The 52,625-nt window shown below is 53.8% G+C and overlaps 3 protein-coding genes across 7 annotated transcripts; 1 reads left to right on the top strand and 2 right to left on the bottom strand.

The window, feature by feature from the left end:
• The first annotated feature begins 5,866 nt into the window (after positions 1 to 5,866).
• TBC1D20 (TBC1 domain family member 20) lies at positions 5,867 to 22,036 on the top strand. The gene is made up of 8 exons (XM_084646016.1): positions 5,867 to 5,969; positions 10,580 to 10,765; positions 12,001 to 12,081; positions 13,641 to 13,827; positions 14,872 to 14,973; positions 16,097 to 16,238; positions 17,121 to 17,305; positions 18,484 to 22,036. Exons 1-8 carry the CDS (start codon positions 5,924 to 5,926, stop codon positions 18,737 to 18,739), a joined length of 1,185 nt encoding a protein of 394 aa, XP_084502142.1. The 5' UTR covers positions 5,867 to 5,923; the 3' UTR covers positions 18,740 to 22,036.
• Positions 22,037 to 23,185: 1,149 nt separating this feature from the next.
• RBCK1 (RANBP2-type and C3HC4-type zinc finger containing 1) lies at positions 23,186 to 38,179 on the bottom strand. Of its 3 annotated transcripts, none has more exons than XM_084646006.1 (13): positions 35,363 to 38,179; positions 34,275 to 34,329; positions 33,685 to 33,829; positions 32,880 to 32,973; positions 32,357 to 32,555; positions 31,931 to 32,082; positions 31,671 to 31,844; positions 29,726 to 29,886; positions 26,858 to 26,969; positions 26,395 to 26,574; positions 25,472 to 25,570; positions 24,725 to 24,868; positions 23,186 to 24,161 (listed from the first exon to the last, which is right to left on the bottom strand). In XM_084646006.1, the coding sequence occupies exons 2-13, from the start codon at positions 34,309 to 34,311 to the stop codon at positions 24,081 to 24,083; spliced, it is 1,578 nt and encodes a 525-aa protein (XP_084502132.1). In that variant the 5' UTR covers positions 34,312 to 34,329; positions 35,363 to 38,179; the 3' UTR covers positions 23,186 to 24,080. The 3 variants fall into 3 exon arrangements, with proteins under 3 accessions (XP_084502132.1, XP_084502131.1, XP_084502133.1); XM_084646005.1 differs by lacking the exon at positions 35,363 to 38,179 and adding an exon at positions 34,778 to 35,297; XM_084646007.1 differs by lacking the exon at positions 33,685 to 33,829 and having other exon boundaries at positions 35,363 to 38,177.
• A 1,066-nt stretch (positions 38,180 to 39,245) lies between these two features.
• On the bottom strand, positions 39,246 to 45,564 carry TRIB3 (tribbles pseudokinase 3). Of its 3 annotated transcripts, none has more exons than XM_084646012.1 (4): positions 45,535 to 45,564; positions 43,363 to 43,647; positions 42,150 to 42,442; positions 39,246 to 41,383 (listed from the first exon to the last, which is right to left on the bottom strand). In XM_084646012.1, the coding sequence occupies exons 1-4, from the start codon at positions 45,547 to 45,549 to the stop codon at positions 40,894 to 40,896; spliced, it is 1,083 nt and encodes a 360-aa protein (XP_084502138.1). In that variant the 5' UTR covers positions 45,550 to 45,564; the 3' UTR covers positions 39,246 to 40,893. The 3 variants fall into 3 exon arrangements, with proteins under 3 accessions (XP_084502138.1, XP_084502139.1, XP_084502137.1); XM_084646013.1 differs by lacking the exon at positions 45,535 to 45,564 and adding an exon at positions 45,118 to 45,528; XM_084646011.1 differs by lacking the exon at positions 45,535 to 45,564 and having other exon boundaries at positions 43,363 to 44,707.
• Between the last annotated feature and the right edge of the window lie 7,061 nt (positions 45,565 to 52,625).

Here is a 52,625-nt window from a genome sequence, read left to right as displayed (position 1 = left end):
TGTGGTTTGTTTGCACTAGGTTGGGAGCTATGCAGGACACTTAACCAATTTATTTTTTTTGTAAATGAGGAAGGACTGTAAATCAAAATATTTGGCTCCTTCCTAGCTAAGTGAGCATCATTGTAGATAAGGCTGTATAATAAGGACACCACAAAAAGCTGATGGTTCTCGTGCCCATTAAGCCTTGCAAAAGAAAGCAAGAAAACAAGATGAGAATGGAAGGACTCCGTTCTGGAAGTGACACAAGCTCTTTATATAAAATGCTACATCAGACTCACTGCACAAGCATGCAACTAAACAGACTGAGATAGTGTGTCCAAGTGGTGATGGGAGGGCAAGGGTTTACAGATTGTAACAACTTCTGTGTTGTAAATTACCTCATCTGTATACCTTGTATTGGAACACTTGTTTCTCAGCACTACTCGTGTCTCTGCATTGTGTTAGAGGGCAGGAAATCAAATGCCAATATATTAGTCCTGTTGGCAACTAACCTTCAAGGTCTTTTTTTAAAGGTTTTTTTATCTTGTTTGAAGTGGCCCTTTTTTTGTTGAAGTTAGACTTTCTTTTCTCTTGATCAATTGGTTGTAATTGTATTGTAATTGTTATAACTAAACCTAACCATGCTGGGAAGAAGTTGTGCCATGGAGGTCTTTAATTTTTTTTAATAAAAACATTGAAACAAAAACATCCCCTCAGAGTGAGCAGTACAGTAACCTGCAGCTAGTTACACATGCATACTAAATTGCTTTGATTTTACACATTATATTGGTGTCTTCCATAAAAGGAAATAAAGATGAAATGTAATTGTATCCATTCTAATGCTGCAGAAACTTGTGCCCTGCTCAGACAGTACTTTTTTATCTTCTGTACCCATACCACTTTGCTCCTTGGTTTTTCCAGGCTCACACAAGCAAGCAGGTCCTGGCTTGTCAGAACTTGGATGGAGGCCTCCAAAAAGCATCTAGGTGCTGCTGGAAGTGGTGTTGATTTGGCGGGTGCGTTCTTTCCTCTGAGTCAGTCTCTGGCGATTAGGGACACGCTATTGGTGGCAACACTGTCACTTGGATGAAGGATGAAAACAAATGTCTTGGTCATTTGTGGTCACTAAAAACCTTATGTTGGTCTTCAAAAGTATTAGATTTTGTGTAGGAGAGTGGGGCTAATTTGAGTAATTATATTTGCACCCAAATTGCCCCTGCAGTTTGAGCTGGATTAAGGCAGTGACTCTCAAATTCTGCGTTTAGGAGTATGTGGAGCCCTTCCTCTTAATCCATGGAATGAAATTTCAGGAACACAAGCAATGCGATGAAGGAGGATATGTAGTTAACTGAAAAGGGATCTATGTCTTGCAAAGCAAATGTTGAGCTTCTGGTGATCTGGTATTTAATTCCTGGCCTAAACTACTGCTCTGCTGCTAAATAGTTGCCACATTACAACCTAGAGGTGGATGCATTTAAATGGCAAGTGATGCAATCTCCAAGTTGTCTTTAACACCAAGAAGCCCCAGTGAGGATCAGGGCCTCATTGTGCCAGAAGCTGTACAAATACACACTGAAGAAAGTCCATACCTGCAAGAACTCCCTATCATTTTTTGTAAAGTGGTGGTAGTGGATGAGGTGCTATGTAAATACATGATACTATTAAACTGGGCCTGAAATGTAGAGAGGAAAAATGTGAGAAGGGAGGGAAAAATAAAGCAAATTAGAAGTAAAATAATTCTGGCTAGCTCTGCTATAATGGTCTCTCAGACAAGATCTTAGTACAACTACTTGTGATATCTGTTTTGGTACAAGCGACGAGGAGTCCTTGTGGCACCTTAGAGACTAACAGATTTATTTGGGCATAAGCTTTCATGGGCTAGAACCCACTTCATCAGATGCATGGAGTAGAAAATACAAGAACAGGTATAAATACATTAAAAGATGGGAGTTGCCTTACCAAGTGTGAGGTCAGTCTAACAAGACAATTCAATTTACAGTAGGATACCAAAGGAGGAAAAACTTTTGTAGTGGTAATGAGAGTGGCCCATTTCAAACAGTTGACAAGAAGGTATGAGTAACAGTAGGGGGAGATTAGTATGCGGGAAATTAGGTTTAGGTCTTGTAATGACCCAGCCACTCCCAGTCTTTATTCAGGCCTAATGTGATGGTGTCCAGTTTGCAAATTTAATTCCAGTTCTGCAGTTTCAGGTTGGAGTCTGTTTTTGAAGTTTTTTGTTGAAGAATTGCCACTTTTAGGTCTGTTATTGAGTGACCAGTCTCATTGGTGGTCAATTTGCTTATTTTCATCTTCGTTTGCACTGGAGAGAGGAGCCTTTCTGAGTGTCAGTTGATGGATTTGGCTTCTTTCTCTGTTCTCCATGTTTCTCTGGGTCACCCTCTCTCTTTCCAGGTGGCATCCATGTGGACTTGAAGGATGCCACCAATATGACTTCCACATCAAGTAAAGGATGTCCTAAATGTGATCATCTTTGTCATCTTACCATATTTGATGCTTTAGGTTGGTTTGCTCTCCTTAAAACTTCTGATGTTGCAGAAACTCTTTCCAAGAAACTCTGAACTTTCACAGGCATTTACTTTGGAATGAAGTAATCTTACGATTTTTTTAGATTTCCATGACTCTGCTCCATAAAGGACAGACTTGATGCTGGTGTTAAATATTTGTATTTTTGTTGGTGCCAATCTTGCCATTTTTCCAAATCTTCAAGTTTATGAAAGTTGTTTGCTTTTGATATTCATTGCTTGACATTTACTATGGTGTCACCAACATTGCACATCTCTTCCCTGGGAAGGTAAAGTGACTTACTACTTTTACTCTCATGGATGCTTTGAGGATATTAGTAGTTGTATATTTTGTCTTCCTGTTAATGAACATACATCTTTTGTTGTGTGTGCCAAAAGCATGATGTTTTCTTCCATTAAATTATGCGTTGAACTAAGCAAGACGACGTCATCACGAAAAACGTCATCCAGTTGTGATCATTTGTCCATAAAATTCCTTGGTTGCCTTCTGTGGTTACTTTCCTCATGACATAGCAAATGATGAATGCAAACAATAGTGAGGACATAATACACCCTTGCCTTACTCCAGTTGTTGGTACAAACTATTGGCTATTGTCACCATCTCTGGCTACATGTTCAGAATTATCCTATAGATCCTTTTGCATCCGATGAAGTGGGCTGTAGCCCATGAAAGCTTATGCTCTGATAAATTTGTTAGTCTCTAAGGTGCCACAAGTACTCCTGTTCTTTTTTTCATATAGATCCTTAATTATTCAAATTACTTTTGCTGGTATTCCGTAGCATACATAATTTTACAAAGGCTGTTTCTGTGTGTGCAATCAATAAAACTTACACAGGGTGCTTGCCACTCCATACTTTGTTCTGAGAATAACAATATGGTCTGCACATGATCTCAGTGAAAGAGAGGAACAAGCAGGTTAAGTTGGAGATGTATTTTCTTCTTGATACATTCCAGGATGCATTATTTCCTAGGCACTGAGTAATAATTCCTCTCCAGCTATGGCAGTTGATAAGGTCACCTTTCTTTGGCAATTTTACTAAAAGGCTTCTTTCACTGGAATGGATTCTTTTCTTCTATCCATATTTTATCCCAAAACCCCAGGAAAGTCTGCGGGCTGTTTCAACACTTGCTTTAAGTGTCTTTCCAGTAGTATCCTCTCCAGGTGCTTTGCCACTTTTAAGGTTACTGATGGCTTTTCTAACATCCACTGTAATATCTCCTAAACTGATACCAAACTTGGATGGTAGGTCTTTGTCACAAATGTCTAGTAATTTTGCTTGGTCTTGGTCTGTTTAAAACAGCCTGAAAATGTTTTCCCCATCTTTTCCTTTGTTCTTCTGCACTAGAAATCTTTTCTATTTGCATCTTTAATAGGGCTTCCACTATTGCTAAAGTTTCCTTTGATATTTGATCCTTATACAAGGTTGTAAGGTCACTCTTTGGCTAGCATGGTCAGCCTCTTGACCTGTTTTATCAGTATATGCCCTTTTATCTGCTCTAGCACTCCTTTTTATCTCTCTGGCTAGAGCTCTCCTCTTCCACTTGCTCATGTCTTCGTCTTAGCATTTAAGAGATTTTGCTTTAGTTTCTTTTCCATTAATCCATTTGTCCGCTTCTAGATTCTGTTGCTGTTAGGACTGTCTTTGCCGTTTCTAGGTAGTACAGTCTGATGTCTTCCTGCAGAGCATCGGTCTTGATTTTCTTCAGTTGACTCTACTACAATAAACTGAAAACTGATTTCAACAAACTGAAGTGTACTTAGTGTCGGAGTCTTTTAATAGTGTGCTGTCTTCTAACCTTCTTCATCCTCTTGAACTTGAATTTAATGATACTAAGGTTATGGCTACTGCCCCCATCTGTTCCTCTCTGTCTGCCAACAAACTAGAATTTCTTTGAAATGCAGGTGTGATCTACCTGGTCCTTCATAGTACCTTCTGGGGTGCTGTCACTTTATGAATTTCTTTGAGGGAATATTGTTCCATCTGTCACTAGGTTGTTCAATATGAATTTCTGCTACTCATTCACCATTTCACTTCATCTCTACACCCCTGCTGTATATGCCCATAACTTAATCTAACCCATTATTGTTACGTCCACCCTGTGTGTTAAAATTATCCGTAACCAAGATCCCAAAACATAAGTGTCTAACACATCCTGTGAAAAATCATAAAAAGCATCTTTTCCCTTCTCTGGATGGTTGTTGGCTGGTTTGTAACATTGTTTGAGTGTTGGGCTGGAGAATTTAACATGAAAGTGAGTGGCACTTGTTTCATTGACTGAGTTCTATAGCCTAAGTGCCTGTCCTATATCATTCACCATTAACATTGATTGATACACACTAGCTTCATGTCTGTCATCTACGTACCCAGAGTAAATCAACTGTACTGACTGATTTCAAGGAGGTCAAGCTGATTGTCATATAATGTAACTGATTTGGTCTGTTTTAGTTTTGTGTACTGTTCTTGCCTCCTAAAATCTGATTTTCATTACTCATCTAGCCTAGACCAAGGGCTTTTTCAGGACAGGGGCTTCCTTGTGTATTTGACTACCTGCCCCTCATGTTTCTTATATGAAGAGCTTTTCTTCAAGCCTGCTCCACACCACAAAGGCTCCTGTAGAAAATTTTGTTTTATGCACTAGGATTACTCACTCCCTAGATAACTTGATGCCTGTGGCCCTATCCCCTGAATGCATCCGATGAAGCGAGCTGTAGCCCACGAAAGCTTATGCTCCCATAAATTTGTTAGTCTCTAAGGTGCCACACGTCCTCCTTTTCTATCCACAGGTAGACCTCCCTAGCTCTGGGACACAAGTGCTAGCTTTGTACGTGTCCCCATTCTACCACCTAGTGCAAGCTACCTCTGCATCTTTCTGGTCGTTTCCAGTCGCTTTACTGGCTGGCCAGTGCGTATTTTCCCTGGGTGCACCCTTGGTTTATCCTTTACCCAGGGCCAGTTCTCAGCGCAGAAAATTGGGCAGGGGCAGGTTCCCCCCCCACGGCTCCGCGTAAGGACGGGAGCGAGTTTGCAGGGGGAGGAGGGACAGGTTTGCACCGGTTTGCTTTGAGGTCTGACGCGGTTGCACCCAGCCCCCCACGTGCGGTGCAGGAACGGACCCGCGCCCTGCACCGATTTGCTGGCAGGGCTGGGGGCCGCCCCTGCCCCGTGCAGCAAGCGCGAGAGACCGCGCACGCGCCAGAACGCTCCGGGAGCTGGGTCACTCGGAGGCGCAGGCGCAGTGGCTTCTACTGGCCGCTTCCGCCCGGGCTGTAGGACGGGAGCCTCAGGCGCACGCGCTCGGCGCGGTGACGTGCCAGGGCGCGCGCCGCGGTGGGCGGAGCTAGCAGAGGAAGCGGAGCCGGGCCCCGCCCGCCCGGGATGCGCTTCGGCGCCCGGAGACCATGTCCCTGCTGCGCAGGCCGCCGCCGGACGGTACCGCGCCGCACGGTACGGGGGGGGGGCTGGGCCCCGCGCGCGGCCGCGGCCTGCGGGGAGGGTGTCTGCAGGCCCCGCCCCTCCGGAGCCCCCGTGTCCCAGCTGCCCCCGCGCTCGGGCCGGGCCCCGCTCGCGCCTCAGCGGCCCTTCTCCCCCGCCGTCGCTCGGGGGGCCCGCCCGTCACCCCCCCGCGCCGAGCCCGGCCCCGGCCGCCGAGCCCGGCCCTGGCCCCGGCCCCGGCCCCCCCGCACCGAGCCCGGCCCCGCCCCCACCTCCCGGCCCGGCCCTGGCCCCGGCCCCCCCGCACCGAGCCCGGCCCCGGCCCCGCTGCCGAGCCCGGCCCGGCCCCCACCCCCCGCACTGAGCCCGGCCCCGCACCCACCCCGCCGCCTCTCGCGCCCCCGCACCCACCCCCTAACCCGGCCCCTGCTGCCTCGCCGGCCCTGGCCCCGCACCCACCCCACCCCCCGCTGCCTGTCTGGGCCCCGCACCCAGCCCGGCCCCGCACCCACCCCCCGCACCGAGCCCCTACTGCCCGGCCCCGCACCCATCCCCCGCACCTACTCCCTCTCTCGGCCCCGCACCCACCCCCCGCACCGAGCCTGGGTCCGCACCCACCCCACCCCCGCCCCCCCCCCCGCCTCGCCCAGCCCTGCCCTGCCCTGCCCTGCCCCTGCTCCTAAGTCCCGCCCCCACTGCCTGACCCCGCCCCGCACCTAGCCCCCAGCCCAGCCCCTGCACCGGGCCCGGCCCCCCACCCACCCCGCCCCCGCTGCCTCTCCTGCCCCCGCACCCCCCCCAACCCACCCCCCCGCACCAAGCTCAGTCCCGCACCGAACCCCCACTGCCCGGCCCTGCACCTGCTCCCTCTCCCGGCCCTGCACCACCTCCCGCACTGAGCCTGGGCCCGCACCCACCCCATCCCCGCTGCCTTTCCCGCCCCCGCACCTAGCCCGGCCCCGGCCCTGCCCCACTGCCTCTCCCGGCCCCAACCCAGCCCCCGCTGCCTCGCCCCCGTTCCTAGTCCCGCACCTGGCCTGGCCCCATACCTAGCCCCGGCCCCCGCTGCCTCGCCCGGTCCCACACCCACCCCCCGCACCGAGCCCGGCCCCGCACCCACCCCCTAAACCGGCCCCTGCTGCCTCGTCCAACCCGGCCCCCGCACCGAACCCAGCCTGGCCCCTGCTGCCTCGCCCTGCCCCGCACCCACTCCCTCCCTAGCCCGGCCCAGGTTCAGACCACTGATGACACACAGGCAAAGGGTTTGTTACCCTCCAAGAGTATTTATAAAAAGTAACCCAGATAGTGTAAGTGTGTGGTTTCAGTCCTGCTACCTTCGGCCATTCATCCCCCTTCCTTCCTGTTGTCTGTTACCTTTTGTTTCCCTTGAACCAGGCTCTTGGGGGCACTGTTTCTTGTGTTTGTGCACCAACTACCGCCATAGAGCCCTAATCAGGTGTGCTTCGGAAATACAAATACACCCACTCTCTTCTTATTTGTGACATTGTGCACATTTGCAGGACTGGGGCCATGCTTACCTTTAAGCACGAGTAATCCCAATGACTACTTAAAAAAAGAACAGGAGTACTTGTGGCACCTTAGAATCCATTCTACGCATCCGATGAAGTGAGCTGTAGCCCACAAAAGCTTATGCTCTAATAAATTTGTTAGTCTCTAAGGTGCCACAAGACCTCCTGTTCTTTTTGCGGATACAGACTAACACGGCTGCTACTCTGAAACCAGTGACTATTTAGGGGAAAAGGCAAGTCAAATAGGGCAGTCTTAGTTTTGTGTCTTGACAAGCAGAATATAATTGTTCTTCCGTTGCCTGAGAGATTAACGGGCTCAGTGACTGTGGCTTGAACGTAGAGCTGGAAGTTCCATTCCCCGTGCAGCAATGGACAATTTCCTCATCTGTAAAATGAGGGAATACTTGCTGCCATCATAGGAGTGCTGCAATCTTTACAAAGTGTTATCTAGGTGTTAAATATTTTCAGTGCGGTGCCAATGCTTTCTGTTTCCGCGTACCACTGGAATTGTAGAGTTCTCTCAGCATAATTACTGAAATCAGACACTGGTACATGTAACCATCTCTATATAGCTCTTTAGCAGCCTAGGTGATCATCGGCATCTTTGATTTATTTATTTATTTAGCTTTCTATTTGTACAACTGTGTAAAAGAGCACCAGTCCCAGGCTCTGAGCTCCATCTTTAGTCCTGGACATAAACAAAATCCACTTAAACCAGCCAGCTGAGCCTTATTTTATGGAGGACCTGGAATTACTTGTATAGCAAAACCTACCTCATCCCTTTGGCTGCACATTTCTCTCAGACAAGATGGTGGTGATTGATACTTCCTAGGGACTTGAGTAGAAATGGTTGGTGGATCAATAACATGTTTGAAAACATGCGTTCTTTCCACCCCCACACAACAGGTCTCTGTTTTCACGCCAGTAAACTTTAAAAATAATTTACTGTTGGGGAGGTCAGTGCAGCATATATTTTCTTTTCTGGGTGTTGCTTCCTAAATTCTTTGAGCTTTCTTTTTTATAAGTTTTCTCTCCTCCTTCCTGATTCATTCACTATGTGCAAGCCCAGTGTTGACATTTAAGCTTGATTTCAGTAGGCAGTAGCTGAGTAGAAAGGAGGTAACTTCTGTTCACACACTAACGCCTTGCAGAGTAACAGCCGTGTTAGTCTGTATTCTCAAAAAGAAAAGGAGGACTTGTGGCACCTTAGAGACTAACCAATTTATTTGAGCATAAGCTTGCATCCGATGAAGTGAGCTGTAGCTCACGAAAGCTTATGCTTAAATAAATTGGTTAGTCTCTAAGGTGCCACAGGTACTCCTTTTCTTTTTACTAACACCTTGGTGTGCAGCGGGGAGGAGAAAGGAAATACAGGGATAGTAGAATTACTGGGTGAGGTTTTGATAACTTTCTCTGTTTACTGGCATCAGGTGACTTGTTCCTTACAGGGGAGCTACAGACCTCTCAAAAACTAAACAGAACTGCATCTTGATTGAAAAACAAGCTATACACAATGAGTTTTGAAAGGGATGCTGTTTAGATGGGTACCATCCACCACTTGAGCTACTGACTTGTTTGTAGGTGTTTGCAAAGCCTGTCATCCTGTCCATTTCTCTCATTCAGACACTTCAGAACATAACGCTATAAACTGAGCACTCAGGAGCAACTCGCTCATAGCAGACAAGTGTGCAAGAGCAGTGGGGAGGAAACACACTTCTGATATCAAATATTCAAAGGGCTGCTGTAAACTACAGTGCGTGAAAGTGTGGTGGGAAAACCAACAATTTTCTCCATTAGGCCAGTTTTAGTCCATTCCTTCCCTGCCCCCCTACCTCCTCAAAAAATCTCATCCAGACTGACTTAGTACCAAATTAATGCAGTCCAAATCAAAAGGGCTATATAATGGATGGTGAGAGTGGCGTTTAGACTGGAAGCCACACAAACATGATCTTGTTGGAAAAGCTTTTGAAGGCAGGCTAGATGTGCTCTCTCATTTTACTCATTGGAACTATGGCTGTCAACCAAAACCTTCAGACATACTGAAGGATTTTGCTGCCAAAGGGTATGGAAATCAGCTGGTTCTCAGCTGCCTTTCTGTTTTTCCCCACGTAGAGCACAGTGCTGGCAAGTAACCCGCTGCAAATATGGCCACGCTGGAATCTGCTGTAAGGAAATATTTCTGTATCCTGTATAATGCCTTTAATCTGTTAATAAGCAGTTCACTACGTGCATTGTGTGTGTCATTCTTTTCCCCACCTGATGTCCCTAAAAATCAAATGTCCTATAAAGGCATCATGGTATATTTGCTTGATAGTACTTAGCCCTGACATATCACTTTACAAATATTAATTGACAAATCCTCCCCACGCTCCGGAGGGGTGGGTCGGTGTGATCTGTATGGAAAGTGAGTATAATTCTAATGTGAATACTCCTGTGCACATATGGCAGCATTGGGGAAATGTTCAGTTACGTGATATTTCTCGGTACTGATTTGGGGTAAGCTCAGCTCAACAATACTAGAGTCTAGCTGCCAGACAGTAGGACCGCAGCGTACCCATCTTATGAAACCCTCAACGCCTCAGCTGGACGGTGAGCCATCCCGGCACTGGATGCCAAGTGGCTTTGAGTAGTAACTACTGGATCAGGTGCAATGGCAGTTCTGTTGAGGTCGTGTTAGAACGGAAGGACAAAGGTAGAACACTGGTGATTGCTTCTCTGATGCTTCGGAAGGCATATGTCATCTGAAGAACAGTGGCACATATTCCAGTGAGATCTCACAGGGTGTGAAGGACCTGCGGAGCCGGTAGCAGGGTAGCGGACTTGGCACTTTAAGTGGTGAAAGTGCCATTCTTGTGCTTGGCCTTTGGTGAAGATTCTTGGTATCCATTGATGATAGGTCACACATAATCTGCCCTTGCAGGGGAAGCAGAGTGAATTATCTCCTGTGCCTCTCCCATCTCTAGCCGGGGTGACACAAGATGTTTTTTCGATCAATTTTTTTACATGGTCTTTGCATCTGTGAGCATGTGCCTTTGTTTTGCATGCTGGACTATAGCTGTAACCGTGACACTTTATTTTTTGTTCCTCTTGCAGAGTATAATTCTAAGAAGAAAAGGAAAGTAGCGGAGATTTATCAGGCCCTGAACAGCGATCCCATTGATGTGGCTGCACTCAGACGAATGGCAATCAGTGAAGGGGGTCTCCTGACAGATGAGATTCGTTGCAAAGTATGGCCAAAGCTTCTCAATGTGAAGACAGATGATCTGCCTCCTGCTCCAGGTACTGAGAAGCCCTTTCTTTGCTGCTTTGGGAAAAACTCTAGTGATCTTTGTACATACTTGGGGTTTGAATTGTGCTGTTTTTAACTTGCGTTTTCTTCATGTAAATTGAGATGCCTTTTCCATTGCACTTGCTTGAGAATCATACTTGTGGCGCGGAATGATTCCCATGGTTTCACCTGCGTTACATATTTAATTATATGAATAGAAGATCCAGGAACGAGCTGAATTTTTTATTTTTCCATTGCACTGTAAGAGCCCTTTTACGGTTTGGCCACATTGATTGAAGTAAGCATGTTTGGAACACAGCTGATGTGGTCTGGTGTAATTAGCTTGCAAAATGCACGTTAAACCAGTAGCAAAAAGCTGCAATGTTGCAAACATACCTAGTTTAATTACCTTTATCGTGAATGGGAGCTTGGCTTTATTGAATACTAAATGGAGGTTCCTGTCCTAGGCATGGGTGAATCAGTAGCCAAATTTCTGTAAATTGAAGCTTGTACATAAAGTAAGTCACATCTGAGGCAGGGAAAGTTTGCTTTCTAGTGACACACAGACCTGGAGGAGTTCCATATGCAGTGGTTTTTACTTCCACAGCCCCCAGAGTGTAAGATGGGTTTTTATGAGCGGAAATATCTGTTCAAAAGTGTGCATTCCTGGTTGCCCTTGAGTAGCTAGGGTTGAATTAAAAATGCAGAGCTGCAGGAGACTGGGGACTAATGTTCAGCTCCACACAGCTGCATGCATGGCTTATGGCACGCTAATGATTTCTTCCACTTACGGTGTTTTAAATATCTTCGCTACCCATGCTTAATTTCACTCAATTTCTGTTTATTAAACTGTGTGGTGTTGCCTCTACCCCTATGTAATGTCTTAGAGCTATATTCTGCCTTACTCCAGTGGCATGGTGATGTGGCAAAGACTTATGCCGAAGACAAAGAAAGATGATGATGTAAGGATCTTAAAAAGATGTTTGTACCAAGGAAATTAGTGTCCTGATTTCTGGCACTGAAATGTCATAAATTGGTATTGACAGTGCCAGAATGTATAGCAGTACTGGACTCATGTGTAACAAGTGAAAATGGGGATCTAAAATTGAGGACTTGAACAGTTTGGAGCCTAAATTTCATGTCCTTAACTTATGCAGGGTCCTTCTCTGAACCAGCTCCCTCTAATGCTCTCTGTATGCTACTCAGTGACCTGGGTGGGTTTGTAATGCTCTTCTTTCTCCATCAGGAAAGGAGCTGCGAGAGGACAATGAAGACTACCAGCAGGTGTTACTGGATGTGAGGCGATCCCTGCGCCGCTTCCCACCTGGTGAGATGGTCTTCCTGTTTATAGCAGGGAAGCTCCATGTGCACCAGGAGCTCCCTGTCCCCACACCTCCGTGTGATGCATCTCACTTCTGGGGCCAGAGTAGATCTGCAGGAGCAACACTCCAGGGGCCCAATGAAGTGGAGTCTTCTGGAAAGGCCTTTTCGATCTGTTTGCCACAACACCCATTTCAGATATGGCTGCAGGCTTCCTCAGGCTTTTCCTTGCACTGCAGCTGTTTGTCAGCATGTTCTTTCTACACTAAATTCTCACCCTTAACTTGCTGACTCATTCAGCCAGCCCATCTGGTACAGTTATAACTCACCCTATATCTAGAGAGGCCTGACTCAGATATAACCATCCCTGGCCATTCTGCTGTTGTTCATAGGATGCAACAGAGTCGTGTACGGTGATTGAGGGGTTTACCATTTTCCTACATGTATCTTGGGCTGAAACATATCTGGGTTTGGAGCCTGAGTTCACTAACGATTTATGTAGATTTTGGTTTTTTTAATCATTGCTAAAGCGTGTTCCTTCCAGTGACTGTCATGCACCAACCTATTCAACTCTCAACATTTAATAACAAAACCTTCTTGCTTTTCCTTAGTTCGTATGGTTGGTTGGTGCTTGGTGCTCTTTACAGACCCTTTTGTACTAGCAGTTACCTGACTTTGCAGAGCAGCTGTTTGTTGCTCCTGGGCAGAAACTGCTTTTCACTGCCTGCTTTTTTTCTTTGTATAAACAGTTAGTATATTCAGATCATCAGTATATTGTGGATACCATGCAGATCCCTGTTGCTCAAGGTTCTGCTAACACCATATTCCTTTTGAATGGCCATATTTGGACAATGCTTAGAAGTCATAATAGACCAAAAAAAGGAGATCTTTGTCTTGTCAAAACCTTGCTTGGGATTTTGTGAAGCTTGTTCTGCTGTGGGGCACTGTATCTACTTATATGGGTCCTGGCAAAAGGTGGATTACAGTTTTCTCTACACATGGCGTTCTGTTCCAAAGATGCTTTCTGTCAGTGGGCAGAACCCTGTCTATAGGTGGGCAGTGCGATCACTTCTATGAGCTTTGCAAATCCAGCACAGTTTCCATGAAAGTGGATTAGTTTAATTCAGACTTCTGGAATATTAAAAATAATTAAAATCCTCAGCATATACAAGCATGGAGTGTAATTTAGCCTTCAAAATGTTTTACAAACACTAGTAAATCCTCCCCATCCTTGCAAAGCGAATATTAATATTCCCATTTTACAGATGACAAAACTGCAACACAAAGGGATAAGCAACTTGCCAAAGGCCATTGCAGAAGTTGCCAGAACCAGGATTAGAACCCAGGAGTTGTTAGTTTCTAGTCCCATGCTCAGGCCACGGCACCATGCCCCACACTCAGATAGGGTTGGTTGACAGTTGTCAGGACATTGAGATTGTCTCTGCATGGTAGAGCTGGTTAGACTGCTCCTGGGATTCTGTGGGTGACTGACACAGTACATGGCAGGTACCTTGTCAGGTCTCTGACTCAGCCTTGCACTAGGCCCATCTGCTGCTGTCCCCACAGGGATGCCAGATGAGCAGAGGGAAGGGCTCCAGGAAGAACTGATCGACATCATCCTGCAGGTTTTACAGCGCAACCCCCAGCTGCACTACTACCAGGGCTATCATGACATTGTGGTCACTTTTCTGCTGGTCGTGGGGGAGAGACTGGCGACTGCTCTTGTGGAAAAGCTTTCGACCCACCACCTCAGGTACTTCAGCTGGGCACGTGTGGCACGTCTCCTGCAGAGTGGGGTGACGAGGAGCTTCCTGCCCACCTTCCCTGTCAGAAGCCCCATGTTGTGGAGAAGCCTTACCTGCCATTCACATAGGGAAGAGTCTGGAAATGTAGGGAAAACAAAAAGGCCCCATAAGCCCGAAAAGCAAAGCATGAACAGACTGGCTGCTTTCAGCCGACAGTGCTAACAAGGCCAGGGGTGCTATGAAACTGCTGTGGTAATGATGTGAATAGCAAATGACTTCACAGAGAGCCATGCTGAGGGGAAAGCTGAAGTGAGGACTGGTTGTTCTATTGTGGAATGCACTGCCTCTGTACATTAAAAACCCACTTCATAGCCCCACATGTGACCACCTGTTCCATTCTCACTTCCATGGCTTCCCCCAGGGTGGCCTAGGACAATGGCTCACTTTTCACGCAGTGCAGTAGGCTGTCCTGGACCTGGTCAGCGGTGAGCATGGTCAGGTACCGTGGGAGAATCTGAGTGAGTTGTGTGTGTCAGCCAGGCTGGAAGTCGGCCTCTGGACTGGTTCTGAAGGGAGTCTTCTCCCGTCCCCCATTGGGGAGCTGTTGGCTACAACCCTTGGCACTGGGAAGGCATTAGGATTGTGCTCACATTATTTTCCTAACTCTGGGCCTGTCTGCACTCAGGTGTGCACAGACGTAGCAAAAGGTGTGAATAAAATCAGTGCTGTAATTTCAGTGCAAGGTTATGTGTAGACCCACTGTTAGTTCTTACTGCTAGTGGTAGGTGGCTGTTCCAGGGAAGAGGGTGTGCTAGGGCAGAGTCCCTGGCTCTTTTCTGACTCCTTGTTGTGAGACTGGACCTCTGGAAGGGGTGGAATGCAACAGGGTCAGCGCTCCGAGATGCAGTTGTAGGGACAGCCCCACCCCGGGGTCAACTGGGTTGCAAGTGTGTCTTCACTACTGATTGGCTCTGTGTGTTGTGCAGTCGCCGTGGTGAATGGGACCGGAATGACACTGTAGCCTGATGGAGCTTTTGTTTGTCTCATGACAGGGATTTTATGGACCCAACTATGGACAACACCAAGCACATTTTAAATTACCTGATGCCCATTATAGACCAGGTGAACCCTGAACTCCATGACTTCATGCAAAGGTATGTCAGGGTTCACCAACCCTTTCCCTTTCTCACGGGGCTCAGCAGCAGCTCCCAGCCAAGCCCTGCCGTTCTCATGGTGTTATTCCAAGGCACTGTGTGGCTCAGCTGGGTCAGGGCCTGCACAGCACAGCGGTGCTTTCCTCAAAATGGAAGGGTGGCCCCACCACTGATAAATGTGGAAACCCCTGTGGCCCTTGGTTTTCCAGCAGCCCCACTGCCCCTTGCTTCTGAAGCCATTACACTGCGTCTTGAGGGCTGGTTCATACTGTGGCATCACCACCCTGGCTCCTTGTCATCTGTGCTTGCATGACAAAATGATTAGCAGCTGGTGTGGAACATAATTCTAATTAGTCAGTTCTGATTGCCTCGTTTGTATAGTTTTGTGGGCGTGAGACATCTCCTCTGGGGGCCTTCTGCAGTTTATCATTGGCCCTGAGGATAATTGGGGCCTCTTTCAAAAATGGCGGTGGGTTGAAATCGGGGAAAGGGGGGACCTGTCCAGGGAAAAGCAGAAGTGGCAAACTTCTGTTCAGAGTCCCTTGCCCACTAGACCCACGGCTGCGCTGTCCACTGTGCAAGCAATATGTCTGTAGTGATGAGGTTGATGGCTGACTCCCAGAGGGAAGCCCAGTGTCCATCTCAGAGTGGGGAGCCCGGCTGGAGGGTTTGTAACACATAGCGTGCAGTGTGCTATACACGAGTGCAGCATACATCACTCTCTTTAAAACGCTTCTGAAGAGAGACTCCAGGGTCAAACTCCCGACCTTTGTGATTGAACTGTCCCCTCTCTGAATGAACCGCTTCCACGCGGTGGTGATCTGGGAACTGAGGGAATCTTCGGATACATGTGACGTTCCAAGATGCACCTGAGTGTATGTGGTGCAGTACTGGGCGTTTCCATGGTGGTAGCATCTGTCTGTCAGAGGGAGGGAGGCACAGTTACAGTGGTGGGCTGGGCCCTAATCTCCCATCACTGGTGGTCAATGGCCCATCCAGAAATGGAGGAACCCCTGCCATTAAGGGATCACCAGAAGGTACTTTTATCCACACTGGAGAGGTGTGGCAGAGGAGATTCTGGTAGCAGATGAGCTGTCTAATTGGGTGTTTTCTGTTTGCACAGTGCTGAAGTGGGGACCATCTTTGCACTCAGTTGGCTCATAACCTGGTTTGGGCATGTCCTGGCTGACTTCCGACACGTGGTGCGATTGTATGACTTCTTCCTGGCATGCCACCCGCTGATGCCCATTTACTTTGCTGCTGTGGTAGGTATCAGTGTTGTGACTTTGTAAGTGAATGAAACCAGTGTGTACCATTAACAGTTACACAGATGGGGCTAATGAATTCAGCATTGGTTTCTAACCCTGTTCCATCTAGAATGTCAGGTGTACCTAAGGCCCTTTCCAAGGAAATGGGATTTAGTGAGTTCAGTGTGTTTTTAGTGAAGAACATCACATGTCTCTCTTTGCCCACTGCCCTGATCTCTGAACCCTGGGAGTAGAATCCTAGCTGTATGCACCTTCCTGCTATTCCCATACAGGGCAGTCGTCATGGCTGCACTGTGTGGCCAAGAGGGAAGCAGGATATACAACAAGCTTAAGCCTATTGTTTCATACTACAGAAATGAGTGAATGTGTTGGGCAGACCCTGGGTTCAATACTGACTGGAATTCTTTTTCTTGGCATTGCCACTGCAATTTGAGATGGAGACTTACCAAGGCATTATTTACAGTAAGGGCTTGGTTGCAAGCAGGTTTCTGATTTGTGTCCATGTGCCATTTATCTGAGTGCCACCTAAACAAATGTCGCTTCCAAAGCAGTTTCACCCCAGGGTGCCTTGTTCAGATACTGACTGGGCCTGGCTCAGGAGTCTTGGACTGCTCTCAAAGCCACAGCACCTCCGGCAGGAGCTTTTCATGGCTTCAGAGCAGCTAGGGGAACTTACTATGTCTCCTCACTCAAGAATGTGATGTTCTAATATGCGCCTTCAGGCTGGATCAAGGAATTCATTAGAATTGAGGGGTGGAGGGACGCTTTTCATGGCAGACCAAGTTCCTTCCAGGCCCTAGAGGCAGCAGTAGTGAATGAAAACAGAAAGGGCACCAGCCTACCCCAGAGCACTGAGCTGCTGCTTCCTTCCCTTTGCAGATCGTGTTGTATCGGGAGCAGGAGGTTCTGGACTGCGAATGCGACATGGCTTCCGTCCACCATCTCTTGTCCCAGATCCCGCAGGACCTTCCTTACGAAACCCTGATTAGCAGAGCTGGGGATCTCTTTGTCCAGTTTCCTCCATCAGAGCTTGCCAGGAAGGCAGCACAGCAGCGTGTTGAGAGGTGAGTGCTGGACGGCGTGCATTTTTGCTGTGCGACTCCCAGCACGCAGCATTGGCGCAGTTCAGGAGGGAAGCCCAGTGTCCATCTCAGAAAGTGCTCGCAGGAATGGAGTATGACTAGGATCAGATCATCTGCTTTAAATCCTCGTGCTTCGGACCTGGGCAGGCAGAATGTTCCATTTCACCTAGTCACAGCTCTTTAAAAGAAAGCCAAGCCATACAGATTGGGTCATTCCATCAGGCTCTGCCTTTTCCTTTTCTGCACAAACTCTGTGACAGCATCCTCGCTCCCTTGGGACTTCCCTTATGCTGCCCCCTCCCTGCTGGATCCATTCCTTCTGTGGGCTGGGATTCCTCGTCTCTGGGTCCAAAAGCGAAAGCGCCTGTCTGCCATTTGGTCCCCACACAAATCTAAACCCCATAGCACTTGGTCGGGTTAACGGGCAGAGCTCTGTTCAGCTTTCAGTGTGGTATTAAGATGATACACTGTTTGTTGGATGGACTGTTCTTGGGGCTGGTGGATAGAACACCAGCAGAACAGTACTTAGGGACTGACTAACATAAGAACGGCCAGAGTGGGTCAGACCAAAGCTCCATCTAACCCAGTATCCTGTCTTCTGACTGTGGCCAATGCCAGGTGCCCCAGAGGGTCATCATCAAGTGATCCATCCCCTGTTGCCCATTCCCAGCTTCCGGCAACAGAGGTTAGGGACACCATCCCTGCCCATCCTGGCTCATAGCCATTGATGGACCTCTCCTCCATGAACTAAGTGTTAGCAATGCTCTGTTAATGCCTAGTCAAACCAGCAAAGCTGAAAGGGCCTCACTACTCCAGAGTGCTGCTTTTCCATGCCAAGGGTCTCTTTCAGGTTCTCTTTAGAACACCGGTTTCCATCTTTTGCAGTCACTCACCCTCTGGCTTTATCCCTCTGGCTTTGGGAGTATCTTGTGGAGCAGGTGTTTCTACCAACATTTCTCTTTGCACTTCAGTTAGTTGCTTTCAGGACAGTGTAGGTCCGCAGTCCCCTGCTCCTTCATCGCTCTCATTCAGCCAGCAGGGTGGAGTATATTGAGGAAGCTCATCCTGCTCAGAGCAGCTTTCTGTGGGCTAAGGGTGTCTGGGTGCAGAAGGACCCCTTCAGCTCCTTTTCTCTTTATTTCGGTCTCTTTCACTTGCAGGACCGCTGCGTCCACCTTTAAAGACTTTGAGTTGGCTTCAGCCCAGCAGAGACCAGACGCTGTGCTGCGACAGCGCTTCAGGGACCGGCTCCGAGTGGAGGAACGGACAAAATCCTTCTTGACAAAACCAAGGACCAACCGCTTTGTCAAGCTGGCAGTGATGGGGCTGACGGTGGCATTGGGGGCAGCTGCTCTTGCCGTGGTGAAGAGTGCACTAGAATGGGCACCCAAGTTTGAACTGCAGATTTTCCCCTGATGGAGGGAGAATGGTGCCCTGCCAATTTAAAGATCACGTCTTGCCATAGCAGGAGAGGACGGTGTTTCCTTTATTGAAAGGATTGTCTAAAAATGACTGGTGTAGAGAGTTTTCTAGTCCTGCTGCCCTCCATAACACAACTTGCCTTTGTCTCCGAGTCAGGGGGGGACTGGCCCAGCAGCAGTGCTCACCATGTGAGGATGCTCACCTTGTTCTCGCCTCCCTGAGCAGCAAGGAAACGCCTCCTCTCTTACTCTGAGGAATTAGAAGCTAACACTTCCTGAGCTGGCAATGCCTGGAACAGCCTGGCTGGTCAGGTTTCACACGCACTGACTGGACACCTGCAGAGTCTCCCCAGAGTGTAATGGGAAAGGAAACAACGAAATATTTTCAGGTAGATGAGCGGTCACATCTGCACTAGCAATCAGTCTGGGAACTCAGTGGGTTGGGGGAGGTTAGACTCCTGACGAATGATGTAAGTAGCTTTCTGGTTCCAGGGCACCCCTTTCTGGCCTCCCCAGAGCACTCCGCTGTCTAAAGAGTCGTGGACTTATCAACACTCTGATCTTTTTCTTGCTCTGCAGGCAACGTTTTAGTAGAGCAGACCCGTTTCGCAAATTCCTGTCATGGGAATAGACCACCTAGACCAACATTAGGGTTCAAGGTTGTCACCACTGTCTAACAGCATGAGTTACATTAGTGTCCTAATCTCCCCAGTCTAGTATGTTTACAGGAGGGAACATCCATGGGCTTTTTCTGGTCTGCTGGAGAGAGGTCAGCTCTCAGCCAGCCACACCAACTTGACTGGTAATAAGCGTAGTTGGTTCTTTCCGTTCAGCAAGATGAGACAGGGCTGAGTGTGAATTATTTGCCTCAGGTGAGAACAGTTACTTGCCAGGCCATACCAGCTAGTGTTACTACACCGAGAGAAGCCATTTCAATTGCTAACTTTTAAACACAGCCTTTAAACTAAAAGATTCTTCCCACAGTAGCTTGCAGCAGGACAGAAGCCATTGCCAGTGGAAGCCCCTTTAAAATCTCTCCAACTAACTGTTCAGACTTTCACATCAACCCTTAAAATGCTGCAGGTGAGTGACTTTTCCAGAAATTGACCCCAGGTGCTTACAGCCCAGCTGCTCACCAGATTTGCCGCCAGCTTCTCCTCCCAGCCCCAAAACCTCCAAGCACCTAGTACTGTCTAACTTAAACTAAGCCAATAGACACTACACATCTCTACCTCCTCCTCCATTGCTGCTAACCTCTCCCACAAGTGCCCTTACCCTGCCCCACAGCTTCTGAGGTGACTGACTGTCCCCCACTGCATCCCACCTAATGCCGTCTGCCCCCGTTTCCAGCAGTTACACACATGGAAATTAGGTGTTGGTTGAAGAGTTAAGGAAATCTGAATATACTAGAAGCTTTGTGCTCTGCAGTAATCTGGAGCCTTTTATTAGTTCTTAATATAGTCAGTTTTATATCTGAGGGACTCTGACTGTGCCCTCAGTCCTGAAGGCACCATGCCATTCAGAACTGCAGCGTAAGGAAGTAATAGTGCCTAGATAGCATAGCAGTGTGCACCTTATCCAAGCATAACTTTATCGGATCGGAGCAGGGCTCTGAGCAAAAAAATTGCCCTTTGCTCCTGCAGTTGCTGATGTCTGTGGTATGTTTTGATTCAACAAACAAAAACAAAACAGCAAGGAGGAAATTTGCACAATTCCCCTTTCTGTTGTTGGCCCTTCTTTGTGGGCACCTTGCTTTCTAGTGACATCTGGCTAGTCAGTGATCAGGTTGTTTCCACTCAAGCAATCACTCCTCCCCTTTGCTGGCATGTCTTCTAACATGCTGCAGGTTTAAAAGGTATTGTCAATTTCTGGCTGCATGGGAGTGGGTTGCCCAACCAATGGGAAGTTGCTGGTGACATCCTCTGCAATAAATGGAGTTGCGGGTATGGGAAGAGCTGTTAAATGAAGCACTTTATTAAAAAAAATAAATAAAAAAAATCCACTCCTAGAAGAGGAGGGTGCTCTCCCCCAGGGGTTATTTTCTCACATGGTTTACCTTCCTTGCCTAAATACAAACCCAGGACCCTGGTTCCATCAGGGGCACCTTGGATGCTTGTAGTTGATCTCATTGAAACAGAAGATACCTTCCTATATAGCTACCAAGAGAGATGAGCCCTTCTGCAGCGTTTGGCCTGTGTTTAACTTGATGTGGTTTGTGATAGGCCCAGGCCGGGAATTAAGAAGAGAGGGAGTGTGTGGGAGGATTTTTCCAAAGCACTGAGGTGAGTTGGGAGTATAAGTCCCATTCAGTGGGGTTTATGCTCCTAATTCAGGGGCTTCTGCAAATCCTGCCTGACCTGTATAATTAAAATACAGTGTGGGGGGATGTGGCCTTTTCTGTTGTGTAAAGGCAGCCGGAAAGGAGTTCCCTCCCCCATCTGAAAATCTTTCTGCTGTTTTTTTTTTTGTTTTTTAAACATTAGAAATTCAGGTCTTGTCTCACCTGCTTTGCTTATCAGATGCTGGGCAACTAGAGAGCTGGTAGGATTGATATCACAAGTATCGAGGAGCAAATAATGAGTAGTTGAGAGTTATAGTCAACTTTTAACATTGTTTTTCCTGTTAACACCTCTAGCTTCAGCACCAGACGCAGTTGGCAGGAAAGATCTTTGTTAAAGGTTGAAATCCTCTATCCATGCTTCAGTTAACAGGATACGAGAGTGCCTGTTCCAGCTCTCTGGTCCTCCAGCACACGCAGGGAAGAGGAGACTTGATCTTACTGACTCCTGAGGGAAAAACACAAACATCCCTGCTTGCCTTCCGTATGCCTAGTAAAGCAACAGAAGGTGCCATTGCAGGGACCTCCTGTGGCACTGAGTGTGATTTCCCCTTGCGTGTACAGATCAAAAGGCCTAGCAGGTAGCCTGGAGATGCTGCTAGAAACCAGTACAGCTTGGGGATTTAGTCAAACACCTCCCACACCTAAGCGTGAACCCCTGGCTTACACGCTCAGAGTGGTTTCCAGCCCATGTGTAAGCTCATTTCTGCGTGGAGGGGTTACTGGACCTTCAGTACCCTTCTGTGGCTGAGGGTCCCTGGACTGCACTCGGGCTCTCCAGGAACGTACCAGTTTCATTCTCTTTTTACACCTTCACGGAGGAGGCCGGGATGGCCCCTCCTGAAAGACACTGTTTTCTTCAGGTGGTTTATGCTGTACAAAGACTTGTATACATGTGTAAATGCTGATTTGTACAGAACTGTGTAAAATAAAGAGCAATACCCGGTTACCACATACCTTCCCCAGTGTGAGTGCACCTCGGGGCTAGTGGCTCTGTCTGCCCAGGCACGTGGCTTGCAGCTTGTGAGGTGCCAAATTGGTTTTTCTGTCTCCCCCTGAGCCTGGAGCTGGCCTTGCTCTGCAGTGAGTGAGTCACCCAGTGGTTCTGTTTCCAGCTCTGCCACCAACTCAGGTGTGTCGCTGCTCAAGGAACGTCATTGTTTCTAGTTCCCTATTTGCCACAGGTTCACTTCTGAACTGAGGAAGGGGAAAGGACGAGAGAACGGGTGGGTGAGCAGGGAGAAGCTGAAATGCACTTAGTGCCATGGCCAGAGATGCTGCTCATGTTGCCCAGGTCACTCTTAGCCACCTCGAAAGGAGGCTGTGGTACCCATCCAGTCCTTTGGGCAGCTCGCTCATTGACCCCAGCCCGGAGGCACCATCTGCAGCTGGGTTTGAGTTCATTAGTAACCCTCCTCCACGCTCTGTTCAGCCCTGCAGACGCTGCCGGCGTCCCTCTCCCCAGCTCCATGACGTGTAGCAGGCACGTGGTAGCAGGTGGCTGTTCACTAGAGTGGGCTGATGCTATTTTTAGCGTGCTGTGACTTCCTTCCAAGAAGTAATTTTCATAATAGCGTTTAAAGTTTTTTATGTTGTAGGAATGTTATAGTGGACGTATGACTTCATCCGCGGGTGAAACGCAGCCCACCCCCAGCACAAGAGCAGCTAGTTACCAGCATTCTGCTAGCCAGCAGCTTAGGCCAGGAAGGGAGGCAGACTTCACACCCAAGGAAAAGCCAGGTGGCCAGATCGTGTAAAGGGAAGTGGGATTTACCCATGAATAACCAGGAGCCCAGGCTCTCTCATGCATGGCTCAGGCCCTAGACAGCAGGCTGGGGTAAATCAGCATGGATGGCAATGAAGCGATGCTGATTTGGCAGCTCAGGGGATGTGATGGGGATTCTGTCACAGTGAGACGAATTGCTGACAGACACCAGCCCCTCCCAGTATGAACGAGACACTTATTCCCCAAAGCAGGAGTCATTTGGCCTAGTTTGGGAGTTACGTCTACGACCCACTAATGTGCTGGGGCAGACTAACCCTGCCTCTCAGGAGATGCCATATCTGCATAACCAGGCACAGCACCAATAGGTTGACACAAACTTCTGGACCAAAAGTTGCAGCCCTTTATTGTAAATCCAGGCAGAGGGCAACAAAAGCTGCCTGCTAAGAACCAACACCTGCCCGGTCTGTCCCCGGTGCCCTGGAGCGTGCCATGCCTCGTGCACCCCAGCTGGGCTGGGAGGTTGCTGGGTCCTGCTGCACCAGCTGACTAAAGTGCCAATGGGCTGCAGCGGGCAGGATGGAGGCTGTAACGAGCCAAGTGTAGAGGTGGTTGCCCAGGCAGTCCCCTGGAGCACTCACCAATGTTGCTTCTCTCTGATGGGCTGGACCTTTTTTCTGGCTTGGCCACTTGGGAGATGAGGAGCATCAAAACCCTTTTTCACTAGCTGGCAAAATGGCTAAGGCTGCACTGGTGACCTGTAGGATAGGGGGAACCGTGTTTTCCCTAGGGGATGAGGAAGGGCTCCTTCAGACCTGAGGGCCACTAACGTACCTGCTATCTCCATCAACTAGAGGAGCCAGAGTGTTCCCAGCCTGCTGTTCCAACCCAGCCAGGTCATCTTCTACACAGCTGCTGCAGAGGGACACGTGAAGGGAGCAGCTCATGAGGTAGGCCCCCCCACAACTTGCACAGGGCACTTGGTTCCCAGCAGGGGAGGTCAACCCCCAGCCTTCTCCTAAGTCCGCCTTCAATACATGAAACAGGAACGCTCCGCTCGCCCCACGGCTGCTGATCTGCACAGTCCTTCCCCTAGTGGAGACGTGGGTCTGTGGTGGGCTCTGGGAGCCAGAACCCTATAGGCCTAGCCCCCGGCTGTGGTGGTGTGGTGGGGAGTGTAGCCAGGGGCTCAAGGAGAGCTGTGTTCCCCCCCAACGGGGCTGGGGCACTGCGTAGAAAGCAGCCACCCCATCCTTCCTCTTGGCTCCTGCGTGCTCAGTGGCAGTTCTGACAGCGGGGATGGCAAGGAACGCCGTTCAGCCTGCAGCGGCAGCCACCACTGGTGTCGCCCGGGCCCTGGGGAGAGGAGAGCAGAGGAGAGATGATGCACACACAGGGACTGGAGTCAAACGGTGGACAGGTGGGTAAGAGGCAGTCAGGACGTGGGCCTGGGAGTGAGGCGGTTGGCTAAGCTGCTGGACAGGTGCGGGCAGGGCTGAGTTTGGGGCAGGCTGGAGGCAGGCAAGGCTCTTGGCACTGGAGGGGGGGGAAACATAATGGGGGGAGCACTGGAACTAACTCCCCACTCCGGCAGCCAGCTGAGTTGTGAGCCATGACAGCCCTGGCTGGTTCCTGCACCCCCGCCAGCCACTCCAGCATCCAGAGGGCCAGCTGTGTGCAGCAGCAGCTAGTTATTTAAATGGTCACAATTAGGCTTCAGAGTGAACGACCCTAGTGCATCCAGTGGTTCATGCCTCTCCGAGCATGTGGTTTGGGCTGTGTGCAGACTTGAGAAGGCAGAGCTGCAGGGGCTCGTGTTGGCAGGTCTTTTCAATTCTGGGGCAAGCGATTCTGCAGAACGGAAGGATTCCCAAGGTCGAACCTACAGTCGCACACACTGGTTCATGCTCCAAACCTACCGCTGACCCCCAGCGCGGCCCCTTGGTCACCCAGCAGATCTCCGTGTGACAGACAGTGCAGCGGATCCAGTCACAGCCATCCTTCTTCTGGACAACGATCTTACAGGTAGGACAGTACATGGCCTCCCCTTTCTGGACCATCGTCTGAAAGGAGAGGAGGGCAATGATAACGCACACAGGGGAGCTGATGGCCCCGGCTTCCCTTTCCGACCCTGGATCCCCAGCAATGCCACCGAAGACACTCAGTGGGATTTGCCCTTCGCAGCTGATGGGGCTAGCATCTGGGCTGCCCCGAGCTCAGAATCAGTGGACTGCTTGCTTTACCTGGCTCTCTAAAGCCGATACTCCCTCATTTTGGACCATTGCACCCACAGGGTAGCAGAATGCCCAGGAGCCGAGCCATGCGAGCGCCTATTGGTGCAGTCACATTCCACTGGTCTGGCAGTGGAAAACTGGGTGTTCCCCTATCTCCCACTCTCTACAGCCCCCTCCCCTTCTGCCCGCATCAAGCCCCGCTGTCTGGTCAGTGCATTTCCTAAAGCAGCAGCAATGGCTGAGAATGGTCACGTGACTTTCTTTACCATTAAATCTGCAATGCCTCCCTGGCCACGTTCGGTGCTAGCCTGCAGCCCCTTCCTGTCCATCCATCTCTCCCCCCCACACACACCCGTATCACTGGCATCCCAGTGCCCCGCTGTCTACACATTGCTCTGCCCACAAAAGGGCCAGGCCAGAGTGGGCTCTTACTGTCAGCATCTCGGTGGTCTGCCTGGCAGCCTGGTCGTTCTGAGCCCGGAGCTTGAGGTCGTCCTGATACTCCTTGCAGTTCATGGTCTCGTGAATGGCCTGGGGAGAGCATCCTGCTAGCTCACCAGGCTCTCGCACGCCTCACGCAGCAGCTGCTACGGACTGGCCTTGTTTTCCACCTGCTGCTCCCCCCATAGTACCGAACTCCCAGGCTCAGTGGCCAGCACATGTCACCTCCCCCAGCTACATCAACTGTGCCTAGGGGAACACATCTCCTCCAACACAACCCTGGGGTCACTGAGACGGACTGGACCCTGGGGCCCCCCCTCACACCGCAGGGCAGAGCCCACATACGCATTCCAAGCCTTTTTTGTGGGGCAAGGATACATGACCGGAGTTGAGGGGAAGATCAGAGCGAGCTGGGGCTGGCTCCAGGAGAGGGATGGAGCGCAGGGCAGTGGCGACGGGCTGCTGTTGGCAGAGCTAAGGCCATGGCCCTGTTAGCAGGCTCTAGCTCCCCTCTAGGAATGCGGTTCTCTTTTCTGTCTACTCGTCCCTTGCACTGACCTGTTCCAGACAGAGGCCAAGGGACCATGGCAGGCAGTATGTGACACCGTGGCTCTAGGGCTGCATGGACGTGATGCCAGGCTCATCTAAAGCCCTGGGCAGGCCTTCGCCAGTTCCAGGGGCGGCCATGCTGCGCTAGGATGGAGCAGGGCTCGTGAGCTTGGTCACTGCTGCCACACACAGTTCAAAGGCCCCCAGCTGCTTTAAGGCTGCATCCCCCCTTTCCTGAACACAGCCATGCCCCATGGCACCTGGCTTCGCAGAGCCCAGTGGGCTCTGAACTCCCCTTCCCCCGTTCTGGCCTCTCGGCCTAGGAAGCTGCAAAGATGCTGGGGCGAAGGCAGGTGGCATCTCACCTTGCAGAGCAAGCAGTTCACCTTCTGGCACACGGGGCAGGCAAACTCGTTCACGTCGTCCTCGAAGATGCACCAGCCCCGGCAGTCCGTGGTCTTGCAGTGGTAGCTGGACCGGCTGCGGTTCTCAGCGATGGAGACGCCCAGGTCCAGGAAGTGCTGATATTCAGCAGAGCTCAGGAGCTGTGAGTGGGACCCAACCCTCTCCATCAGCACCGAGACACTTGCCCGTCCCCTGGCAGTGCACTGATAACAGCCCCATCCTCTTCTCCCTGCCCCACATCCCCCTGCTCCCTCGCAAAATAGCTGCCCCAATTCCCCTGCTCTAGCCCAGCCTACAGGACCCAGCCATGCTGGCATGCCATCGCTTTCTTGGGTTGTATCCAGTCTCCGCTGTGCCTACAGCTCCCAACCCACACCTGACTCTGTCCCCTCCTACTCCAGCCCCATGGGCCCTGGCCTGTACCGCTTTGATCTCCCGTTCCAGCAGCTGTCCTGGGCAGGAGTACTTCTCGTCGATGTACGGACAGGGCACCTCGGGCTCCGGGCTATTCAGTATCGTCCCCTTCAGACAGTCCCTGTGAGGAGCCAGGGGTCAGAGGAGACACCAGCAAGACACAAGCACGGGGCAAGCTGCTTGAAGACTGAGCTGGACGGGGTCACCTAGGGGCCAACCTAGGCAGCAGCAGAGCCAGGCCTGAGGTAAGGAGAGGAAATCCCTCCAGCAGACCTGGCCAGGGCAGCATACGCAGCCTGCCTGGGGCCCCCAGTCCCTGGGTGGGTACAGAGGGGATTACAACAGCACAAGAACAGCCCTACTGGGTCAGACCAAAGGTCCACAAGCCCAGTATCCTGTCCTCTGACAGTGGCCAATGGCGGGTGCCCCAAAGGGAATGAGCAGACAGGTTATCAAGTGATCCATGCCCTGTCATCCAACCCCAGATTCTGGCAAACAGAGGCAAGGGACACCATTTCTGCCCATCCTGGCTAATAGCCATTGATGGACCTATCCTCCACGAATCTATCTTGCTCCCTTTTGAACCCTGTTATAGTATTGGCCTTCACGACACCCTCTGGCAAGGAGTTCCAGACGTTGACTGTGCATTGCATGAAAAAATATTTTCTTGTGTTTGTTTTAAACCTGCTACCTATAAACTTCATTTGGTGGTTCCTTGTTCTTGTATTATGAGAAGGAGTAAATAACACTTCCTTATTTACTTTCTCTATACCACTCATGATTTTATAGACCTCTATCATATCCCCCCCTTAGTCACCTCTTTTCCAAGCTGAAAAGTCCTGGTCTTATTAATCTCTCCTCATACGGAAGCTGTTCTATACCCCTAATAATTTTTGTTGCCCTTTTCTGGACCTTTTCCAAATCCAATATATCTTTTTTGAGATGGGGCGACCACATCTGCACACAGTATTCAAGATGTAGGCATACCATGGATTTATAGAGAGGCAATATGATATTTTCTCTCTTATTATCTATCCCTTTCTTAATGATTCCCAGCATTCTGTCTGCTGCTGCACATTGAGTGGATGCTTTCAGAGAACTATCCACAATGACTCCAAGATCTCTTTCTTGAGTGGTAACAGCTAATTTAGACCCCATCATTGTATATATACAGTTAGGATTGTTTTCAAATGTGTGTTACTTTGTATTTATCAACATTAAATTTCATCTGTCATTTTGTTGCCCAGTCTCCCAGTTTTGTGAGATCCTTTTGTAGCTCTTCGCAGACTGCCTGGGACTTAACTATCTTGAGTAGTTTTGTATCATCTGCAAATTTTGCCACCTCACTGTTTACCATTTTTTCCAGATCATTTATGAATATGTTAAATAGGACTGGGCCCAGAACAGACCCCTGGGGGATACCACTATTTACCTCTCTCCATTCCTACCCTGTGTTTCCTATCTTTTAACCAGTTACCAATCCATGAGAGAATCTTCCCTCTTATCCCAGAGACCGCTTATTTTGCGATTGGCTCCTTTCCACCTACCTGCAGACTGGCACCCCAAGTGGGACTGACTTGTACATAAGCTAGCAGCCCAGCCATCAGCTTCCCCTTGTACACAGATCTATACGGTACACAGCACCGGAGGGGGCTCCACTCGCAGATCCTTAGGAGGGAATCTAGTGCTCCCTCACCAGGTCCCTACTGCACTGAAACAAGCTGCCAGCTGATCGAGGGACACTGCCAGGGACTCGGAAGCCTTTGGCTGGGCAGCCCAGCCAGCTAGTGCCTGCCCATCTCCAATCACTCTGGGTGCGGGCTTGTCATGCAGAAGGTTAGTAGCTGCAGGGCACAGGGCTGGAGTTAAAGCCCCTGCAGGTAGGTGGCTAATTGGTGGCACAGGCTGAGGGCTTGGAAGGGGGGTAGCAGAGAAGATGGAGCAGGGTGGTGATGATTGCATCCCTGCTCTGGCACGGGGCCTGTCAGCGCACAGCACACTGTCCCCAGTCCCATTTTCTCCTACTCAGGGGCCAGTTTGAAGCCTTTGGGTCGAGCAGGAGCACAATCCCACCTGGGACTGGGCCCCGTGGGGGTGGATTAAGATGTGATGAACACCTTGGTGGGGGAGGGGCCCTGACACACTGCTTTTCCCTCCCTGCCTCCCTTCCTGCTAGTGGTTCCTGTCTGGCAGAGCCCTGGCTCCCCACAGCTGATGGGATCCCCATAGATTTTTGGGTAGCCCAGGCCAGTCCATCCACCCTACACAGCAGGGCCAGGCTAAGAAGACTAAAGCAAGAGCATAATCTCTTAACAGGATTCAGCCAGGCTAGTTCCTGTCATGCTACCAATCTTTAGCCATATGGGGCACGCTGCCGACGCCCTGTTGGCAAGTATGCCGGGGGAATGCTCTGTCTGTCTTTGCGCTGCCCAGTTGGGCAGCTCTTCCAGCCAGGGGACGTGCAACCAGGTGCTCTAACCCAGAGACAAAAACCAGCTGGCAAAGCCTAGGAGGTTCTGAGGCAGGTAAGGCTCCCAGGGTGGAGGCCAGACAGGGAAGGGGCTGGGGCTCCTGTGCACAGGCCAGCCGGGCAGGAGAAGGGCCGGGGCTCCCGGGGCAGAGGCCGGATGGCTGGGCGGGAGAGGGGCCGGGGCTCCTGGGGTGGAGACCGGATGGGAGAGGAACTGGGGCAGAGGCCAGCCGGGTGGGAGAGGGGCCAGGGCTCCTGGACGCAGTCTGGCCGGGTGGGAGAAGGGCTGGGGTGGAGGCCAGCCGGCTGGGGAGGAGAGGGGCCAGGGCTCACGGGTGCAGGCTAGGCAGGCGGGAGAGGGGCCAGGGCTCACGGGTGCAGGCGGGCCGGGGTTAGGGCCGACCCACCTGCAGAAGGAGTGCAGGCACTCCCGCAGGGTCACCCCCTCTCCAGGCTGCAGGGTCACAAAGCAGATGGGACATTCGATCACTTCATCGGCGGGCACCAGGCTCTGCCCATCCAGCTGCAGGAGGTGCTGGTAGTTCTCAATCTTCTGCTGCTCTGTCACCTTGGCAGAGAGAACAGCCAGTGTCAACAGGAGGGGCTGGCGGGTGGGGCACTTTGCTTACATTTGCTATTAGGAATCTTGACCCCTACGGGGCTGTGCCCTGGCCTCTCTACACCACCCCAGCAGCTCTGTCCAGGGTTGCAGGGACAGTGAAAGGGCCTCCCAGAGCAGTGGCCAGGGAAGGGAAGGAACCTCACCCCAGCCTGCTTTGCGCTCCAGCTGTTCTGGGCTGCCAGTCTGTCCCCTAGAGACGGTTACAGCCTGGGTGTAAGTTAGAGCAGTCCCTGGGCTGCTCTGACTTACCCCAGGAACCAAGCCAGCCCCTTGGCCATGCCACAAGTCTGGAGGCTCAAAGGCAGGAATTAGTGAAGTCTGTTGGCTGGGTAACAATAAGCCAGTGCTCACCTGCTAGGTGGAGAGCCCCATTCAGCGGCAGGCAGCTCAGAGACCCCCCTGAGCTGGGGGGCTACTGTTTCCCCCAACCTATCTCAAACCAGGGCTTGTTTTCAGAATGTCCTTTCAGCCTCCCTCCCTCTCTGTCTGCCTCTGATAAACGGTGCCCAAGGTCAGCCCCACCCCAGCCTGTCCAGCCTGGCCAGTCGGCTGTGGGAGGGGAAGTAATTAGTAACCCAGCAGTGACTTCCAGCCATTGATAGATTTCAGAGCTGTCCAGAAGGGAACTGAGGCCCAGATCACCCAAAGATTTGGGCGCCTCAGCCAATCAATAAGTGACTTGCCCCCAGGGAGGCTGTGACAGGGCCTGGACCCTCAGGCCTGCTCCTTCGGAGTCATTGCAAAAGCTTCATGCAAATAAAGAGAGGGAGAAGGGACTCCGGGAAGGAATCAGCCTCCTCTGCCATCACTGGGTGCCCCCAGCTCTCCCTTGCATGCCCACCCTGTGACGGGAGCTTTCTCAGCCCAGCACGCCCCACGATGCTCCGTTAAAACCAGGAGCAACACGCAGCTGCAGCCTTCGGAGTCCATTGCAGCTGGCCGCTGCAGGCTGCACCTCCCTGCCCTGCACTGGCTCTGTGTGGCTAACAATGGGGCAGGCCCCTCGGCAGCATAGCGTGAAGGCTGGAAAGAGCCTGGAAATGAGGCTCTTCTGGATCTGGTGCAGAGCGCAGCTCCGCTGCTGGCCCCGGCAAGGTCGGGGCGACGGGCCCCACTGCTGGAGATGAGGCACCGCGAGCGCCTGGACCTGCCTGGAGCCAGGAGAGGGGGTGGGCCCCCTGCCTCGCCAGAGCAGGCTGGGAGTAACGGGCCCCCCTCGCAGGCCCCGCTCTCTCACTCCCCAGCCAGCGTGACTCTCCCCTCCCAGCTCAAACGGAGGCCGGTGCTAGCCGCCCCGTGCCTCCCAGCTCAGCAGGGGTGAGGCCAGCATAACTCTGTGCTCCCGAGTCCTCCTGGCACAGGCTAGACAAGCCCCACCCGCCTCGGAGAGAACTGGAGTAGCATGAGGGCAGCTCCCCTGACGAGCGCCCCCTTGGCAGCATGGAACCGTCCCCGGAGCCCTGTGCAGCTGAGCAGCGCTAGCCGGGTGTGCAGCTGGGCCAGAGGAACCGGTGACCTCCATCCCCGCCTCCTGGTCAGTCTCTGCGCACGGGGCCCTGTGCCAAGAGACACCCCAAGGGACCAGCCTAGTGGAGCCAGGGCAGGGTGCTGCACCAGGAGCTGCATTACAATGCTTGCTTATGGCAGGGGGTTGCCTCTAGATAACAGTGCACAAGGCAGGATCTGCCCCAGGATCTGACCCACAGCTCCCCAGCGTCCCAGCCTCCAACCTGTTGGTACTGCCGCATGGCTTCCTCCTCATTCCTCATCCTCGCCAGCTCCTCCTCGTCCGGCTGGTAAGCCACGGGCACCATGTAGTCCTCAGGCCGCTCCTTGCAGCAGATCTCGCAGCCGGGGCGGGTGGGCTTGTTGACATAGGTGCAGCTCGGACAGACCCAGCCGACCTAGGAACAGCCCCGGTGAGAACATGGGAGGTGAAAGAAATGAGCCAGAGGGGGGAGTTGGCACCCTGCTTCTGGGACTCCCTTACCTTGGGGGGTTCAGGGGGAGGGGCGGCTTCCGCCTGCAAGAGCTCATGCCTCAGCTCCTCCATGCACAGGCTGTCCTGCGCCCCTCCAAGCCCCGCATCCACCTGTTCCTGGCTCCCGCGAGGCTGCAGGAGAATGTCGCTGAAGCCCAATTCTAGAGAGAGGCAAGAGGGAGCGAGTTGCTGACAGGAGACGGAACTCCCTGCTGCTCCCACGTGCTCTGGCCATCTCTCAGGAGCCAGCACTTGGTGCAGCCCCGGATTTCAGCGCCTGCTTCTTGCCGTCGCCCTGCAAGGGACGTCTCCTCCTGAGACCCGCGCTAGCCCTCAGCCCCAAGTCCAGCAGTCCCCGCTGCTTCCTGCCCAGTGGAATTCCCCAGCGCCAGGCTCTGCCTTTGGGGCTCCCCTCGGCCGCTCCGCCAGCCTCACCTGCCAGGACTCGGCGCTCCCGCTCCTTCTGGAACGTCTCTTTGCTGAGCTTGGCCTCTTTGGCAGACCTGAGGTAGAGATAGGCCATGTCGCCGTCTCGCTGGATGCCATTGTAGTGCAGGGTCTCCTGGTCTCCGGGGAGCCTCTTGCCCACCACCCACTGCTGAACGCTGGGTGGGAAGCCATAGAGGAGGAATACCTGGGCCAGGAGACACCGAGGGCCTCGTTCAGAACCAGCTGGCCACCAGGTGCTGTTGAGGGCAGTCGCTCAATGACCTTACATGGGCGCCCACCGGCAATAGGTGCCTCATGCGGGAGCCAGCAGATCACGCCACACAAAGCAAGGCAAGCAGAGGGCAGCCCAGGAAGGACAGGCGGGGGGTGTCAGTAAAACGACAGATACTGCAGCCAGCTGGCAGGCTACTTGCTGCCCACGAGGCGGCTGCCGCCTTCAAGGCTGATGCGCGGTCTCCCCCACTCTTTGTGCCATCAGTGCCCCCGGCTCCAGCCCACAGGCCCGTACCATGTCCTTCAGAGAAGCCAAAGTCATATGAGGATTGACTTTCAGGTAGATGGGGACTGTGGTCATCTGGGCGTCCTCCACTCCCACCCACAAGCTGAAAGAAGAGAGGCAGTGAGAGCAGTTCTGGTGTCCCTCCTGCCCTCCCCGAGGTCCTACCGCGAGGTGCGTGCCTGGCTCCCGGCACCTGCCTCAGCCGCTCAGACTCCAGCTCACATGCTCCTGCTTTCTGTCTTTCCCATCCTCCTGCTCACGTGGCCCAAGTCGCCTCCCCCCGGCTGCTGGTCTGGGGAAGGAGCTCGGAAGGGAAACACCGTCGCCTCGTTCTTCCCTACTGAGCCCAGGGCTGGCCCACCTCTTGGTGCCAGACGGCTGCAGACCTGACAAGGGGCTTTGACCCAGGGACCATCAGTGCAACAGGTGCAGCCTCCCCTGCTGGAACCAAAGCCCTAGGTCTTCAGCGTCTCCTGTGGACTAGTCACTAGAGGGGGGCTAAGCCCCATTCCCTCCTGGCCTGGCTACACCTCACACTGGAGCTGCCCGCGGTTTATGGAGTGAAGGAGGCCAGGGCCACAGGAGGGAGACCCAAGAGCTGCAAATGGGGAGCCACCCATTCTGGGGAGAGAGCGGCCATGCCCCAGCCCCCTGCTCCCTAAATCTCCTGCAGTGGAGTCTCTCGGAGCAGTGTCCTAACACCCCTTTTAAAGGGACAGTGACCACGGTTGGCCACCACCCCCATTCCCCTGAGGCCAATGGACAGCACCCACACGGGTGCCCTCCCTGCAGAAGCTGCCCAGCACGTGCTCACCTGATTTCCTTTTTGGGGTAGGCCTCTGGCTTCACCTGCACTGTCACGGGCGCCCGCTGCTCGGCCAGCCAGCCAGCGCACTCCAGTGCCAGCTCCTTGTCCCCTCCCTCGATGGCCTCAGCCAGCTTCAGGGCCAGCTCCTCTGCTACAGACAAGAGACCAGGCTGGGCTGGGCTGGGCCCTACTGGGGGGGTCTCCTGGTTCGGGGCCAGGGCAGGACCTGTTCAAAGAGCCCTGTGGGCTCCATCTAGGGCCTGGCAGGGGAGCTGCTGGGAGCTGTTTGCTGCCCAAGTTGCTAATTACCTTAGATGAGTATCATCATTTAGATTTATGCAAAGATTAAGAGAGGTCCCTCCACGGCTCTGGGGGCCCCCGTCAACAAACTGCCGCCCCAAACTGAGCTGCCTCGCAGAACAATGAATTCCCTTCCCCACACACATCTGCTTTCTCTGCCCGCCACCCTCCATCTCCACCAGCGTGTCCTGCAGCATGCCCACTTAGGGCCATACAGGCCAAACCGCTGTGCACCGGTGGGCATTTCCCTAGGCCCCCACACGGAGGGGCTTCCTCGGATGCCCCAGTGACCCCACCTTTCTTCGTCATCTCCTCCGTGTATTTTGTCCCCATCGCAGCAGAATCCCGGGGCTGTTTAAGGCAAACAGAAGCATGTCAAACCCGGGCTGGGGGAGCGGGGCTGGATGGCTGGGGCACTGGGAGTCCGGTGCAGCCATTGCATCTCCCCGGCAGGGACCCCAGAGCCCAACCACTTAGGGCTCCCTGGGGCTCTGTGCTGGGCTTGGTGTGGCCAGGGCAAGTGAGCCGGGTAGGGCCACCCTGCACCCTCCCTGCACCAGCCTATGCCCGCTTCACTCTCCCCACCCGCACCCTGGAGCTCTCTCTTGTGTTCTCCAGCGCGCATTGCGCCTGGCCCATCCCACTTCCAGGCTACGCTGGGCTAGAGCGATGCCCAGCAGCCCCTGCTCACAAAGCGAGGCGGACGGACCCCAGCAGGCCTGTCCCAGCGCGGACATACAGGCACGGTGGCTGCCTGGCCCTCTTTTTAAAAGTGCTTTCCCAGGGGGCATGTGGGCACCTTTGTTTCCCTGCAGGAGTCAGCCCCGTTAGCTCTTCCCTGGATCAGCCCAGGGGCAGGCTGTGCTTTCGGGACATTGTGCCTCCAGCCCATCCTGGGTCTTGCAGGCCCCACCTGTGCTGGGGTGAGTCCCTGCCCTGCATGCCTCAGACACCGATCCCCGTTACTGCCGGAGCCTGGACGGACAAGAGCAGGAAAGCGCTGACAGCGAGCTAGGCACTGTACAACCCCCAGCAGGCACAATCCCTGCCCCGCTACCTTCCAACCCTTGCCATGTTTGCCAGCCACACGGGGATCAAGCTGGGTCAACACCGGCAGCTCGCTGAGCCAAGGCTCTGCCCCGATCCCAGCCCCCGCGGGCCCATGGAGTAGGAAGCCGGACTCCACGTGTGCCTCTCACAAGGCGGTCAGCAGAGGCTACATGAGCGAGCGATCCCTGCATGTGGCCCCACACAGGCCTGACAGACATGGCAACAGGAAGAGGAACTCAGCAGCAGGGAAGCCCGGCGGGCACAAAAAAACCACCCTGTCAGGCTGGAGGGCAAAAGCCACTCCCCGTGCGTCCCACCTGCCTGGCTCACTTACCTCCCGGAGCCCTGCACCAGGGGCCTGGATTCCAGAGCGCGGCGCTGGGCAGGGGTCAGGGTCAGCTGAGAGCTCACCACTGACTGAAGTGAAAACCGAAAGCAGAAGCAGAGAGATGAGGAAGTGGAGCCAAGGCCTTGAAACAGGGCAGGGCTGAGAGCAGCAGCAACAAAACCTCACGAAGCAGCTGCAGGGGACTCAGAAACCGAAAGTGCAACTCCCCAGCCCTCCCCCGGCAGGGCCCGCTGAGAGGAATCGCTAGGTGCTCCCCGACCCACAGGCTGCGGAGCAGGGGCTCTGACCCTCTCGGCCTCCTAGGGACTCCCATTTACTGGTGAGCCACCCGGGGTGGGCCGTGCCAGGCTTTGAAGCAACGGAAGGGGAGGCCTGCCCTGAAGGCGCCGTCCCAGGGGTTGGCAGGGAGTTGAGGCAGGCTGGGACAGGACTCTGGGAGGTCTAGTGAGATCTGCGGCGCCATCCAGCCCCAGGGTCGCCTTCCATGGAGCTGCAACAAGAGGAAATTCAGTGAAGACAAATGCCAGGTGTAACACTTTGGAAGGAAAAAATCAAATGCCCGCCTACAAAACGGGGCCTAGGTGGTGGTGCTGCTGGAAAGGAGCCGGGGGTCACTGCGGCTCACCAACTGACTGTGAGTCAATGTGATGAAGTTGTGAAAAGGGCTAAAATCCTTCTGGGGTGTATTAACAGGAGTGTCACCCGTAAGGCACGGGAGGTCATTGCCCTGCTCTGCTCGGCACTGGTGAGGCCTCAGCTGGAGTCCTGTGCCCAGTTCTGGTCACCCACTTTGGGAGAGATGTGGACAAATTGGAGAGAGTCCAGAGAAGAGCAACAGAAATGGTAAAAGGTTTAGAAAACCTGACCTGTGAGGACGAGTTAAATACACTGGGCATGTTTCGTCTAGAGACAAGAGACTGAATGAGCGACCTGGTATCAGTCTTCAGAGCTGTTAAGGGCCCTTATAAAGAGGATGGATCAGTTGTTCTCCACCTCCACTGAAGGCGGGACAAAAAGTAAGGGGCATCAGCTGCAGCAAGGGCGGTTTAGGTTAAACGGCTGGAGCATTCGGACTCTAAGGGTGCTTAAGCTCTGGAACAGACAGCCGTGGGAGGCTATGGAATCCCTTTCCTTGGGCAAACCCGTCACGGCTGGTCTAGGTTTACTTGGTCCTGCCGCAGCGCAGGGGCTGGACTGGATGAGCTCTCGGGGTCCCTTCCAGCCCTACATTTCTGTGATTCTATGCTGGGCCTCACGTCAGGGCTTCTCTCCCTTTCCCGTACCGGGCCCCCAGCCCCATGCACACTGAGCCAGGAGTGACAGGCAGGTGGAGAAGCCCTGACTGAGTCTTGGTGTGTTCAGTCCCAGCTCCCAGGGATGTGGCTAGCAAGACAACACTGCGGGCTGGTCGGGCTGGGTCTGTCTGCATAAGGGGGAGCCCCAGGGGCGGGCTGGCTGACTGCTGGAGGAAGCCCTCTGGCTGTATATTTATCTGCGAACAAAGGGAAGTGTGAGTGAGGCAAGGGGACAGGGGTGAACCCAGGACCAGCCCCAGGGAAGCCGGGCAGCAGGGCTCCTCTGTGCCCCCGGCAGGGAGAGGAGACATTGTGCCCTCCCCTAATGAGAGAGGTTACGGCTCAGCAGTGAGCGATTCTGAGAGAGGGCTCTGCAGTCCTGCACCCCGGCCCATCTCCCCTTCCTGCTCAGCTGCACGGCCAGTCTCTGAACCTTCAGCCCTCACCCCGTACCGTGGGCCAAACTCTGCTCTCCTGCAGCCCCAACTGGGGTCTGTTCCTGGGAGCCCCTGAGAGCAGGATGTGGTTCAGTCCTGCACCTAGCCCCACTGCACGGTACCTCTCACCCCAGCACCTCTCCCCTAGTGCCTCCGCTCTGCTTGTGCTTCTGCTTCTCGGCGGGAAGCCCAGAGAGCCCCAGTGCGGCAAAGCTTGGCTTGGAAGCGATCCCCAGCCTCCTCTCCAACCCCCGCGCATCCAGGCCCCGGAGTGGCACGAAACAGCCTCTCAGGAAGCAGCGTCTCCTCATCTCTCTGGGGAAAGGATTAGACCATCCAAGGGGTGAGTGGAATTCCCTTCTGCAGCTTTCACAGCCCGCTGGAGATCGTGAGAACCAGTGACCGAGCTGCCTGCTGTGAACTGGGGAAACCACGCTCCGCGGCAGAACAAGGGGGTCTAAACTGGGCTGATTTCCTTTGCATGGCCCTCCGCTCACCCCCTGGGCCCTCCTGCGCCTGGACCCAGAACCAGCTCTGCCTGACGAGACATGCCAGGGAGACGCCATCCTGCTGAAGCAGTCAGGCCTGGTGTTGGCAGGGGGCAGGTTGTTAGACTCACAAAGAGGTCTCTTCTGGCATGGGGGCATTCCTCTCCTCCTGGCTCCATGGGGAGGAGCTGGCTAGTCACCTTGGGCAGAGATCAGCTGGCTCTGTTGCTACTGAAGAGGGAGTGTTAGATTGGCGATGGAAGGTGTGACGATGTGACTCAGCAGGGAGGGGGGAGTGTTGACCTGGGAATGTGCCCTGGGGAGGGGAGACCTGAGAGCCTGTCACCTGAGCCAGGAGGGGGAGGGGGAGGTAACACCTCTGCCCAGGAATGTGGACGGAGGCTGCAGCAGGGACCCTGCTGGGTGGGTTTAGTTTCAGTTTGGGGCTGGATGGAGGAACACAGGGAACCCCAGGGCTGGGGTCTAAGCTCCCTGCTCCCCCAGAAGGACTTGACTGAGGGGTCCGGGTTGTACCCACAAGCTCTGTTTTGGACTGTGTTCCTGTTGTCCAATAAACCTTCTGTTTTACTGGCTGGCTGAGAGTCTCAGTGAATCCCAGGAAGAGGGGTGCAGGGCCCGGACTCCCCCACACTCCGTGACAGAAGGAACATGCTCTCTCGTACTATGAGCACCGGAATTGCCACAGGCTCAGGACAATGGTCCACTGGGTCCTTTCTCCAGCAGCAGCCAGTCCTAGCTGCTAGAGGAAGGGGTCAGCCCTCCTGTGATGGAGCGCTACAGACTATCCTGTCTCTGGGGAAGTTTCTTTCTGAGCTCTACCACTTTGGGGCTGATATGCCCTGTAACACAAGGGTTTATATCCCTTATGAATAGCTATCCTCTCTGAGGTCCTGAGAAATCCTTGGACTCAGTAACCGTCTAGTAGCAGTGAGTTCCGCATGCTAATCATACATAGTATTTAAAATATTTTCTTTTCGCTGTTTGAAATGCGTCACCTTATTTATTCAGATAGCCCCTGTTCCCCTGTGCTGTCGGAGAACTAGAAGCATCCACTTTCTCTTCTCAGCCTGGTACGTTATTGGATATTTCCTTTCTTATTCAACTCCTCTCTCAAATGACACTCCTAATTTCTCCTCCCTTAGAAAGCTTTCAGATTGTTCCTGCTGCCGTTCGCTAGATGCTAGACGTGTGCCCGCACCGTATGTGAGATACAGAGAGGCAGGGAGGTGACCCGAATGGCGCAGGCCAGCCCTGGACAGGAGGATTTGGACAATGACATTACAATATTTGCAGGATTATTCTCACTCCCTTTCAACTTACATTCAAACGTCTTGTTTGCTTTTTTGGCCCCTGTCATTTGTTGAGCAGATGTTTTTACTGACCCGGTCACAATGATGGCCAGGGTTTTTTTCTGAGCAGATACAATTAATTCGGATCCTGGCCACATAGATGACTTAATCTAAATACAAGTCCTAGAGGTGGTGCCAGACCAGGAACACTTTATCCAAATCCCCATGATCTGCATGGGCTGGTTCACACGGAATCAGGAGCCTTTGCAAAGCCAAACCAGAGGCCATCTCTGCTGCACCAGGGGCACAGAAATTCCAAGCAGCACACAGGAAGGAGCCAGTGTTACAAACCTTTTATTTGTCAAAAGACAGAAAAATAGACACATGGTGCTGTGTACAAACGAGTCTTGGCCTGGGCCCTGTCGTGTCAACACATGGTCGGGGTATAACACGCACGCTACGAATGCACAGCCCCGGGAGAGGCGAGGCCCCGGGTCTGTGCTGGGAGAGCGGCAGGTGCCCGGCTGGGCTAAGCCGGGTGGAGCAGGCAGGTCTATTCTGCGCACGCCGGCCGCTCCCCAGAAACCAGTTGCCTCACAACTCCCTGAGATACGTATGGTCAGAGTTCTGGGCTGCTGCCAGCCCCCCACCCCCTGGCCCAAGGGGATGGGGCAGGACTGACCTGCCACAGGCTCCTGGGGTGGAGCAAAGGGCAGGGTTGATCCAGGACAGGGTCCCCAGTGGGGAGGTTACAGAGCAAAGTCAGCCTGTTGCAGTCACAGGACAAGACTGGGGTGAGGGGGGGCAGGCTGCATGGCACAATAGTGCAAAGACCTCATAGCACCCCCACCCTGCCGGGGCTCACTCTCTGCCCCCCCCCCCCCGGGGGGAGTGAACTGCTTGGACAGGGGCTTTATTTGCTCATTGCTAGGAGCCCAAGAGCTGTGCCTGGCAAATGGGGCAGGCTGTAGCCGCCCTCCCTGCCCCACCCCAGCATAGTGTGCCCCCTGCCCCTCTGCTTCAGGGGGAGCACTGCATGCTGGGACTTGTAGTCTGCATGGGCTACAGCTACACAGGGAAGGAGAGGTGGCTGTGGGCACCCCACAGGGCTCCACAGGCTACATCCAGCTCTTGGGCTCTGATCTGACATGACCTTGGAACCCTCCCCACCCCCATCTTGTTCTCGCTCCCACCCAGCGGCATCCCTCTCTACCTCACCAGACGGCAGCCCCTTCTCTGCTCTGCCCATTAGCGTCTCTACCCTCCAAGCTCCACGGAGCCACGGCCCTGGCTGCTGCAAAGGTCAGTTCCCAGGTGACACAAGACAAGGAGCTCCTCAAACGCCCTCCCATGCCTGCTGTCCTGCTGCCCTCTGGGAAAGGCCCCCACACACACACTTCAGGAAGCTGGTATCAAAGCTCAGCCCCCTCTGCACCCATCCTGCTCCTACACAGACACAAAGACTGGTGCAGAACCCAGAGACGCCAGGGCCTGCCTCAGTTCCCTGGCCACTCCCTGCCTCCGGAACCCTATGTCTGGGAATGGGAATCGCACCATCCCTCTGGGAGGGCACTGCTGGTGATCAGAGTCTGAACAAGTTCTTTGGCACAAGTAAGTGGGAGCCCCCTAGACCAGGGCACGCTGGAAGCAGGAGCCCCCTAGACCAGGGCACGCTGGAAGCTTGTTCCCATTTAGTCCTGTCTGCCCTGAATCGCCGTGTCAGGCTAAGGCACTTTCCTGCTCTGCAGGATTCAGACACGTGCCTGGACAACCGCAGCTCCCCCTCTGAGGCTCTTGGGTTTGCAAGTCTTGGCTCTGGGCCCTGCTGGGGCCGCCAAAGGCACAGCATTACCCGGATCTGAGCAGCAACCCCCCTTAGACAAACAGTCACCAGCCCCAGCTCGCCTGGGGCATCCGACAGTCTAAGGTTCCCTGGGGGCATGGAGGGCCCCTTCGCTAATGCATCCTTGGGGATCCTCTGAATGCTTAACTGTGCAGATCTTCCTCCTCCTCCTCCTCCTCCTCCTGACTCCAGGTGTCTGGCACAACTTGCTCCAGCCCCTGCTCCCCAGAGGGGTTTGTGCACGAGTCCTCGGAGGCAGCACCACCGCTCGCTAGCCAGGGGTGGAGCAAAATCTCACGGGCCGTCAGTCTCTCAGACGGGGTCTTCCGCAGGAGGCATCGGACAAGGCACCTGGCCTTGGGGGAGAGGCCATCCGGGATGGAGAAGACCCCCCGGCGGATCTTGCTGAAGAGCATGGCAGGCTCAGTGTCCTGGAAGGGGTATCGCCCCACCAGCATGGTGTAGAGCACCACACCCAGGCTCCACACGTCAGCCGCCTTCCCTGAGTAAGAGTTCTTGGAGCTGAGGATCTCCGGGCCCACGTATGCCGGGCAGCCATGCTTGTCCGACAGAGAGTCATCTGGGCCGCTCAGAAGACAGGCGTCCTCCAGGTTCTCCAGCACCAGCTTTGTCCTGCAGAGAAAGAGGGAAAGCCCCAAGTAAATCAACAGCTGCAATCCAACTGTGCTAGGTAGGTAGGCCACAGAGCTAGACCCCAGAAGTCCGGACTCCCAGACAGCAGCTCTCAGCATGAGACAATGGTACTGCCCCAGAGAACTAGGTGGGAACTAACTTCTTAAGTGACCAAGACAGGGAGGGATTGGAGGGAGGTGCAATCGGAGAAGGCTTTAGAGCTAAGCCCTGGCGACTCTGCAAGGATGCAAAGGTCTGAATTCCCTGCAGCACAAGCAGACCTCTGTGGAGCTATGCAAGGAATAGGGCCCAGAACGAAAGCTGAAGCCAGAATGACCCTGAGCTACACCCTAGGGGTCTGTTAGCTCACTGCCATGCCGCTGTGATCAGTGGCCCTGTGGACACAAAACACAAGGCCCCAGGAGCTTCCGCAATGTGCAGGGGGTACGTGGGCTCAGCCTGGCTGAAGAAGCAGGTTTCGAATGGAAGTGGGGCTCAGGAACCCCACCCTCCACTAGCACTGATAAACTGCTGTCTCTCTTCCCCTGGCTTTCCTGGGGTCAGACAGCCGGCGTCCCAGCAAGGCTGCTGCAGCCGCACACATGGAGAGCTCATTCCAGAGCTTTGGCTGGGCTCTGCACAACAACCGTATTGACGAGGAAAATGGCACTGGGCTCCCATGCATTGGACCCAGGAGTCCTGCTCCCAATCAAGCCCGCTGCGGGGCCCCTGATACTGAAGAATTAAGCTGGACGCCAGCCCTCACCTCTCCCTGTCCACGAAGAGGAACTTGCGGAGTTTCAGGTCTCGGAGGATGACCCCATGGTCATGGCAGTGGGCGACCGCTTCGGCCATCTGCTGGAAGAGCCCAGCGGCCTCTCTCTCGGGTAGCCGCTTCCGGCAGCGGACGTGGCTGTGCATGTCACCTCTGCCAGGCTGGAAGAAGATGTAGACATTCTGGTCCCCTTGGATCACCTCAGCAACCTGGGCCACGTTGGGGTGGGGCGAGAGGTGCCCGTAGGGGGCCATCGTCTCTGGGTAACTCCTTGCCGGATAAACCTAAAAGAGGAACGACACTAGGCATGAGGAAAGCATCCCGGAAAGAAAGGCAAGGGGATGGTGCGGGCCAGGCCGTGCACAGGCCTCAAGACAATCGCTCCCTCCTGTCTACAGTCCTGCTGCCACAAGGGATCTAGGGCTCCGTCTAAGTGGGGGCAGGAGGTCTCCGATCTGCCCATACCTCACTCTCCTGTGCCATGCTGTTCAAGTGTTCTTAAAAAGAACAGGAGGTCTTGTGGCACCTTAGAGACTAACCAATTTATTTGAGCATTAGCTTTCGCGAGCTACAGCTCGCTTCGTCGGATGCAGACTACTAACACGGCTGCTACTCTGAAAAGGGTTCCTAAATTTCACAATGTAGCCACCAGGGGGCAGCACTGCTTAGGAGGAATGTGAGGAGCAAGGAGAGGGGAGGCATGGACCAGGAACCCACTACCCTTGTTCGGGTCTCATATCTTCCCTGCCCAGCATCAGAGGACGCATGCCCGTCCGTCCCCTGTCCACTCGTGGAAGTCCAATTCTCTCCCACGCCCAACAGGCTGAAAGGGGGAGCTGATAAACCTGAGGGGGACCCCAGATGGGGATGGAGAAACTTTCCAAACAAACCTCTTGCCAATGCTGTTCTCTGCAGCCAGAGCCCATGCGGGCCCTGAGGCTCACCTGCCCTTTACCAGTCGAACAGACCAGTGCCAGAGGGGCTGGCACAGGCGGCCCCAGAAAGCCTGGCACACCACTGCACAGGTGTCCCCAGAGAGCTGCCCCCAGGGGACTCCCCACAGCGGGCATCTCCACCAGCGCATGAAGTGCCACGGCATTTCCCCAGAAACCATCTGAATCTCACAGACTTCCCCAGGGCACAATCTCCAGGAACACTGGGCTCCGTTTCCTCGCAGAGACTGGCACCAGAAACCCTGCTGTACCTTGCAGCTGTACTCCGTCTCCGTGTGCGTGTGCACAGCCCTGTAAGAGTGGCCCTCTTCCCTGGGCTCCAGAAGGATGTACGGTCCAATCCGCAAGACCCTGGAGTCCTGGTCCACGGTACAAGGTGGCTGTGCAAGGGGCTGCAGGCATGGGGTGAGTCCTGACACTGGACCCAACCGGGGACGCTTGGGCTTTGAGGCCTCTGAGTCAGGGATATCCTCGAAGTCCAGCCGTTTCTTCCTGAGTGGAGACGCCACAGGGATCACCTGAACGTTTCGACTCATCTGCAGAACGAGACGACGGAAGGGCTGCATCAAGATGCAGCTGCAGTGCGACACCAGTCGCTTCAAGAAAGACAAGCCAGGAAACCCCTGCTCTGTCGGCACCTCCATCTGCTTCGTACAGAGCTGCTCTGGCAGCTCAGGTTTGTTCTCCAGCATGCGGAGAGCAGCCCCAGCTCCTGGTCCATACAGACATCTACCGGGTGGGGCTCCTACGTGCCATGCGCTGTAGTTAGCCCTTGGTTTCCAGTTTCACAGCCTTAAGTATTCCGCTGGAATCAGATGCAGCATTAGTACGACAGTCTGCACAAACCCGGGCCAGAAGCACCTGCTTCAACTCCCCGAGAAGGACATTTGTGCCTCCCTGCTCCCAAGGAAGGCCTAGGCATTCAGAACAGCTGGCTCTGATTAACTGTAATTACTACAGTGAATGGAAGAAAGCCCTAAGTTAAGCCTGAGTTCACCCAAAGCCGAGGGAGAAGTATTTCTGTCGAAAACTTGCCACCCACTGACGTCCTGTCCAAAGCAGTAACGGCCCCAGCCAGCCAGCACCAGCGGGTACGTGTCTGAGGAGGATGTGTGCGTACATTCACGGCTGATGATGTAATGATACGGTCTCACAGTGTAATAATGGTGAGTGTGTGTCATGATAGCATGGGTTTGTCTCTCCCCTAGTGTAACAATAGTGAGTGCATGTGTCATAGTGTAACAATGACGGGTGAGTGTGTGTGTGTGTCAGAGTCATGACAATGTCTCTCTCTGTGTAATCAGGATGAGTGTGTGTGTTTAATAGGGCAATAAGGGGGCTGGGTGCATGTGTGTGTCTCCATGTGATAACGGTGGTGAGTGCATGTCAGTGTCATGATAGCGAGCCTGTGTGTGTCTCACAGTACAACAATGGTGGTGTGTGTCTGCTGATGGTGGGGGGTGAGCCTGAAGAAAGCCCCCCCCATCCAGCTGTGAGCCCCCCCCAGCAGCCAGGCGAGCCCGGCAGCCTGCACCGGGCCTTGCCTGCTCAAGGGGGCAGCCTGGCGCCGTTCTCCACCCTCCCAGCCAGCGCTGCACAGTCCTGCTGCGGCTGCCGCTTAGTCACTGCTACCCCACGGCTGCCGACGGGGGGCCGGGCACCCCCCCTCCCCGCAGCGCCGGGCACCCCCCCTCCCCGCAGCGCCGGGCACCCCCCCACACAACACTGGACACACATATCCCCCTACACCGGGCACCCCCCTTCCCGGCAACACCAGGCACACACACCCATAACACTGGGCACCCCGAGCCGGGCACCCCCCTGCTCCCCAACACCGGGCAGTCGCCCCCCCCCGGCCCAGGCCAGCCAAACACACCCTCGCTCCTACCCCGTGCGCGCTGCCCCGAGGCCAGGGGCACCCGGGGCGGCTCCCCGCAAAGCCCGGCCGAGTGGAACCGGAGCGCGCCCCGAGGGGGACCCCCGCCCCGGGGAGCAGGGCGCCGTACCTTCGGGGGGCGGGCGGGGGAGAGGCTCGGGACTGGCTGCCGGTCGGGAGCGATCCCCGCAGGCCGATCCCGGAGGATCCTGCTCCCGGAGTCTCAGACGCCCCGATCCGCCATTGTCCCGGGCTGCTCTGCTCCGGGGGTCCTGCCCCGAGCCCCGGCCGGGGGGCGATCGATGGGCAGCGGCTAGTCTCCGTGCGGCTGCGGCGGGCGCTTTGTTCGCGGGACTCGCTCCGATTGCGCCGGGGAGGCTCACATCGCCCGGCCCCCTGGCTCCGAGTCCCAGATCCCGGCGGGTGATGTAAACCAGAGCTAATCTTAGCTTCCCCCACCCGCCCCCGTGCCGCGCTGCCGCGCTCCTCTCCCGGCGCCTTCCCTCCGGCTCCCTCCTGCTCCCGGCGCGGCTGATGCTGAACTCACTCCGGATTGCAACATGCCCCGGCCGCAGGCCCGCCCCTCCGCTTTCCCTGCCGTGACGACACGCGGAGGTTCACACTCGCACTCAGCCCTCCGCCGGGTGGAATTGCGCCACTCCCAGGCTCGAATTACTCAAACCCGCGTCCGGATTGCACTCTGATTACACAGGCCCTGGCGGCTCCCCCCGGCTCCTGGAATCGGAGGGGCACCCCCAGCTCTGGCTAGCGTGTTCCCGGCCTGCTGTGTGGCCCGGTTTGTGTATCTAGCACCGCGGGCCGCCAGCTGTTCGAGCAGCGGATTGGAGGCTGGTTTCAAAGCAAAATGTCTGGGATGGTGCGAGTCGGGGCCTCCAGAAAACTCTGTGCCGGGGGGAGACAGGGCCATGTGGGCCCACAGCACTGCCCTATATACAGGCAGACTCAGTATATTCCAGCCCAGAAATTCAGAAGTAATCCCCTCCCTGCCCCTCCTTCTGCACCTATGCAAAATGAGCTTAAATGTGAATGCCCCCCCCCCCTTCCCCATTGCCCTGCACTTGGCACAGTAGCCTTGCACCAGTGCGAACAGCAATGGCGGACTGCTGGTCGGCCTGCACCCACTTGTGGAACTGACTCCCCAAAGCCAAGGGCAGTGAGGAGACAGGTCTCGTGAGACGCTTCCATGCAGCAGCAGATAATAGTCCTGCACCTGAGGGGTCTCCGAGTCCATTTGCACGTCCGGTTATCCTGATTGTGCCCCCCTCACCACCGCGCTAAACGTGTGCGCCAAACTGGGCCTGTGATTCTCCAGCTGCAACCCGGAAAGCGGGTCCTGGGCCCCTGGAGGCCGTGCACTGGCCTGCCCCTGCCCCTTGCACCTCCTCTGCCTACCCCTAGCCACTGGATGTTGGCAGGGCGGACTCAGGGGCTGCTCATGCCACCCCCGCAGGTGAAGCAGGGAAGGGTGTGAGCAGTGGCGTTATCCGGCCAGCAGCGCACCTGGCTGACAAGCGCTGCATATCGGGGGAAGGGGAGGCCTGGCTCCAAGGAGCTGCCCAATTCATGCCCCAGCGCGGAGCAGCTGAAGGAGAATCAGAGCAGGCACATCCCACCAGGCCCCGTCTTTCCCTTTCTAATCATTTTCCAGGCTTGCCACCTGGCAAAGCCACCGGAGCCCCGAGCTTCTGCTCCCAGCCAGCCTCCCAGATCCCAGCCTTCCGCTTTAGTTGTGCTGACATGCCGTAATCCCCATGGCGAGCCGGCCCGGCAGTGGTGCAAGTCACTGTTTATGGCACTACCCTAGGGCATAGGTTGCTGAAACTTGTTCATGGCCCGTTTATCCCGGTTGTTCTTGTGCCAGCTTTGCCCTTTAGCTTAAATGGCTCTTCACACTCCTGGTGTTCAGGCCGGATGTATTTGGAGAGAACGGTCAGATCCCCGCTCGGCCTTCATTTTGCTAGGCGAACCAAGCCAAGCTCTTAGTCTTCTCTCAGACCATAGGCCTCCAATCCCCTGACCATCCCAGGAGCACCTGCCCCAGTCTGAATTCGTCTTGCTTGAACATGGGGGCCCAAGGCTGTAGACAGGGGTCCAGCTGAGGCAGAATGCATCGACCCGGATTGGAATCTGGCCAGAATGCCAGAGCAAACCCTCTAAGTTTCGCTGAGAGTCTTGTTGGGAGGGATTTTTAAGAACCCTAAGTGCTCAGCGCCTTGGGTTTACATCTCATGCCAAGGCAAGATCAAACTGAATTGGCGGAAGGAGAGACTCCTATCCTCTGCTGACAGCAACCTTGTTTCTCTTTTGATATCGCATGCCAAGGCGAAGCTGTTAGGTCTGTTACCGGGCACCCTGCCATGAAGTCACTCACAGGGAAGGAACTGGTAGCTAGTTCTCAGAGGCTGCTGCACTTGCGTTATAGGATGAGCGTTGTTATGATCTTTATTTGTAGAATGCCAAGCAGGGCTTTGGAGCTGTGCTCCGGCTCTGCTCCAGCTCCGGGCTCCGCTCCAAAGCCAAGTAAATGCAAGGCACTTGGACCCAGCCCAGAGCTGACCAGCCCATCCAAGCGCTCCGGAGGACGCTGTGGGTGAGTGTCGGCAGGCCCTGGACACCAGCTGGAATCTAGCTGAAAGCATTTGCTGCGATCATGGAATCACAGACAAAGCAGGATGAGACCTACCCAGTCAGCCCTGCGGATGAGGAGACAGAGGAAGCATTTCCTTTCATTGTGCAGAATAGATCTTTGTAGGTTTCATTCTGACTGTGCCACAATGGGAGGGAGACCCCATCTTTGTTTCCCAGTCCCATTCACTTAGTCCCTGGGACAGCAGGAGCTAGGGGCAGATGGGGAGAGAGAGCGCATCTCAGCAACCATGCCAGTCGGTTACAGCATGACACTGCTGGGTTCCCAAGGGAGCCCCATCCCAGGCTCCTGGTTTTGGGGGCTGCGGTGCTGTGCATATAGAGAGTGCAAAGCAGGGGGTCCACAAATCCCTGCCAACTTTATGGAAAAACCTTCCAGGGTAGATTTAAAATACCCACAATGGAAGAGCTGTGCAAGGCACTTCCCTGACGTGGGGGCCATATGATCTTTGAGCGTTTCCTGTATCGTGCAGTTCCTTTCAGAGGAATTTTGCCTCCATCCTGTATGGTTTGTTGTGATGAGCAGCAGCAAATGGCTCTGTTTCCTTCCGGAAATTTTCCGTGGAATACACGCTGAAAAATAGCAAGCATAATTAGCAAGAGCTGAGCTGATCCTGGAGTCAGGGCTTTGGGGAGCCCCGAGCCCTGGTTGCAAATGCTCCATTGGGCAACAGACCCTTAGACTGTTTCAGTGCAGGGGTCAGTCTCCATCATGATCAAAGTGCCACCAGGTTTCCTACTAGGACTGGTGTTGGTTAGGGTGTTTGTTAATGAAATGGGAAAGGGGAGAGCAATGTGGTGGCAACATATGCAGATGACCCAAAATTATTTAGCTTAGACAAGATCCAAGAAGGTGGTGAGTTCCAGAGGAACAGGAAAGGAGCCAGCATATTCCCAGTGAGGTAGGAAAGAACTGAGGGAGATTCATCTTTAAAAGAGAGGGTACATACTGGAGTGTATAAGAATTGGGCAGTATCCCTTTAAATAGTTGGCGAGCCTTCTAGTGGCCCTCACTGTGTTCTTTTGTTTTGGAGCCTCCAGAAACCAGGCAGACAGCAGGATGTCCATTTGCATATATTTAGTGAACCCAGTTATTTGGGACCCAGCTGCGCCCTGGTGGGTTCTCCATATTGATTTGGTTGTGCAAAGAGCAACAGATGCCACGTGGGCCTTTAAGGAGCAGGGCAGCACATGGCCACGGCCCTGCCATACAAAAGGCAGCCTGCTCAGTTCAGGGATGTCTCTAGGGGAGGGTGGATGGATCGGCCTGTGGGTGCTGGAGGCTGGTTGGGGACCTGGGGGAGCTCGCTTTGGGGGACAGGGGTAATTGTGGGGTGTCTCTGAGAGACACCTCATCAGTGTCTGTCTGTCTTACACTGTGCCTGTCATTGTGGTCTCTGAGCAGATTCCAGGCTTGGGGGGGGTTGGCTGACAGATGAGTGCTTTGGAGGCCTTGGCACCAGGTGCCACCCCAACAACCCAAAAGTGTCCCCTCTCCTGCTGCTCGTGCGCCTATTTGCGCTTATTGCTTAGTACCACAGGTGCTCGGCCCCCCCACCTGTCTCTCCCTGTGAGTACCACCCGTCCCGTCAGGCCCCCGTTTGCCTTTGTCCTGCACAGGCTTGGCAAGATTCCCGTTGTTATTGCTATAAGTGACTGACACCAGCGGTTAACCAATGACATGTGGATTTAGCTCTTATCTCGGGGCAGTTGCTGTGGGGTTGCAAAGGGGCGTCGTGCTGTAATGCGGCCCCCTGGCCTTAGGGGACAAGCACGTGGGAGATATAAGCACTAAAGTCTAAGGGAAAGTGTCCTGCTTGAGTCAAGTGTGGTATGACATGGAGAATAGATCATGATCACTAACTAGGGTGAAATCTCTCAAACAGCTTTCCTAGGGATGAGAGAAATTATCATCTGGCTAGAGCTGGTCACCAGCTGAAAGCTGAACATACTTACAGTGGGAGCTTTGGGGATTTTAGCACAATCCCTTACTAACATTTGCCGTTCTCTGGCTTTGGAGGATTTCAAAGCACTTTACAATGAGGAAGTTTCTATCCCCATTTTACAACTAGGTAAACTGAGGCCTGGGGCGAGAAAGGGACGTGTCCAAGCTCGCACAGGTGGTCAGCAGCAGAGCTAGGAATAGAACCCAGGTCTTCTTTTCACCTGCTCTAACCACTAGGCAATGTCATAAGTAACAATCTGGCTAAGTCTCCAAGGCAAATGAGCCGAACACATCCCAGGATTGGAGTAGCAACACTCGGCACAGTACACGAATGAAGTACTCAGTGAAGAAGGGGAGTGACACTTTGCCCATCGGACAGCTGGGGAAAGGGAGGCACAGAGTCAGGAAGTGACTTGCCAGGAACAGAACCCGGGAGCCCTGTCCCCAGCCCAGCTGGTAGCTGAGCCGGGATGAGCTATGAAAGTACCTGGCTCCCAGACCCATACTCAGTCCACTAGACCATGCTGCTTGCCATGGGAAGAACAGGGCTGCCGCTGTGCTGGGGCAGACAGTGCCATCCTCCTTCACCTACGCCACAGCAACCCTGTGGAATAATAGGCCTAAGGATACAGCCATTCCAGCGCTCGAGGTCTCAGGCTCCCAGCACAACCCAGCGTGTGGCAGGTTAGTCATGAGGCTTCAGGAGCCAGTCTCCCAGCTGTGTACCGTGCAGCGCCACCTCACTCACCCCTACCCCCCGGGGTCACCGGGGTCTGGGCTCATGAGCTGCCTCTGACCCCGGATACTGTGCGCCCATGCCCCTTTTAGCTGGCACAGTCGTCAGCGCGAGGCTGTTCTCAGGGCACTTCTGGCTGGGAGAGTCTCCTCCGAGAGGGAATCCACCACCCCAGGAAGGCAAACTGGAGGCAGAGTGGATCCTTATGAAGATACAGTGAGCAGCCCTGGGTCAGAGCTGGCTCCCCCTCTCGCTCTGGGCTGGCCGAGTGATTAGCCCAGCTCCAGCAGGGATTGGGAGCAGACACTGTTGGGAAACTCGGACAGTTCATCTTCGTCAGAGGAAAGAGTGCTGCTCAGACAGGCTCCTGGCTACCTGCCACACCCTGTGACTTGATAAACAGAGCCCTTTTCCTCCCACTGCCCGGCCCCTTCCTGCCATCCCATGGCTGTCAGACCTTCCGGGGATGGGGACTGGGAGGGAGGATGGCTTCCCATTTGATTCCCCCTCTGTCTTCCCACTACAGCTTTGTCAAAGGCGACTGGTCCAGCCAAGGTATTTTAAAGCCCTGGGATGGTTGGTCGTTAGGCTGAAGTGGGTGAGACCTGTCATCGCTGGCCAGAGCACTTGAATGGAAAGGTAGCAGAGCCCAGTAATGCATTTGCGCCCAGTTGCTCTCTCAGCCCTGGGGGCCTGCTGGGGCTTGGAGCGGGATAGTTATGCCAGGGCACTTCCCCCATATAGACGCACTGCCTCGGTCTCGAGCAGGGCTTGTGACTACTCGATTCACCGTGGCTTCCAGCCTCTACTGGTGCAAAACTCCCACCAGGATTCAAGCCCTGAGAAGTCAGCTGCATTTCGCTACACTGCAAACATAGCCAGTGGGAACTTCTGACTATCCCACGTGGCCTAGCAGCCAAATCCCGGTGATCACGGCTCAGCAGGGCTGTTCCTTGAAGGGTCCTGCTCAGGTAAATAGTATGGTACTGGGCTAGCACTCTCCATCCATAGACTCAGTGCACGTTACGAAGGTGGCTTGCTAAGTGCATGACTAGCCCCACGTCCAGATGTGGAAACTGAGGCACAGAAAAATGCAGCCACTTGCCCCAGGCCACCCTGTGGGTCAATGGTGGAGCCTGTGATAAGCCCGGTCTCCTGCCTGCCCACTTTGCTGGACCATGCCAGTGGAAGGGCTTGTTTCCTCCAGAGCTTTTGTTAAGTGCTGGAGTTACTGGTAAGTGGAGAAGCCAGTAGATGCCTGGTGCTGTAGGAGGCTTTACCAGGCCCTTCTTAGGCAGGTTCTTGCCATGCTATGGTAGGGCTGAAACTTCACATTGATGGGGCCCAAGCTGCCAGACATGGAACCAGACAATGTTCCCTCTAATTTTTGACAGGCCATGTGTGCAAAAAATTTCTTCTGTGCTAATTGATATGTTTCTGTGCAAATTTCTGTGCGCGCGGTGTTTTGCCATGTGCGTGGGGTTTCGGATCTGTTTGCGCGCACATGCACACAGTTTAGAGGGAACAGTGGACCCAGAACTGGCTTTTGAGCACCTCCCGATTTGGGGTTAGACTCCCCAGGCTTCAGGGGTGTTTGGGGCCCATCCCTACTCTCATGTGAGGGGCGAGGGGGACACTGTATTGCAGGTGAAGAACAAACAGGTGTAGTGAGTCAGAGAGAAACTTCTGCAGAGGCTTGAAAGCATGTTGGGCAGGGGCTGGTGCTGGTGACTTCACAGCAAAAATGAGGACTTGACTGCAGGACAGCAGCAGAGAGCCCTGGGGACGAGCCGCTCGTGGTTGGAGTCTCATGGCTGCACTCAGCTGATAACTAGTCAAACCCTAACTAGTCAAACCCTAGACTTGGAATCTCACAATGCAGCAGGGAGCGGATTTCCCTCCCAGAAGGGCAGTCTATCAGGGCTTGCTACTATCTTCCTGGATAAGCCCTGCAGGCTGTAGGACAGAGGGAACTGGAGATGAGCAGCAAGGAGCCCTTGAGAAGAGGGAGAGCCATCACGTTGGGACAGGACCAGTATTTCCAAAGTCAGAAGGGACCTTAGCGAGAGAACTTCCCCAAAATAAGTCCTAGAGCAAATCTATTAGAAAAACATCCAGGCTGGTGTTACCATGACCCTTGGTAAATTGTTCCGAAGGTTAATTACTCACTGTTAAAAATTTTACTCCTTATTTCCCATCTGCATGTGTCTAGCTTCCGCTTCCAGCCATTGGATCGTGTTATAACTTTCTCTGCTTGATCGAAGAGCCCATTCTCAAATATTTGTTCCCA

The sequence above is a fragment of the Lepidochelys olivacea genome (genome assembly GCF_965140295.1).
Source record: "Lepidochelys olivacea isolate rLepOli2 genome assembly, chromosome: 13".
NCBI lineage: Eukaryota > Metazoa > Chordata > Testudines > Cheloniidae > Lepidochelys > Lepidochelys olivacea.
The sequence above is the reverse complement of the archived record's forward strand: the minus strand, read 5'-3'. Positions and strand labels throughout refer to the sequence as shown.

What these genes read in the sequence shown, in the direction of transcription:
- TBC1D20 (XM_084646016.1), top strand. Translation starts at nt 5,924, where the DNA reads ATGTCCCTGCTGCGCAGGCCGCCGCCGGACGGTACCGCGCCGCACG. An exon ending in TGATCTGCCTCCTGCTCCAG is followed by an intron (nt 10,766 to 12,000) that starts GTACTGAGAAGC and finishes TTTCTCCATCAG; the next exon opens with GAAAGGAGCTGCGAGAGGAC. An exon ending in CTCCATGACTTCATGCAAAG is followed by an intron (nt 14,974 to 16,096) that starts GTATGTCAGGGT and finishes CTGTTTGCACAG; the next exon opens with TGCTGAAGTGGGGACCATCT.
- RBCK1 (XM_084646005.1), bottom strand. Translation starts at nt 34,870, where the DNA reads ATGGGCTGGAGGCACAATGTCCCGAAAGCACAGCCTGCCCCTGGGCTG. An exon ending in GGAGCGCCGAGTCCTGGCAG is followed by an intron (nt 32,083 to 32,356) that starts GTGAGGCTGGCG and finishes GCCTCTCTCTAG; the next exon opens with AATTGGGCTTCAGCGACATT. An exon ending in CCATGCGGCAGTACCAACAG is followed by an intron (nt 29,887 to 31,670) that starts GTTGGAGGCTGG and finishes CTCTCTGCCAAG; the next exon opens with GTGACAGAGCAGCAGAAGAT.
- TRIB3 (XM_084646011.1), bottom strand. Translation starts at nt 43,803, where the DNA reads ATGCTGGAGAACAAACCTGAGCTGCCAGAGCAGCTCTGTACGAAGCAG. An exon ending in AGACGGAGTACAGCTGCAAG is followed by an intron (nt 42,443 to 43,362) that starts GTACAGCAGGGT and finishes TTCCTCTTTTAG; the next exon opens with GTTTATCCGGCAAGGAGTTA. An exon ending in CTCTTCGTGGACAGGGAGAG is followed by an intron (nt 41,384 to 42,149) that starts GTGAGGGCTGGC and finishes CTTTCTCTGCAG; the next exon opens with GACAAAGCTGGTGCTGGAGA.